The sequence below is a fragment of the Cynocephalus volans genome, chromosome 3 (assembly GCF_027409185.1).
Source record: "Cynocephalus volans isolate mCynVol1 chromosome 3, mCynVol1.pri, whole genome shotgun sequence".
Classification (NCBI taxonomy): Eukaryota; Metazoa; Chordata; class Mammalia; order Dermoptera; family Cynocephalidae; genus Cynocephalus; species Cynocephalus volans.
This window is the reverse complement of record NC_084462.1, coordinates 80933607-81005695: the sequence shown is the minus strand read 5'-3', so window position 1 is coordinate 81005695 and position 72089 is coordinate 80933607. Positions and strand designations below refer to the sequence as shown.

The following is a 72089-nucleotide window of genomic DNA, read 5'->3' as shown; positions in this document are numbered from 1 at the left end:
GAACTGTGGTTATTAGAGGTGGGAAAGGGGAGGAGGGTTTGTAAGAAACTAGTTAAGGTTCACAAAGACTGATTACGTTTTGTAAACGTGAGTATGCTAATTATCCTTATTTGATCACCACATACTGTATACATGCGTTGAAATTCTATTTTGTACCCCACAAATATATATAATCAATTATCTTTCAATAAAAAAACTGTCAAAGAAAAAAGGAAAAAAAGAAAAAAACTGAAGAGGGCACAAATAAATGGGAAGATATCTCAGGTTCATAGGTTGGAAGAATTAACATCATCGAAATGTCCATATTACTCAGAGCAGTCTACACATTCAACACAATCTCTATGAAAATATCAATGACATTATCTGCAGAAATAGAAAAAAGATCTTAAAATTTGTATGGAACCACAAAAGACCCAGTATAGCTAAAGCAATCTTGAACAAAAAGAACAAAGTCAGAATTATCAAACTTCCTAACTTCAAAATATACCATAAATCTGTAGTAACCAAAGCAGCACGGTACTGGCATAAAAATAGACAAATAGACAAATGGAACAAAGTAGAGAGCCCAGAAATAAACTCATAGACTTACAGCCATCTGACTTTTGACAAAGGTGCCAAGAATACACAGTGGGGAAAGAACAGCCTCCTCAATAAATGGTGCTGGAAAAACCGGATATCCACATGCAGAAGACTGAAACTAGACCTACACTATCCCTCACCATACACAAAAATCAACTCAAAATGGGTTTAAGACTGAAATTTAAGACCCAAAACTATGAAGCTACTAGAAGAAAACATAAGGGAAATGCTAGATGAAATGAGAGTGGGCAGCAGTTTTTTGGACAAGACTACAAAGTCACAGGCAACTACAGCAAAAATGCACAAATGGGACTACATCCAACTAAAAAACTTCTGCATAACAAAAGACACTATCAACAAAGTGAAGAGACAACTCACAGAATGGGAGAAAGTGTTTGCAAACTACACATAAAACAAGGGACTAAAATCCCAGAAAATATAAGAAACACAAACATCTCAACAGTTAAAAATCAAAGAGCTCAACTAAAAAATGGGCAAAGGATCTGAACAGAGATTTCTCAGAAGACATACAAATGGCCAACAGACAAATGAAAAAATGCTCAACATCACTAATCATCAGGGAAATGTAAATTAAAACCACAGTGAGATATTTCAGAATTGCTACTATCAGCAAGACAGAAAATAAATGCTGAGTGAGGATGCAGAGAAAAAGGAACTCTCCTACATTGTTGGTGGCAATATAAATTGGTACAGCCATTGTGGAAAACAGTATGGAGGTTTCTTAGAGAACTGAAAATAAGCCTATCTTACAACCCAGCTGTCCCACTACTGGGTATGTAACCAAAGAAAATGAAATCGATATATCGAAAAGACATGTGCACTCCCATGTTTATCCCAGCACTATTCGAAATAGCCAAGAGACTGAATTAACCTAAATGTCCATCAACGGATGAATGGATAAAAAAGCTGTGGTATATACACATAAAAGAACACTATTCAGGTATAAAAATGTGCTATCCTATTATTTTCAGCAAGTGGATGGAACTGGAAAGTATCACATTAAGTGAAGTAAGTCAGACACAGAAGGACGAATACCACACGATATCACTTGCATGTGGAATCCAAAAAAAAAAAAAAAAAAAGGAGTTCTCATAAAAGTACAGAGTAGAATAATGGTTATAAAAGGCCCAGAGTGGAGGGTGTGCAGGGGGCAGGAAAAGTGTTGGACTAATGGGTACAAAACTACGCTACCTACCCTAAGTGAGTCATTGTGCAGTAAGTATATGCATATATTGAAGCAACACACCATACCCCACAAATATGTACAAGTAAATGTTAAACTAAATAAATAAATGAAATATTTGTTTTTTTAATTTTAAAAATTAAAAAGCAAAAAAAAAATAATAATAATGAGCAGAGACCTACTCTACCAGGAAGACATCAAAAAATATAACAATGCTAGAAGAATTAAAATCACAACTTCTACTTTTGGGAATTTTTTATGCAAGAGATGAAATTTCAAATCAAACAGTGTTGGAAAACTTGTCAAAACATTTGGTAAACAAAATGGCATGAAAAGGCAATTACCAAAAGAAACACAGACAACACTATACATTGTTTAAAAACCTCAAATTAACTAACCATCAAATAAATAAAAAGTTAAAATTAAGTTGTCATTTTTGCCTACAGATTTTTTAAAGTTATAAAGATTGATCACAATCAATGTTAGAAAGGATCTAAGTAAATACTCATATTATTGGTACGTCTTTAAGTAGGTATCTATCTGGAAGGCAATTTGGAAATATTTATCAGTATATCACACATTCCCTTTGACTCAACAATCTCAGTTCTAGATACTTATTCTCTACAAAGACAATGGGGACAAAGATATATGTGTTGTGATGATCAACATGGCATTGATTTTTAGAAAAAAAAAAGTATATGGGAAAAGTTAAATTTCTTTTTTAAAAAAATTTTCAGCTTTATTAAGGTATAATGGACAAACAAAATTGTGTACAATTTTTCTACCAATACTGATAAAGTTGAACTCTAAGTATTTCTATGAAAAACTTTGGGAAAAAATATTACAGTCCTACCTTTCATTAAACATCAAAGTATATTCTTGAACAAATAAAGATTTAAATGTAAAAAATAAAATAATGAAAATACTGGAATAAGATATGGAACAAAGTTTAATATTTTTGTAATTTGGGAATAAAGTAGGTATTTCTTAGCATGATCACCAAAGTTAGAAACCATACAGAAAAAGGCTTGTAGAATTGAGTACATAAAATTTTCTAAACTTTTATATGGCAGCTAAATACCATCATCATAGGTTAAAAGATAAACGATTAACTGGGAAATGATATGCCACATTTAACAGAAAAAAGATTTCTATTCTTATATTGTAAAGATCTAAAACAAATTAATAAATAAAAATGTAAACATTACATATTAAAAATGGACAGAGGACATAAATATAAAACTTAGAAGAAAAACAAATAGTTAACACATGAAAGATGCTCAACCTCACTGTTAACCAAAGAAATACATACTAAAGCATTATTTTTTAACTGTTAGATACATAGGGAAAAGACTGAAAGGATTTACATCACCCTATATTAAAGAGAACAGGAGAAACAGGTATTTTAAAACACTTTAATCTGACTTCCAGGAGTTCAACTTCTAGGAAGTTATGTTATGAACTAGACAAGTATATACATAAGAATGTTCACGGCAGTGTTGTTTTAATGGAGGAGAATTGGAAACAACCAACTGCCTCTCAAAAGAAGCTTGTTTAAATTATGGCACATTTGTACAAGGGAATATTACACAGTCATTAAAAAGATATACGTTGGCATGGAAAGATGAACAGAACATTTTAAGTGGAGAAAAAACAACTTTGATATAGCAAATGTAATATAATCCCACTTTCATGGAAAAAAGAAGAAATATTTATAAATAGACTGAAAAATAATCTGCAGGTATATACTCCAACCTGTTAACAGTAGTTATTTCTGAGTGCAAGGGTCATGAGATTTTAACCTTTTAATTTAAATACTTCTGAATTATTTTTTTCCATTTCATATGATTTTATACTCAGGGGGGAAAGTTTGTTTCTTCCCCAAATGGAGAAGAAAGAAAGTGGAGGAGACAAATGAAATGATAATTGAAGTGAAACAACTTTATTTTTTTTATTTTTTTTTTTTTAATTTTATTTTGTCGATATACATTGTAGCTGATTATTGCTTCCCATCACCAAAACCTCCCTCCCTTCTCCCTCCCCCCCTCCCCCCCGACAATGTCCTTTCTGTTTGCTTGTTGTATCAACTTCAAATAATTGTGGTTGTTGTATCTTCTTCCCCCCCCCGGTTTGTGTGTGTGTGTGTATGTGTGTGTGTGAATTTATATATTAATTTTTAGCTCCCTCCAATAAGTGAGAACATGTGGTATTTCTCTTTCTGTGCCTGACTTGTTTCACTTAATATAATTCTCTCAAGGTCCATCCATGTTGTTGCAAATGGCAGTATTTCATTCGTTTTTATAGCTGAGTAGTATTCCATTGTGTAGATGTACCACATTTTCCGTATCCACTCATCTGATGATGGGCATTTGGGCTGGTTCCAACTCTTGGCTATTGTAAAGAGTGCTGCGATGAACATTGGGGAACAGGTATACCTTCGACTTGATGATTTCCATTCCTCTGGGTATATTCCCAACAGTGGGATGGCTGGGTCGTATGGTAGATCTATTTGCAATTGTTTAAGGAACCTCCATACCATTTTCCATAGAGGCTGCACCATTTTGCAGTCCCACCAACAATGTATGAGAGTTCCTTTTTCTCCGCAGCCTCGCCAGCATTTATCGTTCACAGTCTTTTGGATTTTAGCCATCCTAACTGGGGTTAGATGGTATCTCAATGTGGTTTTGATTTGCATTTCCCGGATGCTGAGTGATGTTGAGCATTTTTTCATATGTCTGTTGGCCATTTGGATATCTTCCTTAGAGAAATGCCTACTTAGCTCTTTTGCCCATTTTTTAATTGGGTTGCTTGTTTTCTTCTTGTAAAGTTGTTTGAGTTCCTTATATATTCTGGATATTAATCCTTTGTCAGATGTATATTTTGCAAATATTTTCTCCCACTCTGTTGGTTGTCTTTTAACTCTTTTAATTGTTTCTTTTGCTGTGCAGAAGCTTTTTAGTTTGATATAATCCCATTTGTTTATTTTTCCTTTGGTTGCCCGTGCTTTTGGGGTCGTATTCATGAAGTCTGTGCCCAGTCCTATTTCCTGAAGTGTTTCTCCTATGTTTTCTTTAAGAAGTTTTATTGTCTCAGGGTGTATATTTAAATCCTTAATCCATTTTGAGTTGATTTTAGTATACGGTGAGAGGTATGGATCTAGTTTCATTCTCCTGCATATCGATATCCAGTTATCCCAGCACCACTTGCTGAAGAGGCAGTCCCTTCGCCACTGAATAGGCTTGGTGCCTTTGTCAAAGATCAGATGGCAGTAAGTGTGTGGGTTGATTTCTGGATTCTCTATTCTATTCCATTGGTCAGTGTGTCTGTTTTTATGCCAGTACCATACTGTTTTGGTTATTATAGCTTTGTAGTATAGCTTAAAGTCAGGTAGTGTTATGCCTCCAGCTTTATTTTTTTTGCTGAGCATTGCTTTGGCTATTCATGGTCTTTTATTGTTCCATATAAATGTCTGAATAGTTTTTTCCATTTCTGAGAAAAATGTCTTTGGAATTTTGATGGGGATTGCATTGAATTTGTATATCACTTTGGGTAGTATGGACATTTTCACTATGTTGATTCTTCCAATCCAAGAGCATGGAATATCTTTCCATCTTCTTGTATCCTCTCTAATTTCTCTCAGCAGTGGTTTGTAGTTCTCATTATAGAGATTTTTCACATCCTTGGTTAACTCAATTCCTAAGTATTTTATTTTTTTGCTGGCTATTGTAAATGGGCAGGCTTTCTTGATTTCTCCTTCTGCATGTTCACTATTGGAGAAAAGAAATGCTACTGATTTTTGTGTGTTGATTTTGTATCCTGCTACTGTGCTGAAATCATTTATCAATTCCAACAGTTTTTTTGTAGAGGTTTTAGGCTGTCCGATATATAGGATCATGTCATCTGCAAACAGGGACAGTTTGACTTCATCTTTTCCAATCTGGATGCCCTTTATTTCCTTCTCTTCTCTGATTGCTCTGGCTAGTACTTCCAACACTATGTTGAATAGAAGTGGTGAGAGTGGGCATCCTTGTCTAGTGCCTGTTCTTAAAGGAAAAGCTTTCAGCTTTTCCCCATTCAGGATGATATTGGCAGTGGGTTTGGCATATATGGCTTTAATTATGTTGAGATACTTTCCCTCTATACCTAACTTATAGAGGGTCTTTGTCATGAATGAGTGCTGAACTTTATCAAATGCTTTTTCAGCATCTATAGAGATGATCATATGGTCCTTGTGTTTGAGTTTATTAATATGGTGTATCACATTTATTGATTTGCGTATGTTGAACCAACCTTGCATCCCTGGGATGAATCCCACTTGATCGTGATGAATAATTTTTCGTATGTGTTGCTGTATTCTGTTTGCTAGTATTTTAGTGAGGATTTTTGCATCTATATTCATCAAGGATATCGGCCTGTAGTTTTCTTTTTTGGTTATATCTTTACCTGGTTTTGGTATCAGGATGATGTTTGCTTCATAGAATGAGTTTGGGAGATTTGCGTCCGTTTCAATCTTTTGGAATAGTTTGTAAAGAATCGGTGTCAATTCCTCTTTGAAAGTTTGGTAAAATTCTGCTGTGAATCCATCTGGTCCTGGGCTTTTCTTTGTTGGGAGCCTTCTGATAACAGCTTCAATCTCCTTTATTGTTATTGGTCTGTTCAAATTTTCTACGTCTTCACGGTTCAGTTTTGGGAGCTTGTGTGTGTCCAGAAATTTATCCATTTCCTCCAGATTTTCAAATTTGTTGGCGTATAGTTGTTTATAGTAGTCTCGAATGATTCCTTGTATTTCAGATGAATCAGTTGTAATATCGCCTTTTTCATTTCTAATTTTTGTTATTTGAGTCTTCTCTCTTCTTTTTTTTGTTAGCCATGCTAATGGTTTGTCAATTTTATTTATCTTTTCAAAAAACCAACTTTTTGATTCGTTGATCTTTTGAATTGTTTTTTGGTTTTCAATTTCATTCAGTTCTGCTCTGATCTTAATGATTTCTTTCCGTCTGCTAACTTTAGGATTGGATTGTTCTTGTTTTTCTAGTTCTTTAAGGTGAAGTGTTAGGTTGTTCACTTGCCATCTTTCCATTCTTCTGAAGTGAGCATTTAATGCAATAAATTTTCCCCTCAATACTGCTTTTGCAGTATCCCACAGGTTTTGGTATGATGTATCATTGTTTTCATTAGTTTCAATAAACTTTTTGATTTCCTGCTTGATTTCTTCTTGGACCCATATGTGATTAAGTAGAATGCTGTTTAATTTCCATGTGTTTGTATAATTTCCAGAGTTTTGTTTGTTATTAATTTCTAGTTTTAATCCATTGTGGTCTGAGAAGATACATGGGATAATTCCAATTTTTTTGAATTTATTGAGACTTGATTTGTGACCTAATATGTGATCTATCCTGGAGAATGATCCATGTGCTGATGAGAAGAATGAATATTCTGAGGTTGTTGGGTGGAATGTTCTGTAGATATCTGCCAATTCCAATTGGTCTAGAGTCTTGTTTAGATCTTGTGTTTCTCTACTGATTCTTTGCCTAGATGATCTGTCTAATATTGACAGTGGAGTGTTCAGGTCCCCTGCTATTATGGTATTAGTGTCTATTACCTTCTTTAGGTCTAATAGAGTTTGTTTTATAAATCTGGCTGCTCCAACATTGGGTGCGTACATATTTATGATTGTTATGTCTTCTTGATGGATCAGTCCTTTTATCATTAAGTAGTGTCCCTCATTGTCTCTTTTTATGGTTTTTAGTTTAAAGTCTATTTTGTCAGATATAAGAATAGCCACTCCAGCTCGTTTTTCTTTTCTGTTTGCATGGTAAATCTTTTTCCATCCTTTCACTCTTAGTCTGTGTGAATCTTTATGGGTGAGGTGGGTCTCTTGTAGGCAGCATATAGTTGGGTCCTGCTTTTTGATCCAGTCAGCCAGTCTGTGTCTTTTAATTGGGGAATTTAAGCCTTTAACATTAAGAGTTGTTATTGAAAGGTGTTGATTTATTCCTAGCATTTTATTGGTTGTTTGGTTGTCTTAGGTGTCTTTTGTTCCTTGCTTTCTGATTTACTGTTTGGTTTCTTTGTTTGTTGGTTCCTTAGGTTGTAGATAGTGTTTTTGTTAACTTGTTTTCTCTTCATGAATGCCATTTTTATTGTACTAGCGGGTTTAGATTTTTCTTAGGTTTTTATGGCAGTGGTAGTTATTTTTCAGGAACCAAACCCAGTACTCCCTTGAGGATTTCTTGTAAGGGTGGTCTTGTGGTAGTGAACTCCCGCAGTTTTTGTTTGTCTGAGAAATATACTATTTGCCCCTCATTTCGGAAGGATAGCCTTGCAGGGTAGAGTATTCTTGGCTGGCAATCTTTGTCTTTTAGTATTTTGAAAATATCATCCCATTCCTTTCTAGCTTTTAGGGTTTGTGATGAAAAGTCTGATGTTAACCTGATTGGGGCTCCCTTATAGGTGATTTGACGCTTCTCTCTTGCAGCTTTTAAGATTCTCTCTTTGTCTCTGAGTTTTGCCAATTTGACTATGACATGTCTTGGAGAAGGCCTTTTTGGGTTGAATACATTTGGAGATCGTTGAGCTTCCTGGATCTGAAGATCTGTGATTTTTCCTATACCTGGGAAGTTTTCTGCCACTATTTTGTTGAATATGTTTTCAATGGAATCTCCATTTTCCTCCCCTTCTGGAATACCCATGACTCGGATATTTGAGCGCTTGAGGTTGTCTGATATCTCTCTCAGATTTTCTTCCATGTCCTTGATTCTTTTTTCTTTCTTTTTGTCTGCTTGTGTTATTTCAAACAGCCCATCTTCAAGTTCAGAGGTTCTCTCTTCAACTTCGACAAGCCTGCTGGTTAAACTCTCCGTTGTGTTTTTTATTTCGCTGAATAACTTCTTCAGTTCAGCAAGTTCTGCTACATTTTTTTTCAGGACATTGATTTCCTTGTATATTTCCTCTTTCAGATCCTGTATACTTTTCCTCATTTCATCATGATGTCTAGCTGAGTTTTCTTGTATCTCATTCAGTTTCCTTAGAATTATCACTCGAAATTCCTTGTCAGTTATTTCAAGGGCTTCTTGTTCTATAGGATCTAGAGTATGAGATTTATTAACTTTTGGTGGTGTACTTTCTTGATTTTTTGTATTTCTGGTGTCTTTTTTTTGGTGTTTATTCATTGTGGCAGGGGGTTTCACAGTCCACCGGTTTGAGACTAATGACTAACTAGGATGTTGCTGTGGTTGCCAATTTGGTATGGCTCCTGCCGTGACTGCTCAGTTGGCCTCTAGTGTCTTGTGTGTGTGGTTGCCTCGGGTCTTGGGCTTCTCCGGGGATCCACCTTTCTGGTCAGCTTGTACTCTGCTGGGCTGGTGGATCACGCACCACAGGGTGTGTGATCTCTGTTGAGCTTTCACTTTCTGTACAGGACTTCTCCCCGTTCCGTGTGCTCTGGCCCAGGCTGTTAGATCGTGCAGTGGTGACCCCACCGGGTGTGTGGTTTCTGTCGAGTCTCCGCCTCCCTGGCCGCACGTCTCCCCCCTCTGTGCACACTGTGCTGGGCTGGGGTGTGTCTTCTGCACCCCTCGTCTATCAGCTGGGCCTTCAAGACCCTGCTCAGCACCGCCTCGCCCAGGAAGTCTACCAGGTTTCTGCTAGGCACAGACGACCGGTCTCTCTGGGTGCCTTTGTAGCACTGTGTAGATCTTTCTCGGGTCTTGTTCACCTTTGTATCCCCCCAGTATAAACCGAGTCTAGTGCCCGCCTGCAGCCTGCTCTCCGGCAGGTTCTAGCGGACCTGGGAACTCTCCTACCACACTATTCCCAACCAGAAATTCATTAGGCTTTTTTCCAAACTGGTGGTCGCAGAGATGGTATCTGCCTCCCAGTAACAGGAAGTTTACCGGGCCGGAGTCCAGGGTGTGGTGGAGTGACAGTCGGCCCGCCCGTATTTCCTAGCCCTCCCAACACTGGTCGGGACGCCCCACACCCCCAGCCCTGCCAGAGAACCGCGGAGGGAGTGGGAGAGGAGGCCGGCCCGCAGGGTCCGGAAAGCCCCGCGCCAGGCCAAGCGAATGGGCTCAGTGATGGCCGATCAGGGCGGAGCTGCCCGCACCTGGGAAAATGGAGGCAGCACTGGGGCAGTGAGTGGCCTGGTGGTGCAGGCGGGAGCCGGGTGGGCAGGGATCACTCACAGAGCTGTGCCAGGGATCACTCACAGTGCTGTGCCAGGTCGGGCGCTCGCTCTGTCTCTCGTTTGTTGCCTTCCGTGTTCTCGGCGCTGCCGCCTCGGGCTGTTCAGTCGCGGCGCCGCTCGGGCGCTCCCAGGAATCTTCTTTAATGCCGGCCTGAAACCTCGAATCCTGAATAGGGCAGCTGGCCGCCTTCAGCGCGGCCCCAGCCTCCGGGATCCTGGCTGCATCCACAGCAGCCCTGGCGCCGTGTTCCCTGTTTCAAGACTCGCTTTTGCAGCTAAGAATCAGTTCTTTTCCTGCTCCACACTTCAAAGCTGTTGCCGGTAAATGAGGCAGCCTCTCCTGCCGGGGGCAAAGTGGCGTTGAGCCCCCACGACCGGCCAGCAGCAGCAGTCCTCCCTTAAGAGATGGCCAGAGGAAGGTCCACAAGTTTCCCGGCTGCCTGAGGCCCAGTGGCCACCTTTTCCACCTCAGCTACTCCGCGCCAGCCGCCGCAGCCGCTGCCATCTTGAAACCCCGAAGTGAAACAACTTTAAAGGAATGTTTTCATCATGAGAGACCTGAGCTTGTTTCAGGGCCTGGGAAAAAAAGCCAGTTTTGGAAAGAGACCAAGGTCCCAGAGGGGCTGGAACAGAACACCAGCATAGTGACTTACTTTACAAAGAGGAAAGAAAGGAGGACAACATAAAATGAGGACAATTATTGAGGAGGAGGGCACAAAAGGAATTATAGTCAATGAACCCCATTGGTTTTCCCCATGGAATGGGAGAAAAGATAATTAGCTGAGCAGAAGGGTTGGGATTGGGAGCCGGAAGGACATAGAAGAGGGATACAGCTGCTGCTGAGTGAGTGAAATACGGCATCAGAATGATCAGGTATACTTTGGAGATTCCTGGGCTCCATCCCAGATCTACAGAATAAGAGTCTCTGAGGGTGGTAGATCCTAACGCATGCTAAAATCTGGAACCTTTGAAATAAGATGTTAACTAAAGATATGGGGCCACTGCATAGGCTACGTTGCAGTTATCTACAATAGGGTCAAATCAATAAACTTATACTTCTTCAACATCATATCCAGAGTTGAGCTTTGGCGATGTGGGTGTAAAACAAAGTCAATGGGTCAGTGAACCTGAGATGCTGGTCAGTGCATCATTAACCTGGGTAATGACGAGGTAAGAATTAGGTGGAGCGGAAGGCATTGAGGGATCGGAATTAATGAGGAGGATGTTAAGCAGAGTTAGGAAAGTCAGAGAGTGGGTGAGATATGAGGATTGGAAGTTATAGTCAGTGAGATAAGGCTTAGTGTTAAAGATTTTGAAAGAGAAACAGTCCTGGGTGCTGACATAGTCCCAACAGTGGCCACACACAGGGGCTTCTGAACTAGAGTGGAGGTAAAGTTGGCCAAAGTAGAAGAGGTTGGGGAAGTGAGGTCAGAGTGCAAGGCAGTTACCCTTACAAACATAGGGTTGAACCCTGGGATCCCACTAGCATAGGCAAAGATGGTTATTCAAGGCAAAACCTGACAGAGAAGAGAATGTTGGAGAGAAGAGCGTAGGGAGGGATAGTCAGGGGGAATTCAAAGAGCTGCACAGGCTGGCCCTGGGGATTCAGCATGGCACTGCGTTCGGGGAGCACGACAATCTCAGAACTGTTGGCAGCAGGATGAGTCAATCTGTTGGCAAATGCAGAGTGACCACTCAGATGTCCATGTCGTGAAGGCTGGAGTTTTGGTTCAGTACCTTGCACATACCTCTGTTTTACTATATGATGTATTCATTTGGAAGATTTTTTCTCTTAGACTATGAATTTCTTAATAGTAGAGATCTTTCTTCCTTCTTTTTGAATCCCCACTGCTTAATGTTGTATCTGACACATGGTGATACTCAGTAAAAAGTTTTTCTGGATAAATAAATGAAAGAAATTAAGCAGCCCCATGCTCCCAATTAGAACTTCAGAGTGACAGTATTTCTACAAAGGGCCCCTCCCAGGCAGAGGAAGGGAAGGAATATTATTTATTTCTTACCTTCTTAGGATGCTTTGGAAAATTTTGTTTGGGTGCTGGCTAGAGAGTGTGAGTGAGCTATTTCTGATGTTGAGCTGTTCATGGTGATGGAGGTGAGAAATGTGACTGTCACCTGAAGGTAGAAAAAAAGAAATAATAAAGATTTCATCTCCTCTACCTGAGCATGAACTGTTCAGTATCTCAGCTCAGCCTCTGTTTTCTGCAGGCTCTCTCCCTAAGGAAACTCCTCTTTACTCATAGCTTTAATTATTACCCCTATGAGTACACAGACTTTCCCTCTGTGTATGGACCCATGTCACTTCCCAATTTACATCTCTCAGAAGCATCAGAGGCTCAGCTTTGCACAAGCAGAATTAATGATCTTCCACTGCAATCCTGGTCCTCTGCCAGGGTTTCTTCTCCCACGGCTTAGCACCACCTTCCCCAGCCAGCTAGGAACCCAGGAACAGATCTTGAAGAGTCCCTTTTCCTCATCTTCCACATCTAACCCACCAAGTCATTCCCATTTTAAAATATAAAGAACTCTTGAATCTTTCCACCTTTCCACTGTCAAAGGTACAGCCCAGTCCTAGAATTCTGTAATACCCCTGGATGGATCTACCTCTGCCCATCTCAGGCCCCCAGCAGTCCCTTCTCCATCTCACAGCTAGGATGACCTTTCCAAAACTCAGATCTGAGCGTGCCATATTCCTTCTTAAACCACCTCAATGACTTATTATGCTTTTAGCCCTAAGCTCTACTTACAAGGCTCTGCATGGTCTGACCCCTGCCCACAGCACCAGGTTTATTCTGCACACCACGCTCCTTCACTCTCTCTGGGGGGCAGACACAGCAGGTTTCTCTCATTCTTTGATAGGGATCATGCTGTCCTGCACCCCCCTCCACCCGAGGCCTTTGTACACACACTTCCTTCCCTACTTTTAGTGATTAACCCCCACGCTTCTTCCTGATCTCAGCTCAGACACGATTTCCTTGGAGAAACCATCAGAGCTTTCTCTGACAAGGTGAAGTGCATTGTTATATTCGCTCATAGAACTATGGCCCCCATCTTTACAACATACATCTCAGCTGTGATTTTTGTATTTATGTGTGTGTGATCATCTCACTTAAGTCCATCTCCCTCACTAGACTCTACTCTCCGAGAAGGGCAGGAACGCTGTGTGCTTTAGCTAAGTGTAGTGTTTGGCACATAATGAGTATGTCATAAATATTTGTTCGATGAGTTAACGAAGAGACCAGAGAACACCCTGCTGTGTTATTAGTTGTAGTCACACTAATAAAGTCCTGTTTCTCTGGTCCATCCACTGGGACTTGGGAATAGTGTAACACTTCGAGACAATGGTATACATGAGAACTTAACCAGTGTTACCTTCATAGGTAACACTTCTAGGCAATGGTATCCATGAGAACTTAACCAGAACTTAAAGCCAAAATGCTGGGCTTTTGTCCTGGTTCTGCAATGGTGGGGCCTCAGGTAAGTTATAACTTCTTAGATCTAAATTCTAAATTTCACCTACAGGTGAGGGGTCTCCTTCTGCCCTTGGCTTCTCACCAGCTGTTTCCCTCACATCCTCCCCACCCTCCCTTCCTGCCTGCCTCCTCAGTTGGAAGTGACCAATGGCCTCCTGCAGAGGTAGGGGAGGGCCTGAAACAAAGCTGGCTTCTCTGTGGGAGGGTTGGGAGGACACGCACAGTGTGGTTACTAATTCCATGGGATCGCCTTGGTATTCATAAACTACTGCTGGATTCTATTTCTTCAGACAAACCAGTTTTGAAAAACAAGGCTTGAATATTTAGCAGGACAAGAAGCTAGTCCCAAATAGTTTGTTGCCCTCAAGGATGTTAACTCATCAAATTTAAGTGGTATAACCTAGGGGCCTTGGTTTGGTGTATTTACCCCTTTTCTTGCTTAATTGGGATGCATACAGCAGATCTCTTTTTGGCTCAGCACTCTTCATGCAGTGTTGAATTTCAAACTGCTATTGTTTATTTTCTATGTATTTTGCTTTAACTATTCCACTGTAAATGAAAGGACATAACTTGATATTCAAATTGGAATACTTCTTCAGAAGAAACTCAAGAAGTTGCCCTCTCCATCTTTCTAATTCTTGGAACCCAAACTATCCTCAGCAGATGAAGTCCAGTTTCAGTAACCAAGAAGGTGACCCCATCCTGTCCTACAGACTTACAGGGTGAAGCTCGCAGTGGTTTCTGTTTGTGAATTTCTTCATCTCTAGAATGGTCACCTGGTTCTTACTGACCTCAGAGAGGTGTCATGAAGTCACTGAAATGACACTGAAGACAAGGAGTGTGGTTAATCTTGTAGGATGATAAATCTATATTTTCTTCAGTTTCTTCAGTTTACATGAAAACCTCCTTCAGAAAGAATATCTACAGTAGATGTATCTATACCTGATTTGACAATTTCAAACTACACCCCTACCACCCACTTCCGAATAGGGGGACAAAAACATCAGAAGCCTGCAATTGTGTAACATGTTAATCTCTTCTGGCCCAGGGCCCATCGCTGTGGTTTGGCAACACAACCAGCACAACATCTCTTTTCTCATCTCTTGTCGGCGGTGGGGGTGGGGTGGTGGGGTAGGGGGGTGGAGAACCAACAGAGAAAAAATACCTGGCAAATAAAGGTAATGATTAATCTATCAGGTACAAAAAGGATCGTTTTAGAGATTTCAGATTCTAACTCGCTAATTCAGACAAACAGCAATGCACAGTCAATGACAGTTTCACCACAAGAGGATTAAGTCACAGCCTCTAATTAAGACAGCATTTGTACAATTCGTACCGTCAGAGAATCACACCAGACCAGACATCTGCAGGAATCTGTGAGCAGTTGTCAAAACTTCCATTTTCATGTGTGAGTGAAGGTGGGAACCAGAACAAGCAGGTATTGGAAAGGTGGTCTTTGGAGAGACTCCAAGATGCAGCCTGAGAAGGAACAGAAGGGGAAAGGCTTCAAGCGCAGACTGGTCTTGAAGAGCAGCTTAGGTAAAGAAATACTTGCTGAGGTCCTGGGCACGTTTATAATGATCGTAAGTATTTCCTGATTTCCTAAGTTCTGACCCAAATAATGCCTCCCTAGCTGCCACACTGGTGTTGGAGAGTTTTGTTTTGGTTTATTTTCTCTAAGTTAGTTATCAGATTCGCATCTTCCAGGAAGCAACAATTTATTTCTAGGCTGTTTGACTAGTTAGTGGCCATAATACTAGGTTCTCATTTACTCATTGCATTTGTCCAAAAAATTGGTGGGGGTGGAACGGGGGAGTGAAGTGCTTTCTTCATTTCAGGGATTTACTTAGACTCTAAAATGGCGTTGTAATTTAAAAGTCAGTTGTTAGAAATTTTTTCATTGATTAATTGATTTGTATTATGCTTGCTTCCCATAAGCAATGGAGTGACACAGTCACCTGGAATAAGTATTCACAGCCAATAGATACTGATGGCAAGAAACAGCTCATTATGACAAGTGCCTGGCAAAGACTGTGTTGTCAGATCACTTGATTTTTAATAAATTATAAATTGTACTAAGTAGAAACAGTGTATCATGCAATAGCCCAGCTTTGGTATTTTATCATTTTTTCCCTCTATTTAACTCAAGCTAATCTCTAAAGAACTTTAATTAGATGATTATAAGAACCTTCTAGATATAATTGAGGGGCTGATTCTAAGAACCTCCCGAGGATTTGTCCAGAGATTTACTCAGACATTAATAAAAGACTGGAAAGTTTACTGAAGTGGTAAGGGTTTTCATCCTGTTGCATGTTCTAGCGTTCTCTGAATCCTGAATTTTTAGCTGCAGCCAGATCATTTACGAACAGAAAACTATTGTCATGTGGCAACTGTTGATTTTAACTTGTTAATAATAATAATAATATTAATAATAACAATAATAATAATAATAAAAACCTGCTCAAAGATTCCCTACACCAGGTATAAATAATTTCATTTTTCTTAGGGTTATAGAGAATTGCCCATAAACTCTGTACATTAAAAGTTCTTTGTTTGGGGTAAATACATAATAATTTAGAAAAATAAGCTTATAATGTGTCAGCTGAGCCAAAATTGAGAAACAAATATGAACTCAAAAAATTGAACAGTGGTTCAGTTTTGTTTCTCAATTTTGAGACATGAAAAAAGAGTCATAATTTTTCTGGTCTCTAAGAGGATCTTACCTGATTCACTCACATGTTTACAGGAGCTACAGGCAGTTTCTTATATTCCTCACTTTTCCCTGGCAGTAGCCTTAGCTGCTGGAACCACACACACTCTCAAAATTTAGATGTGGGAAGGTTGTGGGAAAAGAGAGAAAATAAAAGCCAATGATTCTTCTGATTCAAGTCGCTCCTTACTGAAAAATTGCTCACAGTAAGTCTGAGAACTTTGCATCATGTACCTTGACAATTTGAACCCAAAGAGGAGAGCAGTTGTCACCACAGACTGATTTCTTCCCCACAGTGACCTGTGGTACAGAAAAGTGAAGCAAATTCAGTTACAATTCTTAGTGCTCTGCAGAAAATAAAGAGGGGGAAGTGAACTAAACATTCTTTTTTTTTTTTTTTAATAACCAAAAAAGTCAAAACCCTCCTTATTTCTTAAGGAGAAAACCTGTTTCCTAATCCCATTCTCTCTGAGTTAAGACAGTGACAGTTCTGTTCATGAAACTAGCAGCATGTCTTCCCTGGTATTTAAGGTGGGAGCTAAGGAAATCATATCTTCATATTATATGTTGAAAAATTAAACTTCGTATCTAAAGCCAATCTTTTCCTGAAAGGATTCATTTCATTTCTATTTACACCATACATTTGTTTTCTAAAGTGAACCCTTTAGATTATAATTGTGATTATAATCTTCAATTTGGTTGAGGTTTGAGGGGATGTGTGAACAAGCAACTTCTGCAGAAACACAATATTTTTTTAACAATATGTCTACATGGTTTCACTCAAAGGTTATCCAAAGCAATTGTTTCTGCCTTATTAGAAAATGTGCGTTTGGCCTTGCTTTCTTAGTAAAATGTTCTGCATGTTGATAAGGCATGAGGAAAGGGAACATTAAAAAGATGGCAAAGGATATGTAGGATTCATCAGTCCTTGAAATTCATGAGTTTGGTTCCCCCCACCCGCCCCGAGACCCCGGGAAACTGGTGCTGTTTTTCTCCCTCTCAATAACTGCTCTTAGGAGAAACACCTCAAACTCATTCATACCATGATGTAAATGACTGATAAGGCCCCCTGAAAAATTCTTTATAAACTACAACTAAAACCAACAATAATTAACACATAATCCAAAATACTAGCTCTAATTTGGCCTTTCAGACATTAGGACACATAGGCCTTTCACCTCTACTGGTGTCAGGAAAAAAGATTTGCAATGTATCTTCCCTCTCACAGGGAAAAGAAGCGTTGAGCTGCAAGGATAGAGAGCGTATATTAAGTACCTAACATACATTAGGTTCTTGAGAAACACTTGTTTAATTCTAACAATAGCTGCCTTAGGAAGGCTTTATTATCACCCATAAACAGCTGCAGAAAATGAAGGCTTAAAGAGATGAAGTCACCGGCCCAAACCAGGAAAGCCTTGAACCGGGATTCTTTCTAATTCTAGATCTACCATACCACTTCTCAAACATTGCTGGAACTCCTTGAGTAATGTCCTTGATGGGTGGTAAATCAAACTCCCTCCACTTCAACACTGCCGTAGACTGGGTCAGTTAGCTGTTATTTGCTTGCAGGCCTGCAAGTTTAACTGGTGAGCATGCTGATGAGACCTGACCATGACCTGTACCCCAGAGCTGATGTCTTCACTTTCTATGTTGCAGGAAAGACTGCTTAATGCAGATGGACAGGTATAATAAGGTAAAGGTAGAGAACAGGAGACTATTGAGCTCCCTCATCTGGGCTCCTTGCCTGGGGATGTCATTAGCACAGAGACATTAGCACATTAGAAGCTGTATTAGTTCAGGGACCCGCATGAGAACTAACACTGTCCACCCGCTTCCTGATGTGTTACTTGACTGCATTATGATCTTGGGCAATGAATTTAACCTCCTTGAGTCTCTGTTTCCTCAAAATGAGATAACACTTCCTAGTATTTCTGTGAGAATTAGGTATATATTACACGTAAAGTTCCTGACATAGGTAACACTCATTCAATGCCAGCTCCCTTTCCCCTTCCTAGTGTATTTTCCTCTTCCACTTGAGAGTCCTTCTAGTATCTGAAAACAGCTGCTTTGTCTGCTCCGGGGCATCTTGCAGGTTCCTTTCCCCAGCATCTGCCACAGAGCTGTGCACATATATAAAGGGAACCCTGCAAATGTGTATTAAATTAAAATCTCTTCCTTGAGCTAAACTTTCTAGAATCTCCAGTCATTTCGAGTCATTTCTCATAAGGGCTATGTTTGCTCCTCACTGTTCTATATACTCTTTTTTCACACTTTTCATGATTCTTTGATACACCCTTCCAGGGCTGGGCTTGTGAGTGGGTAACATCTCCTGGTGTAGGAGGAAAGACCCTAAATTCTTTGAGAATCGGCCTTTGGCATCTCTAAGAGTGAAAAAAAATGCACAACTACTAAAAGTAATACCCTTGATTTGTGCCCTGCAGGGACATAGAAAGGAACTATCATGGAGCCAGAATATGAGGGGTGGGGGAGCGGGCAGGAGGGAGGAAGGGAGGAAGCAGGCAGCCAATGTGAGAAACTTCAGACACCACAGTGTTTCCTACTTCCCACTGCTGCCTTCCTCCATGACTTTGTGACCAAGTGTCTGGCCTTGCCAGGGTCACAGAATTCGTTGCTCTCTTCTGGGAGGATTCTCGGTCAGATATGCTGGCTATAGAATATCTAGGCTTTAAAATTATTATTACAAAGTGTGTTCAGATCTTGGAGTAGTCTATTCCATATATGGGAGCTTTTGAAACAAAAGAATATGTAGTCAGCATTTAGAGTGAAATAAGAAATTTCTTAAAATAAACCAGATTAAAGAAGACGTCTGTTTTGCAGGGCATAATCTGGGACTATTTTGGTCTACTACATTATTTAGAATCCCCAGATACTGGTAGGACAGCTCTGAGACAGGAGCAGGCAGATGTCATGGGCCCTTTTTATTGATGGAGAAGCTGAGGCACAGGCTAATGCAATCCTGTGTCCTCTGAATCAGCCCAGGGCCCACTGCCCAGACTTAGGTGCACACTGCCCTTGGGTCTCCAACTGTGCTTTTCCTCCAAGGAGTACAGAGTGTTTGTTCCTATCAATTCTTGCTTTTGTTCATATTTTGCCTGGAAGAGAGAGAAAAAGGAAGGTGACTGACTCCGTTTTGCCAGATGGGGCAATAGCTGTAACCTAATTAGGAGTCTCACCCAAGGTCACCCAGCCCTTGAGTGCAAGATCTTGGTTTGATTCCTTGACTGCAGTCATTCCTAATATACCATCATTGATGGGAATTCACTCATTTCACATGAAAGCCCAAGAGAACCTGACTAATTTTATAGCCTGAAATATTAGACATTAGAGTGGTGAAAGATAATTATATAGAACAGGCAATCATATCAGGGACATTTTGTAGAAGATCTGTTAGCAGGGTTTGGGGACCTCTTTACCACCTACAAATGTATTCAAACCTCTTGTAACACAAGGGTTCAGCCATATCTTTGTGGCCCTGATGAACACTCTGACCATGCACTGCACTGTGTTTTCCTCTAGTACCTCTATTTTCTAGATTTTCTTTAAGACTACCCTTTTGGCTAGGAGCAAAGGACCTATAGAGAAATGGGCCTCAAGAGACCCCATAACTCCTCTCGCTTGCTTTCTGACTCAACAGTCCCCTGCCCTTTGCCTGTTTCCTCCGTGCTTGGTTTTGGTAGCTCAAGGCTTTGCAAAGCCTCTGCCACTCAAGCGTGGGATGCCAGGACTGAGGGTCACGCAGAGCTAGAGCTGTCAATTTGCCAACAGCTGATAGGTCAGAGGCTCTGCTGTCAGCAGAGCCCTAGATGATCCTGGCCATGGCGGTTTGTCTGTTGGAGCTGTGGAGGGGTCCACCGTCCTCGGGCCCTCACACGGTGGCTTTGGAATGAAGGGTACTCTGTTGTCTGACCCCTACATCTCTTAGATGAGGGAACCCACAGTATCACAGAATTCTGTCAAATACTCTTTCCACCACAAGCTGAACATCAGAGAGAACTTCCATGGCCAATCCTACATGCTTCTAGTTACTTAAGATTTATGGTCAATGCTGGGTCCTTCACGGATTTGTACTTCTGTATTTGGGTGTTCTGTCCCTTTAAGAAAGTCCAAGATTCTAAATCTGAACTGTGAAGAGGTAAACACCAAAGGTTCTAAGTGGGTTCTTGCCCTGATACCCTCATGGGGCCTAAGGAGGCCTGAAGCTGGAGGTTAAAGACAGAAGGCTCTCTCCCTTCAAACATGGTGACGAGGACAAGAGAGGGGGAAGGGGGTTAACACTGACCAAGCATCCTCTGTACCCCAGCAATCTTTAATCCTTAAACAATCTCACGAGGTAAAGGAATTGTTCTCGTTTTACAGATGAGGAAGTGAAGGCCGAGTTAAGCACCTTTCTCACAAGCAAGCCTGTGGCAAAGCTGGGTTTAGAATCCAATCTCTGGTTTCTCTTCACCATGCTGAAGTTCTCATTCTCATGCATGCTTTTGAACTTTTACTATTTTCACCTAAAAAAAATGTTGTTTTGTAAGTTTTTCAAATTTACCTACATGGCTTCTCCAACTTGAGGTTTTCCCTCCAAAACCTTTTTGAGATTTATCTCTTTTGGAGCCTATAGATGTTAATGCATTTTAGTTGTTGCATGGTATGGATGGTTTACAGAGCCATTCCTCTTGTGAACTGTTATGTCAATTGCCATTGGTCACAATTATCAGCACAGCTGCAGCGAACATGTTCATACACATCTCCTCGTAAACATGTTCAAGAGTTTCTCTTAAGTATATATGCAGAAGTGGATCTGGTGGTTCCAGGGTGTGTGCATTTTTAACTTTATGTGTATTGTGAAATTGCTCTCCAAAGTGGTTTCAAATTTGTACTACCAGCAGCAACATTAGAGCTTCCATTTTCCACATACTAAACCACCTGTGATATTATTCACCCTCATATTTTTGTTCCTTTGACAGATAGGAAATAGAATTTTACCAATAATTTTAATCAATTCCAGTGTAGTGATCATCTTTTCATATGTTTACTGAACCTTTAGGTTTCCTCTTCCGTGAATTGCTTGCTCATGTCCTCTGCATATTTCTTTTTGGGATGTTTTACTTTTTCTTAATGGTTATAGGATATTGCTATTTATTTTAAATCCAGACACTGAAGATATTTTGTGTTTTTCTTATTAAGGTTTAATGTTTTGCTTTTCATATTTGGGTCCTTAAATCATTAGAATTTATTTTGGTATATGATATAGGGTGGGTATCTATTATCTATGTCTGGAAGGAATAGCTAATTATCCCAGTACCATTTTTGACCAGCCTATCTTATCTCCCCTGGCTGTGATGACATCTCTATCACATACCAGTTTACATATGTATGTGGTTCTGTGTCTAGACTATTCAGTTCCATTGACATACTTGTCCAAACTTGCACAAATGCCATATATTTTTGTTATAATCACTTTCTAAATTCTTTTGTTTTCTGGTGTCTCTTGTCCTTATCATTTTTTTCAATATTGCTTCAGCTATTTTTAACTTTTTATTCCTCCACATATATTGTAAGATCAGTTTATTGAGTTCCATAAATACACTGTAGAGATTTTAACTGGAAATACATTGAATTTATATATTATTCTAGATAAAACTGACATGTTTGGAGTACAGAATTTTCTCATCCATGAACATAGAATAGCTCTTCTTTTATGTCTGCTTTTTATATTTCTTAACTAAAGTTTTATAATTTACTTTGTAATAGTCATATATATCTTTGTTAGATATATTTCTAGGTACCTTATAGATCTTGTTACTATTGTGAATGGTACCTTTTAAAGTTTTTTTAAAACTATTTTTGAAATTGGCAAATAATTCTATGTATTTATGCTGTACAGCATGATGTTTTGAAATATCTATACATTGTGGAATGGCTAATTTGAGCTAATTAACATATGTATTACCTCATATATATACTTTTTTTTCTTTTTTGGTGAATACACTTAAAATACAATTTCTTAGCAATTTTCAAGTATATAATACATTGTTATTAACTATAGTCACCATGGGAAGTGTTTGGAGCACAGGTAGTGGGGGAAACAGGCCCACGGGGAGAAAACTGGGGCACAGCAAGGACAGCTGATCTGCCCCCCCAATCAACACAGGACCACTCAGAGGAGACTGGTCAGGAATATAGAACTTCAGGGGGTACAGTTTGCTGAAAAGACTCAGGCCCAGACCAGAGTTTCTACACAACCCAAGTGCACCAGATCTCACGAGACCTGGAAGTACCTACAAAGTCAGCCATTAAACCCTGAACTGCACAAAAAGCCTTCCCTAGGGAACCAGCAGCAAAGCAGCAATTTAACTCAACCACACAGCTCAAGGGCTGGTCCCCACAGGAAGTTCCCCCATTTTAGAAGTAAGCAAAGGACAAAAAATTAGTTCCAGTGCAGAGTTTAAGTGGTAGGAACAGCAAATAATGCAACACAGAACTGAAAGAAAAAACAAAATACCCACAACCAGAGACAAAGTTTGATGTTAACTAGTAAAGGCCTCACATAACCAAAGAACACCTATAAAACCTAGAAGGACCGGAAGTCCCCTGGGCTACCAAGCCAGGGAGTGGGTAGGGCTAGGGGACCCAACCACACACCCCTGGCATCTGCACCCAGCCCAGCAATGACCAAGCCACCACTGGAAGCTCTCTAGTCTCCCCTGTAGGATTGAGGGTGGTGCTACAGACCTCAACCCTGCCCCTCCCCTTTCCCCCTTCCTCTCAACTGCTCCATAACAACATAACAAAATGTAAAAAAAAAAAGTTAATAAATAAAGTTAAAAAAAATAAAGAAATCTAGTTCCTCAGTCTTACTAGTCCTATTTCAAGTGCTCAAGAGCCATATGTGACTACTGGCTACCATATCGAATGGTATAGATATGGAAGTTTTCCCTCATTGAAAGATGTTCTACTGTACTGCACTGATACAGACAGTATTTTTTCTGAAAATAATGAGGGCTTTTCTTTTTTTTCTTTCTAGTTCTTAAATATTTAATCTCTTCTCATTGTCTTATTATTGTGATTAAAAACCTTTCATACAATGCTAATAGAAACTATAATCGTGGCATTCTTATTTTATTCCCAACTGTAAAGAAACTGCTTCTAATGTTTTACCATTAAGTATGATAATTCCTAAAGATTTTTGGTAGATACTGATGATTTGATTGAGGAAATTCCTGCCTATCCCTTATTTACTAAAACTTTCGTTAGGAATGATTGTTGAATTTTTTTAAAATTACCTTTTTTTCCATCTATCAAGATAAGCATGTGAGTTTCTCTTGTCATCTGTTGATGTAGTAAATTACACTGATAAATTTCTTAGCATTACATCATCTTTATATTCCTGGGATTAGTCCCCACCAAATTATGCAACATTTAGTTTGCAATGTTTTATTAAATATTTGAACTACAATTTTTTTCTTATGTTGTCTTTGTCTAGTTTTATTATATTTGCCTCATGAAATAAATTGAAATTCTTTCCCTTTTTTTATATTTACTGGAATACTTTGTATAAAATGGGGATTTTATGTTCCTTAAAGATTACTTAGCATGTGCACTGAAAAACAGGAAGAGACAGAGAGATGGGGAAAGATTTGTTTAAAAGTAAGCTATAAGGCTAATTTAGATTTTCTATCCTTGATTCCATTTTGACAATTTTTGTATTTATCTAGAAAATTGTATTTTATTTGCAGTTTCAAATACAGTTTTTTTCAAAATTAGTGATACTTCTTAAACTAATACTTTGAAGTAACTTATGAAATTTTTTTTTACAGTATTTGCTTATGGCTTTTAAAATATCTACTGCACTTGTGGTGATGTCCTCTTTTTAATATTAAAAGAAAATTTTCTTTGTTTTCCACTTTAGTCCTTTCTGCTTTCATCTTTCTTAGATCCTTCTACTCAGTTGATCTGCTTTTTCATTCCTCCTTTTTCTCCTCTAAGTGCTCTTTCTAATCTTTAAATATTTACCCTTAAATTTTTTAAGAAATGTATTCTTGAGTTAAAGTTTAAAGTAAACCAACATTGGGCCGAGCCCGTGGCGCACTCGGGAGAGTGCGGTGCTGGGAGTGCGGCGACGCTCCCGCCGCGGGTTCGGATCCTATATAGGAATGGCCAGTGCACTCACTGGCTGAGTGCCGGTCACGAAAAAGACAAAAAAATAAATAAATAAATTTTAAAAATAAAGTAAACCAACATCTCTTTAGCTTGGCTGGTTAGAGCACAGCCTTATAGCACAAAGGTCATGGGTCTGGATCTCCTGACTGATCAGCTGCCCCCGCAACGCCAAAAAAAACCTCCTCTGAACAATACAAAATTAAAAATTTAATTCCAATCAACCACTTTACCTTACATGTCATTAATAATATCTAGTATTTAAATTCCTCCCTCATTATTGTTATTATTGGTGTTTTTAATAATGAATGCTTATTTAAATTTACTATCATTTGTTAGTTTATTTGCTGATCATTACTGCATACATCCATTATTTTCTTTTAAGTAAATCTCCTTTGTGCAGTTCTCCCTTTAGGAAATTTTCAAGAAGGGAGTGTGAGGGAGAAATTTTCTCAGTCTTTGTCTAAATATGTCTTTATTTGATGCTCAAGGTTGAATGATACATTAACTAATAAATTTTAGGTTGATTATTTTTCTTGGCATTTTGCTGGTGTTATCTCAACGTCTCTGTTACAGCTGTTGTCAAGTCTGACATTGGTCTCCTTTTCAGCCTTAATAATCTGAATGTCTCTCGTTACTCATAAGAGCTTCTCTTTGTTTTTATTCTGAAATTTCACTATAACATGACTAGGGGTGAATTTATTTTATTTCTAGTCTTCAGGTGTCATTGTTCGTCTTTGATTTAAAGATTTGTGTTTTTCACCAATTCTGGAAAATTTTTGTCTTTATCACCTTGCCCTTCCCCCAGTCTCTGTATTTTTGTCCCTTTAGAACTTCTGTTATATTATATTTATATACATGCTTGATCCTGTCGTTTTTTCTTCATGTCTCTTAATCACTCTTTTATATTTTTCTCTGTTATTCTCTAATCCATGCTGAATTTTGTGTAGTTGTCTTAAATCTATCTTCCAACCAATTTCCTATTCTGTTGTATCTAATCTTCTTTTTAACACATTCTTTGAGTCTTTTGTTTTATTGGCATGTTTTTATTTAATTAATTAATTTATTTATTTATTTTTACTTTTTATTTTTTTTAAAAGATGGCCGGTAAGGGGATCTCAACCCTTGACTTGGTGCTGTCAGCACCACACTCAGCAAGTGAGCCAATCGGCCATCCCTATATGGGATCCGAACCTGTGGCCTTGGTGTTATCAGCACCGCACTCTCCCAAGTGAGCCACAGGCCGGCCCAGGCATGTTTTTATTACTGTTAGTTTTATTTGGTTCTTTTTTAAAACTGCATTTCTTTTCTTATGGGCTTATTTCTATTATCTCTTTAACTCACCAAAGCCTAATATACAAGGGCACTTCAAAAAGTTCATGGAAAGATTCGTATTATCTTTTAATTCTGTTTTTCCACAAACTTTTTGAAGTAACCTCATATTTATAGTGTTTTAAGACTATTCTGTCATCTCAAGCTTTGGGGGACCTAATAATTTTGTTTATTTTATCAAGTGACTCTCATTCATTATCTTTTTCTTTAGTGTTTTTAAAATTTGTGTTGTAAACTCTTCTGGGGGGTGCGTTCTCTGTGGGAATTCCATTTAGACTGAGCAGTAGAGCTGTTCCTCCAGAGCAGACTTACATTTGCTTCTGCTGGGTCCCCCGGGTATAGCACCAGCCAGAAATAATTATTGTGAAGTGGAAAGCTGAAAAAAAAAATTGGTGGATGAAGGTGCCTGCTGAAGAGGACTCTCCCGAAAGAACCTCTTTTTGCTCCCTTTCTCCCAAAGTGGGATGTGTGACCACAAATGACTAAGAGGTCCTGTGCTTCCTCTAAATGAGGCTGGTTCTATTCAAGTCCTTAGATCTTGAGTCAGTAGCAGCTGAAAGAGGATTTTCCTGCGGGCTTCCCCTTATCAGCAATGAACATGAAGAACCAGACTAGCCTGGGAAATTTCACAGTTCCAAAGGACTTAGGGGGAAAAGCCTGTTCTGGGTCACTGATCAAGGGGCTGCAGACTCCTGGAGCCAAACTTGATTCTGCCAAATTGAACTCTGACTTTCATTTCTGAGTTTAAATTTTGACCCATAAAACTTTCTATGTTGATTGACTTTGGAAGGGGAAGTCGTTTTTTTTCTATTTTCCAGAAGTGAATTTGGTTAGTTTTTCTTTAATGACAAGTCCATTGCAACATGTCCTCATCACTTGACAAGAAAGGAGAACACAGGAATGAGAGCAGAAGTCAGCTCCTCTTTACTCATCAGCCCTGTGATGAAGATATGACACAACGTAAAAGCAGTGAGGAAGAGGAGCCTCATAAGAGTGAGATACCCAGCAGATCTGATCAGGTTGCTAAAGCAGCCAGCAATGAAGGCTATTCCATACATCTAGCGGGCACCTAATTTTATGTCTGGGGTAGGATCGCTGAGTTCACTGAACTTGCTAAGCAAAATAAATGTTTTAAGAGAAATATACCAGCAAAATACACCCCATCCCCCACCCCCCTTTTTTTCCATGTTGGTGGGTTGGCTGATCATGCTAAGACTTAGGCCTGGGATGGCCAGTAGAGACCATAAAGGACCTGAGGGCTTAGTCTCTCTCAGCCTAGAATCAGCACACGTAACTTAGACTCTGGTGGAAGTTCAGGCTTTCTTATGAGAAAATGTCCAAAAAAAACTTATGCATCTATCAACAGGTGACTTATTAAAACATGGGAAAGCATCTGTGCAGTGGACTCCTCTGTAGCCATCAAAGATAATGTTTGCATGCTGATATGGAAAGGCTCTCTAAGCTATTCAAATGAAAAAGCAGGCAGAAAATTATGTGCGTAAACTACTCCCACTTGTGTTGACATACACATGCACACACATACTTTTGACGGAACATACCAGAAAGTGTTGATATTGGCCACCTACGGAGAATAAAAGTTGAAATCTGGGTGCAAAGAAAACAAAGGTCTCCTATTTTATTGAGTAACCTTTTGTAAATTAAAAAATTCTTGTTCACGTGTATTTTCTTCACGCCCTTGCTCCCCACAGAAGAGCTCACCCAGTGGAGTATGTCTCTTCTGAGTGTTTTAGGGAGTTGATCTAAGTGTGCTCTGAAGGACACTAGTTCCATAAGATATGATTAAGAATTACGTGAAAGAAAATATGCTGTCCTACCCAAATAGGAGTAGGAAACACTGGGTTAAACCAAGTTAAGCAGTTTTCTCAACTGCAGGAGTTATCAGAGCCTTTAATGTTCATTGTAAATCTCTAAGTATAGAATAGAATATATTTCCCCCAACCTATTTGACCAAGAACCCCCCTGTTTTGGAGGAGCATCCCACGGGACTGATGACCTGTAGAACATATTGTGAGAATTGCGGGCCTTGGAATGAATCTAAAAAACACATCTATCCCCAAAACTCCTCTATCTTCAGGGATCTTCTAGACTGAAAGTGACCCCAGGTGTCTTGGCCATTGTGGGGCACTGTGGATACAGGGAGCACTGTCCTCAGCAGCCCCCACCCACACACAACACGCTCAGACCCATATGAACATGCATACCTAATATGAACATGCATACCTTGATATACAAATATTTAATTCATTTCTTATTCTGGCCCCCTGGTATCATGATCAAGTTCTTGTCCAAATCGGCATTATTTGGGATGTGTTAAGGGGTGGGAATGCCTGGTGTGGGTCAGAAAATGACAGCACTGTTCTTTTCAGCCTAGTAGAGATAATGGAGTTTAGTCACCTCTCACTTCTGAGTCCAGGGCTGGTTCTTGTACTCTTTTCTACCTGCAGAGCACTGAGGTTGGCCATGTGCCCATTCACCTGGCCGTCGAATCTCGAGATTCCTCCCTTTTTATGGTCCTTCCCCAATATCGTCTCTTTTCAAGTACAGCTAGTTCTTGAGCGGTGTTTGAGCTCATCCTGACATTCTCTCAGGCTGCAGGCCACTACATACTTTGTTTTTAACCAGAATGTCCAGGTTTCAGTCTTGGTTCTTTGTGACTACTTTTGTTATGACTGAGAAAATTTTATTTTCTGATTGGAAAACTAACTGACTAGAAAGCTGTGCATAAATATGCGTTCTGTCCTAATAAAGGGAACGAGTAGACCCACAGAGGTAGCAGCAGTTGTCACAGAAGGAGACAGGGCTGGGAAGCAGAGAACCTGGCTCCAGAATCAGATACTGCCACTTATTAGTGATATGATTCTTGTCAAGTCACTAATCTTTTCGTTTTCAAATGGGAATGAAGTACTGGGAGGAATAACACAAGCAGTGTATATGGTCATGCCAGCCCAGGGTGCACATGCTGTGAACGTTTTCTCTTTCATCCATCCAGTGGTGAAAACGATGTGCGGTCAAACCTTGGCCCCGGAACTTACCACTTGTGTGAATGTGGGAAATTCTCTTAACCCCTCTGTAAGCTGTGGTTTCCTTATGTGTAAAATGGAAACAGTAAGAGGACCTGACTCTTAGGGTCATTATGAGGACTAATAGGCTCATGTATGAAAAGCACTTAGCTCATAAAAAGCACTCCATAAATATTAGTTGTTGTCACTATGATCATTGTATGTTCAAAAGGATATGGTCACATAGACTGAATAAGTAGATATAAACAGGTGGAGGAGGAAGGATGTGGGGCTTGTATGACACATACCTACGAAGCAGGGAGGCCGAGGTTCGCAGAGAATGCTGCGTGGCGGAATGGTGTTTATCCTCCTTCCTTTCCATTTACAAAAAGCAAAATGCTTACAGGAGCAAGGGAGCCCCTGGTAAGCCCCAAAGTGACTCTTTTCAAAAACAGGGATTGTGTTTTTTAGTCTGTCTATGACCACCACCCTAGATAAAGTTTTGTTGCCCATAGTCAGTCTTTGAAGGTTACCACAGATCCTTCCTCCAGGAACTGAGAGGCTCTGCTGCGTCTCAGCCCAAGGATCTTTTCACCATGGTATCTGTGGGGCCAGGAAATCACTGGCACCAAAGGCTTAATGGATCTCTCTTCCCAGACCTTAAGACAGGAGTCAATAGCCCCCAAACTTATTGAGACCAGACAGAAAACATATATGAGTAAAGCAGACATGGTAGGTTTAGGAGGGAAGTAGACAGTGTATGCCCAGTCTTAAGGGACATCTGCTACCCAGACTCTCTCTATTCCAACCAGGAATGGGTAAGACTTTACCAGATTTTCTAGTTTTTCAAGAGTGGCCAGAATTCCGTGTGTCATTTTTCTATTTTTAAATACTGGCAATTTCCAAAAGAAAAATAAACAAGAATTACCATATGAGCCAAACAAAGCCACATCTATGAGCAGCTCACTCCTGCTCATAGGTGGCCTCCACCATGGGGTACCAATTTGTGACTCTACTCGAAAGATGTCCCTCATCACACTCTACAAAGACAAACCAGTCTCATCAGGAAACAGCAAATGGGGAGAGCTCAGGGTCCAAGCCTTCCGTCTGCTATCATCTGTTTACAGGAGGCCCGGCTATTGGAAACTGAATTTCTGCATGTGCAGGATTGTGGGCCTTTTCTTTTTCATTCTACCACCTGGCAAAATTGGTTGAGGCAACAGTGTGAAAACTGTTTTATTCCAGGCAATATCAGAAGAGAAATCTTAATCTTTTAGCATCTTAATCCAATTCCCCATTAGGCCAATTTGTTATACCCTCCTGTGCCTATATTAATATCCTCTCAGATTTAATTGTATCATGTTCAGTGATTCAGTAATTTGGGGTATTGATCAAATGATTCAATAATTTGGGGGGGGACTTCAATGTCAAAATAGCCACCATCTACTTAGTAAGCTGGATGACAAAATCACATCTCCACATGTACTTTCTCTGGGCATAAATGCTTAAGCCACTCATTACCAAGCTTAAAACAGTAAATGACAGTACCACACAGCTCAGCCATGCTTTCCTTGTGATTCCTACTACTCCTTGGCTTGTACTATGGTTGTGTATCCTACCTGTCTCACTGGTCTGCAAGCTCCCAGAGGACCTATGTCTGATTTTTTGTATCCCTGCTACCGCCAGGCACCATGCTTGGCACTGGAACTTCAAATGTCCATACATATAGAGGAATGAATACAGGAAGGAAGGAACAGCTGAGCAATGCCAAATCCCGACTAGAATTAGAGGTACTTGTAGAGTTGGGGATCTTAGTATCCTAGAATTTGATTGTTTGAAAGACAGACTTCTGAAGCACAAATCTGGATGAACTATTCGTTTGGCTCAGGCACACTTGAGGGCAGTTTAGTGTAAGTGAAGGAACATGAAAATTGAACAAATGTTAACTTTGGGCTCAAAAAGATATTTTCATTAGTTGTATGTCCTCGAGCAAATTACATAATTTCTTTGTCCCAAGGTTTCTTTAGATGGAAACAGGAGAGTTTTCCTCACCCTTAGGTTATTATGGGAACCAAATGAGAATATACACACACACACATATACATATACATATACATATACATATACATATACATATACATATACATATATATGTATGTGTGTATATGTATTTGAACATATACAAAAGAAATCAGTTTGTGTTGCCACAGATATGCTCCTTTAATACTGACTCCTGTTTTATGAACATTTGTATCATTTAATGACAAATTACCTACTTGAGGGTATTTTTAATTTAAAGTGTATTCCTTTCCTATTTCCAAGAAGACCTGCAGCAATGTACAAGGTAAACATTCATACATAACTCATGTTCTTGGGCCACACTGTTGCTAACCTATGTGGCACATAGCAAACGTGCCCTGAATTGGCACTACTGGATTAAAGGAGAATATTAGCTTCCTAGAAAAGTCTTTAAAAGAACAATAATAAATAAATACCAGCTGGATGAGATTTGGAGGTATTGGGGTATTTTATAATGACCACCTGCATTACTTCTTAGGCTCTGGTTCAATAAAAGATACTAAAAGGGTGTGTAGGAGAGGGGGAATTGCTCCTTGAGTCTTAGTGTTGAGAATAAGTACGAATGCTACATAAGTCTCCCAAATGCTGGCCAGTGCCACAGAAATCTATGTGCCTGGTGGGTATGGCTCAGCAGTGTGGAAAAAGCGCATCCCAGCATTATCTCAGTGTCCCCACCTAGGTCACCTACATCTAGTATTAGGCAAGTTTGCTCAGCATTACGGGGGTGGGAGTGTTGATGACCACAAAATTGAGAGACTGAGGAAAGGAGAGAGCAAGAAAGAACAAGAGATGAAAGGGCTTAACTCTGTCTCAGTCTAGTTTTCTACTGGTGAGCTCTTGGTCCTCTAATGGAAGTTGTCTATGTAAAAAGAGCTGGAAATCAAGCAAATAAAAGTTCAGAAAATAGGTTTTGCATAAACTGAAAGTGCTGGACATAATCACCAACATATCTCATTGATCTCTGAGAAAGGAAGGGAGATTGGAACTGCAATGGATTTTTCTCTAGGTCAATGGGAAGCTTTGGTAGATAAGCACAAGTGTTGAGTATTCTCTGAACCAGGGTTACCACATTTGTTGTCACCAGAAAAGCTACTTGTGCTGGCACAAAGATCAGAAACTACAATGAGTCTCCCAAATTAGCTTCGGCCTAGTCCTTTCTTCTCAAACTGATGTATTTGGTTTACAATGAGGCTGTTTATACTGGATAGATTGGTGACAGATGGCTACTACCTGGGGTCTCCAAGTCCTCAGCCTTAGCTGACAGCCCTTTGCTTTCAACATGCAGATAGAAAAACTGGTGCCCTTATCCCACATCTTGTGGAAAACCCAGTGTCCTCCCTGAATATTGCCATTAACTCGTGGTTGCTTCTGACAACCTCTTGCTCCGTCCAGCGTATAGTGGTTAGGAGCTCAGATCTCTGACTAAGACAGACCTGTGATCAAATCCTGGTTCTGTCTCATTATAGTGATATAACATTGGGCAAGTTACTTGAACTTTCTCAGCCTCAATTTCCTCATCCATGAGATGGAGATAATAATAATTACCTCCTAGTGTGATTGGAAGTTAGTAATAGGGTAATGATAAAGAAATATAGGTAAAGCACTTAGCATGGAAACTGGCACCATGAATGTACCAAATAGATGGTAGCTAGTGTTGATATTCCTTTATTCACAGTACCTCAAACAAATGAGTCAAGATGGTAATCATGTCATGCAGAATTATTTATTCCACAACCCATGAAAAAGTTTCCCAAGGAGATCTTTCAAAAATTTTCAAGAACCCCACAGGCTTGTCATTTCTTTTAGTATTCATTAATTCTGAAAATACTGAATCACAAATCACAAAAGGTAAAAAAAAAAAAAAAAAAAAAAAAACTTAAAAAAAAATCTTTGGACACTATTCACAGGAAACAATGAACACAGGAAACACAGACGTCTTGCAACAGTTGCAAGGTTCCCTGGTGGTCCCTGGCTCCAGCTTGCATGCACTGACATTTTACTAAGGAATTCCTAAACTTCATTAACTTCTGCTTTTCTGAAAGGGCCCAGTTTCTATATACTCACTGAACAAATATTTATTGAGTGTCTGTTATACACCATGTATTCTGCTAGGGACATCTTGTTTTACACTTTAAAGGAGGTAATAAATATGCAAGAGATTTGAGAAGGGTCAAATGCAACAAAACCTGTGGGCTGAGTGTGCCTGTCCCCATCCCCAGCGTTTCAGTTCGTAGTAATCATTTCATCATGTTGAGTTTCACCGTGTGCTCAATAAACAGCTTGTCATAGCAGTCATGGCTCAGTTGAGAGCTGCCCAGCGGTCCCAACTGATATTTCCCAGAATTACCCTTCCTACTTTTCACATCCTACCCCCAAACTGACTATCTCTGTTTTTCTGCTTTCTCTTGAAAGCAGGGAAAATGGTCTCTTTTCCCCTGCTTATGTTTACATATTTTAATATATTGCAGCAAATATTATTTGAGCATGGAATGTAAAGAAGAATGAGCTTCCCTGGTGGACGTGATAGTCATGATTGAAATGACAATCATGAAATGAAAATGTATAGATGTAGTAGAGGAGGCAGAAGAGGACAATCAGGGCTTCAGTTGGAGGAGAAAGGCCCACGGAGAAGGTAGGATTTTAGCTCAGTGTCAAGAATAGATTGGGTTTGGTTGGGGAAGGTACAGGGAAAGGACATTCCTTCTGGAAGGCACAGCATGAGCAGAAGTGCAGAGGTGGGAAGGAGTGTCATCAGATCAAAGGGCCCAGAGTGACTGGATGCCAGCCTGGCCGATGCAGAAGATTTATGCTGGGCAATACTGGGCAGAATGTGGCTGGGGTCATGAGGCGAGCCATGGGGAGTCCCAAGTACCAGCTTGAGGACATGGTGCTGGACTTTCTGAGCAGTGGGGGGTGGGATGCATGTGGTGCTCACTGGCACGGTCACTGGATCGGGAGAGATTGGAGGTGGAGACACTGGTCGGAGGCTTCATAAAAAGGCTCAGCAAGATATGGGAATGGTTGACTAGAGCTGACCAAGGGAGAGAAGGGAGAAGGAATGCCAGATGATTCCGGAAGGTTTGGCTTGGGTGATTGGGAATGGCTGGGTACCTCGCACAACAATCCACCTTTTGTATGAAGTCTGCCTTTGAAAGGTCTTTCTTCCTATTCCATGGAAATTCTTTCTTCTGATCCTGCCATGCATGGAACCTGATAATAAACACAGCATTTATCCTATTCTTTTCTGGTGTTGCTTTCCTACCAAAAGCATGAAAAACCTGCCAACTATGAAATGGCCCATCTTTGGAGAGTATCACAAATAGTCAAAACTACTTGAAGATCTTATCAGCTTCCCACTTCCCCTCTCCCCTCAAAATCTGATCCCATGACTAGGAATGAAACAGCAACCATTTCTAATATCTGTCATAGATGTATTTTTCCCCCTGTTTTCATTGCTAGCTAATGAGTTAGCAGTGAAGTTCACAGGTTCCATTGTCTGAACTTACTTACCCTGAACTGGAGTGTTCCTTTTGGGTTTATGCTAAAAGCAATAATATCCTGCACCTATTACTGACTTATGCTGTTTAAACAGTGCCTTCACTAATGTTACCTCATTTGATACTTTATTGAAAAATCGTATGAAGCAAGCCTGGCAGGGATTATTATTTCCCTTTAAACACATAAGCAAACTTAGACTAAGAAGTAACATGTTCTTTTACACAGCCACCAAGTGTCATACCTGGAAATGATTTCTTTTCTAGTTATTTAATTACCTCTAATATACTAAACGCTGTTACAGAGGCAAAGAAATTCAATACATTATCTTGAATATCTTCTGATAAAATTGAAAAAATCAGGTGTAAGTATGTGAACAGTTAAATTACATCCCATGGCTAAGTGGTCTGCCAGATGGCAATAAAAGCCATGCATGAGTCAAAAAACAGGGCTAGTTATCACATCATAATGTGACACAAAAATACAAGAGGATTGTGTTCATTTCTGGGCTTTGTGTTTTGAGAGGGATAGTGACAACTTAGACCTTATCTAGGTGAGACTTACTGGGAGTCTGAAGCCCCAGAGATCAAAGATGAAGGGACAAGTTCCAGAAGAGAGAACTCAGTGGGGGTAAGGGAGGGTGGCATTCTGCTCTCTCCTTATTGCAATGCCTAGCATATGATACAGCCCTATTGTTCTTGGTACCAAGAGCAGGCCTGCAGCTAATAGACAGAAGTTATAGGAAGAAAGCCTCCAACTTCATATAGGGAAGTACTCCCCAACTGCCGGAACAATAAAACATACATAAAACTAGCTGCCTAAGGTGGTAAAGACTTCCGTGTCCCTAAAAGTGATCCAGCATGGGCCAGGTGAACACCTATTTAGGATGTTATAGGGAGGATGCTTATATCAGATTTCATCTGTGTGCTATTGAGTTCAGAGCATAATGGCATAGCTGAGAGGTGAGGGATGCTCACTCTTGGAACCCAGACACCATGTTGTGAAGAAGCCAGGCCACATAGAGAAGCCATTTGTAGCCCCTGCTAAGGTATCAACTGACAGTCAACATCAACCACTAGATGCGTGAATGTGTGAGCCTTCGGGTAATTCCTGTGGTCCAACCTCTGAACCTCCCACATTTGATACCAGAAGGAGCAGAGATGAGGGGCCCTGTCAAACTTTGCCCAAACTGCAGATTCATAAGCAAAATAAATGTTATCATTTTAAGCCACTAAATTTGGGAGTAGTTAGCTGTGCCCTGCTGGATAACTGGAATGTAAAGCTTATGTGATATTCTGAATGGCCATTGATCTCCAAGTTCATTGATAGTTGCAGACTCAAGTAGAAGGTGGTGCTATTTTCAGAAAGGCAGTAGGGTGGGTTGGGCTGATGAGAGAAGAGAAGGTCGGGTGAAGCTACTGGGAGCATATGAATGAAAGATGAATGAGGAGCTTTGAGGACACAGTGAGAAACACAGTAAAGACTAGATCCGTGGTTTTGTCATGCCCTCCATTTCCTACATGGTTTTGTGATTTTTCTGACTCTTCTGGAGAAGGCAGCTAGATTGAGCAGGTGCTAGATCCTGTCAAGAAAGTAGAAGAGACCTTGAAGTTCTGTAGAAGACCTGTGGTGGAGGAACAGGTGATAGACTCAGGAAGCAAAACATTCAAGGGGACAGAATGAAATACAAGTGACTAGCATGTTATTGGCTGTTGGGATAGAAAGGAACTTGAGAGATTGTTTTCTAGATAAGAAAATCAAGATCAGGCACTCGGGAAACAAAGTAAGCATTTATTGTATAGTACAGACAGTACCACTGAATTTCAGAGAAGAGAGGTTAGGTTTGGAAAGAAGAATCTGAATGAGCGATGGGCCTAAATAAGCTTTCCAAATAGGAAGATCAGAAAACTCAAGACAGGTTGGATATGATATGGGCTCTTTCTGTGTCTAAGAGGGGAAAAGGCATGTCATTTCTTAAAGGTTAGGGAAGAAAATAGTGTTAGAAATCATATTTGCAATACCATCAAGGACAGTGCTCTCATTTTGAGAGGAAAAAAGTACATTGAGCATGCAGAAGAAGGAAACCAGAGAGGGTGACCAATTCCCCAGCAATCAGACCATGATACACTAGAATATTTGAGATCTGCTTCCCTGGTGCTGTGAATACAGGTAGGATAAGGCAGCCAAGGGAAGGTGATAGGAAGCAGTTACCTGTCTTCCTCATTGCTTTTCAGGCTATAGTAAATATATTTAAAAATTGAGATGCAATGCTGTAAATCTGGGCTGCAATCTTCTGAGTGGCAATTCTGTTGAGGATAACTGAAGTCCCCACGTTGGTCATCCCTCCTCCGGTTCCCTTCATGCAGTGCACAGCATTGATTATCCCGATTATGCCCCTAGAAAAGCAATTTCAGCATCTAGGGTGGAAGAGGAGAGTATTAATCATAGTGAAATTTGACAGGGCAGAGACTTCTCCGGGTCCACTGGAGCCATTTAAAGCTTTTATGTTTCCTCTAGACCAGCACAAGCGCATGTACATCAGAACCATGAAGAGGGAAGATGCTCACTTGGAAAGCAGTAATAGCTCAGGACGATCCTCTCTCTCTCTCTCTCCCTCTCTGAGCCTCTTCTTACCCCCGGTTGCCTGAATCAGGTCATCTCAGCTGTCAGTGTTGTTTTGTTCCTCTTTTCAGGAGATAACTACCAAAATGCCAGTTAGCTTGGAGGCTGTGCCCAGGGCATTTAATTGGCTTTAAATTAAAAAGAAATAAAGGCACCAATGTGGTTTTAATTCTGACAGTTTTATAATAGATAGGGATTCTAGAAAAAATAATGTCAAATCTAGGTAAAATAGGAAGACTATGAAATGAACTCAGTGGTTGTTTTGAGAGGGGAGAAGGAAAATGTTCCTGCTGCAACTTTATTTAACATTCAGTACAGAGTATGGAGCCAAGAACACAAGAAAAGTCAGAGACATACAGACCAAGTGCCACCTGCGAGACGTCATGCTTTCCTGCTTCTCCCTACTGTCCAGCAGTGACAACTAAGACAAGTAGATATTTTAGAATTGGGGACTGGAAGGGATGTTAAAAGATCATTTAGGTAGTTTCTCTGCCTTCAGGGAGGAGTAAACTGAAATCATTCTGTCTATATTAAATATGTCTAGCTTGTAAATTACATTTCTCTGGAGGGCCTCACAAATTAGCCCTGGGGGAGTATTTAGAATTAATTCATCACTACCAGGAAATTGTTTGTGTGCAACCTTTCCCATTTCAGTTTCTGTTTCTTCCCTTTCCATCCTTTGTAAAGAGACACAATAGCTGGTTATTGTCTTTCTGAGAAGCCTTCATTCCTAATCTGTTTTTCCTGAAATATATTTGTTACTGAAACCCTTCCTCACGTGCTCTATTTTCCTGCCCTTAAGTAATATTTATTGCTTGATGCTGAGCCCTCCCTCCATTAAGAAGCTGCTCTTCTTTCATTATAAAACCCAGAATGGATTCTGTATTCTAGGAAAAGTTTGGCCAGCTCAACATAGAAAGATCATCTAATGATCCCTACAGTCAGAACTTATACCTCCAGGACCATGCTAGCTTTTCAAACCACAGCATGAAGATAGCTGGTGGTCATTTTGTTGTCTTATTTTCATACCAAACTTGTATGTGGCTGTTCTGTCTTTCCCAAGAAACCTCCTTCACCAAATATTTCTTTAATGGACTATGCATAAATGGTTTTAACTGACTGTTCAATGAACATGTAGAACCCATTTTTTAAAAACTGAAAAATACATGGTTAAAAAAAAAAGGAGAGGGAGGTATACACCAAAAAGTTTTCTCCCAGCACCTGTTCAAGCCATGCAATAACCCCCATGGGCGTCCAACCCCCTTTTCTGTTCCTTGTTCATGGTAAGAGCCCAAGTATGTAAAAAGAAGTACATATAATACATTTTTAATACAATTGGCAGCATGTTTTAACATTGCTCTGATTTTTTTTTTTAACTTTAATACACCTTGGGAATCTTTCCACTTTGATATATACAGATATCCCTCATTGTATTTTACAGCTGCCTAGTAGCCTTCTGAATGGCTGTACCATAATATATTTATTCCAAACCTTTCTGAATACCGATGCCATGCTCCACATAGCCTTTACCAGCCAAAGACCGTGGAGAACTCACTATCACCTTCATCTTCATTGCACAACTGTTTGCAGAGTGCTTAGTACGAGCACAGCACTGTGCTTGGTGCCATAGGGAGTGCAAGGAGCAATGAGTTTAGCAGCCTCTGTTCTCTAGGACACAACAGCCTCATCAGAGAGAAAAGGCACGGGGGCAAGGAGGGCCTGATTGCCAAATCTACTCCCTCACAGTTTTCCCTGGGTTTCTTGCACATCAAACACTCTTTCTAACACATGGTACACATGGGTGTGTGTACAATTTCCACTTATCAGATGTGTGTGTAATTGTGTGCCTGATCTGTCTTATACTGGGAGCTGCCAAAGCAGGGATCTCAAACTCAGATGCCTACAGGGGCCAGGAAAGTGAACTAAATGAGTCAAGTGAGCCAATCTGGAAGGCACAGGCTCTGTTTAAAGGGAGCAGCCAACTGCTACTCTGCTCCAGGAGGTTATTTCCCTCTAAGTCGCCAGATATGATTGATTAAAAGGAATATGATATCTTTCTGTATTATTTCTTACAACCACATATGAATCTACTATTATCTCAAAATAAAAAGTTTATTTTAAAAAAAAGACAGAAACCTAGATTGTTGTGTGAAATTACCTGATTTAGAAATGTAGGCAGAATTTTAGCAGTGTGCGGGCCCAGCCAAACTTGTCTGAGAGCTAGATATAGATAGCCCTGGGTCCACCATTTTGCTACCTATGCACAGCTGGAACATTACAACTTGATTTGTAGAAAGCTCGAGGCAGCTCAATCCATGGATTTGCTCAGAAAAGTATTTCTTGTTACTATGAGTTTCCATTGCTTTTAACAGTGGCCATCCTCACTTACTTCTTGAGTTTTCCTCTCATTCCAGGTCCTTGGATGTGGCTGTCTTGCCCAAGCTGTCCTCAGTCGAGGACATTTTGGAGGAATTGTCACTATTAATGTTGGATTTGCAATGGCAGTTGTAATGGCCATTTATGTGGCTGGAGGTGTCTCTGGTAAGAAATAATAATAGCTACTATTAACTCAACCATTCCAACGTGCTAGCACAAATGCTGGGTGCTTTACATACCTTAATTTATTTAGATCTCAACAATCCTTGCAAGAACATGTACTTGATCCCATTTTTATAGATGATAAAATTAAGATAGCCAACAAATAGTAAGTGACTTGTGCAAAGGCAACATTTAGCAAAAGACAGAGATAGGGTTAGAGCTCACAACTGATTCATTCCTAAGTCTGGGAGCTGCAGCATATTCTTCATCAGTCAGTGTGATCTTTTGCTTGCTCTACCCTACACTTGGAAGCCATTTCCCAGATACCCTATGAATAGCTCAGTGATGGTTACTCCAATAGAAGTGAGTCCTTGGACCTTTATCCACAGCAATCAGAGAGAGTCTAGGTATCTTGCAAAATAAATGGTGCTTTTGTAGAAGTGCAGATCTGATTTAGAAGATCTTAATCTAATTCTGCTTTGAGAGGTGGGCTGATTAAGAGCCATTTGCAAGGTTCTAAGAAGCAAAATGAAATGGTGAGATTTAATACAGTCTGGGAACTTAGACAGGGGCCATGGAAATGATCCGGTCACCACGGACATTCTGAATCTTTCAGCAGCCTGCGTGGATACTCAAAACACTGAGGCAAGACTGCTGGTGATAAGGGGAGAAAGGGAACAGAGCAACCACTGCATGCTGGGCACTGTGCTGGGTGCCAGACATCTGCATCTCCTTTTTCCTCTATAGCAGCACCCTGAGACAGCTATTACTGTCTCCATTCTTCAGAGAAAACTAGGGCTGAGAGGGATTCAGTACATTGCTGGAAGTCCTGCAGCTGGTAAAGAGACAGAACAAAGATGCGACCCAGGTCTACCTGACAGCAGAGTTCATGTCCCCATTCTTACACGACATTCCCAATACTCTACTATGGGAGGGATATTACAGTCAGGGCCTTTGGGCAGAATGAACCTGACAGAGGATCCTGGAGTTCAGCTGGCTGGCCTGGTAACAGATGCTGCCATTGGGGTGCTAAAGAATGACTGCTGAGACTCTCTGAGAGCCTTCTTGGACTGGCCACCTGGAATGGTCATTTATTGGCTGGTGCCCTTTCCATATCACAGCCATACTCAGATCCTGGGATGGTCTGGGTTACAGATTCCTGTATATGTGATTTGCTTGGCATGAGCGATGTCTCCATTCAAACTCTTGTTGAGCTTTTGCTGTGATCTCAGCACTGTACTGCCTGTCTCCAGGCAAACTCCAGGTAAGGCTCAAGAATAACCCGGGGACTTCCCTGAATGTGCCAAGACTTCATTAGACTGTGGGCCTTGAAACCAGACACAAGCACACTCTTGTCATAAAAACAAGCATTCAGGGTGCTCTACAGCTGCCCCCTACGAACTCCCACTCCTTCACATACGTGTGGATTCTACAGACCATGCAGTACAGATGTGGGCATAATTTCAGCAATTTTGTAGGTGGAGACATGGTTTTGAAGTATTTTGCCTGCGTAACACCCTGAACAGAGCATCATCAAGTAGTTAATTTAGGATTAATTGGCTCCCAGGCCCTACCGATGTAGTTAATACCCTTCACCACCGCAATGGCTCATATCTGTTTGTGGCCATCAATGTACCTGCAGACTTTAGCAGTCACCACAGGAGGAAAACAGGTCAGGGATCAGCAGGAAGGAGAAGAGGGAGTGAGGGGATGGCCCCTGCACTGGGGTTAAGCCCCTGCAGTTAGTAAGGTAAAAGCCAGAGCTGATGGAATTGTTCTCACTAGAGGCTATGTTTCCAGGTGAGGGTCAGAACCTGATCAAGTTATTTATGAGAAACTGTGAGATCTCAAAATACAAATACAATAGTGTCTGAGCCTGGCTGGTAAAAGATAGCAGTGGGTGGGAAGGGAGTCCCTTTCACTCCATCTCTGCTTGGAACCTAGCACAGTTCAGGCTCCCTGAGGCTCCATGTTGGCTTTGGGAACATACAGAGCCAACACACAGCCCACAATGACATCCGCACAGATGATAGCATCAGTATTGGCTTCAGTGGCTGCAGAAATAGGAGAAGAAGATTGTGTGTGGGAGGTGACACAGCTAATGGTGGCTGCAGCCAGTGTACTGGTTTATGGGCACATGTGAGTCCCTCTCTGAGGATTCCAAAAATAACAGGTGTATACAGAGCATAAATATAAATGAGATTAGCTGACATTTGGCTTTTACATATAAAACATCACATTACTATAAAGAAGTTACAGCATCTTGCTCCCTTGTGAATGTGCCAATCAATTCCAGTCAATCAGAACTCACAACACCCTAACTAGGCAGCATCCTGCACAGTTTTTAGGCTGCCTAATCATAGTTGTTTTTGATGTAGCATATTATAAGTAAAATAAATATATTGAAAAAGCAAAAGAGCCTTGCTTAATGACAAATAAAATATCTTTATCACAGCATTGTCTATGGGTAATGGGGAGGAAGGGATTTGCCTAGAACAGAACCTTGAAACAGTTCACTCTGTTCACCTTAGACTTTCATCTTGCACCTTTGTGGCTCCAGCTGCACCCCCGGGCTCTTTATGTGAATAATCTGATCATCACAATGACCTTGGCAGAGCCAGTATTGGAGTGCAGGACTCTCTGACTCTAGTACTCATGTTCTTTCCACTACACTGCTCTCTGCCTTGTCCTTGTAGTAAGCTAGGGGTGACCACTCATCTCTGCAGGGAGAAATTTCTAGTAGCCACTTGGCCCCCAGCATGAGTCAGTGTGCACCTTTCTGATCCTTTCTGCCACCTCTCGGACCCTTTTCCTCACTCCTTTGCAAAGCACCCTCTCAGGCACACCCTCTCCGATCCTCAAACGATTGAATTCTCTGTAAATCTCTGTAGTCTAAGCTGTATAAATAAGGCATCTGATTATTTAATTCTTCACCTTTCATATCTTGAATACCTATTAAGTGTCTTGCATTGTGTGAGGTCCAAGGTGAATAATAGTTTCAGTTTCAGGGTGCTTGGGAGGGGCTAAAAACATAAACCTACCTATGGGGAATTTTATTTTGGAAGAGGAGCTTGTTAAACAAAGAAATCTCCCATTGGTGGACTCATCTGAGGGCAGGTAATTGATTGGAGGTGTTTTCTTACGGCACCCTTGTCCTTTCACAATGGGTGCCTCCAGGCCGGCTGGGTGGCAGCTACTGAAACCTCTGGGAGAAGAACAGGGCAGGCTTCAGGAACTTCCCACTGCACCATGTGACCCCCTCCTAGCCTGTGTTTGCAGCCTTACCGGGAAGCTGTCCTCCTGTTAGCCTCCAGAATTGTGGCTCTCTTGGATTTAAAAGTAAAACACAACAGTTGGAGTGTTTGTAAGACTTTGGGAAATCATTTGTGTTTTGACATGTTGGCATTTTCTTGCTCATCTTAGCCCCTGAGAGGCAAGGACAAGTGAAGAAAGGACCCTTGTCGTTTAGCCAGCAGTCGGAACCCCCACCCCTGCAAGCTCACTTTGGCTTCGGAACTCAGGAAAAGCGGAGCTTTCTCCACAGCGGGGAGGGCTTCTGGAAACAAGCTCAGCTGTCAGTTCTGTAGCAGGCTGTGTGGTGCAGGGTCATTATCATCATCATCACCACCAGCGTCATCATCTCTCTTTTGTTTCCAACTGTGTCTACAGCCTGAAAGTTCACATTTCAATATGATCACATTGACAGGGACTCTGATTTTTCCTCCACACAAATGTCATCTGTATTCCTCAAATGAACATCCTTCTTCCATAGGAAGTGAACTTATATGCTCAACAATGATTTTTTAATTTTTTAATTTTTATTTTTCTGCCCACTAAGGCAGAGAAGACTTTATAAACATAGTGAAGAATATCTGAAAGTGGTATAACCTGGATTTGGTCATGTGGCCTTAAGAAAGTTCCTTTAGTTTTGTGCCTCAGTTTCCTCGCCTGTTAACTGGAGTAGTACCCATCTCATTGGGTTCTTAAGAGGATCAAATGCACATAATAACCCTATGATAGCGTCTGGCAAGTGTTCAGTAAATGTTCTGTCTACCACAGAGCAAACCCTCTACCTGCCTTTGTGGCTAGAGAATCAAGGAGGCTGATTTCTCTATCTTTGGTTTGGATTGAGGTAAAAGAAATGTTGCTACATTTCTGTGTGTGAGAGAAATATATTGTTTATGCAGAGGAACAGAGGAGAATCCACTCAAACGCTATAATCATCTTAATAAACTAAGTTCTTTACCTCAGGGAGAGACACAGTCCATCAACCAAGGGTCATTTCCCCTTAAAGAGACATCTCTTTCCAGTCCTAAGGTTGTTTTGAAACTCTTTGGGCATGGACTGAGGAATTGCTAGATATAGATTTAAACTTTATACATACTTTGTATAAATATATTGACTTTTTTAAAAACTGAAGTTAACAGTTTTTATCAATCTATTTGGGGTTATTGCTTTATAGACAGATAAAACCCCATAAAAAATAAGCCACTTGAATACAAGTTTCTTTCTATATCTGACTCCCTCCCCATGAAGATGAATATTCTAAACAGTATCTTACGATGCCATGGGGATTATTAATCCTCCCTTCTCCCCCGCCCCCCATATAGTTCTCCTCACATTAGTTCTCTACCTAGAAGACTGAGTTCTGTCCAAGGTCTGCAGATAAGGTTTTCTTTATAATAATCCTCCTTCCTGGCCTACCCTCTGCCATCCCTAATCATCATCATCTTCTCTTCCTGGCAGGTGGCCACATCAACCCAGCTGTGACATTTGCAATGTGTCTTTATGGACGGATGAAATGGTTCAAATTGCCATTTTATGTGGGAGCCCAGTTCTTGGGAGCCTTTCTGGGGGCCGCAGCCCTCTTTGGCATTTATTATGGTGAGTCGGGCACCTGAGACCAGAGGTTATGGAGAGCTGAGCATAACCTGAAAGTCAGAATTACTTGGTAGGAAGAGGTGAGATAAAATGAGAACAGGAAGCATTCTACAGTTGACAGAAAGTTAGTTCTAAGTTTAAGATACTGAGGCCAACATTCTCATTAGAGCAAATTCATGAAGCGACTTAATGAAAATGGTCACACGTGAGCTGCGGGGAAGAACTTCAGGAGGCCTTTCTTGAGGCCTAACCAGCACCACAATGTGAACGTGCACAGAAGGAGCAAGAGGCCAGTGGTTTCTCCACTACTTTTTTCTGGGGTGGCTGAGAAAGGAGGTGTCGACCGGTGGCAAAGGGTATGACCAGTAAGTATGCAGAGAAGGAATCTGGGAAAATGTTTTTGAAGGAAGGAGCATAGCAGAGAAATGGGCTGGGTGGGGGCCTCATCCCCCTTCTAGTAAACAACCAGGGCTTCCATTCTGCAACAGTCCTTGAAAAATCACAGTGCTGGCAATCGAGGACACAGGCTTTAGTTTTGGCTGTGTCAGTAAGTAGCTATGTGACTTAAATAAGTCATCTGACCTGATTGGCCTCAATTTTCTTCTCTGGAAAATGAGGGAACTGAACTTGATGATTCTCAAGTCATCTGGTTCAAACCAAAAAATCATGGGGTTCCATGAAATCACCTGTTAGAGCCGTTCCTTTTGTCTTAACCAAGGCAAGTCCCAATACATTATGACTATCAAACTGAAGACCTCAGGAACTAGGATTTATGAACCAACCCTTAGAGAAACAGGTTGTGGAAAAGGGCCTCTCCTTAGACACTCCATAGAGTGTCTCTCTGAAAATTAGAGTCTGAGAGGACTAAAGGGGAAATCAAAACCAGACCAGAAATTCAAAGAGCCAGCCTCTGGGACAAAAGAGGCCTGGGGTGGGTGCTGGCTGCATTGGTGGCTGCCATCTCCCTAGCTCTAAGAGGGTCTTCACTATACTGTGACACCCTCAAATTCTTTAGTGACGTTAGGAGAACCCTTTGAGGATTATAAATTACTGAGAATGATAAATTCTGCCTACAGCAGGTCCAAGCCTCACTTTGGCTTTAGATTGACGTAGAAAATTCCAAGAATTTTCCCAAAAGAAGATTGGTTCCAAGGTCCCCAGTGGTTAAAAATTTGGTTCTAGTTTGGAGTGGGCCATCCAGGGCAGCTAAGGGCTTTCAACCTTTGACCTGCCATCCTGGGATTTCCCTGGGCATCTCTAAAATTACCACACTATGAAGGCAGGAGAGACAAATGATATGGATATGCCAAGCTCAACCTGAGTGTTTGACTGCAGTTGTTTAGCATAAGGCCTGGCATAGGCCTCCCTCATCCCTTCCCAGAGAACACTAATGTGCCAGAGCTTTGTCTTCCATAGATGGACTTATGCACTTTACTGGTGGAAAATTGCTCATTGAGGGAGAAAATGCAACAGCACACATTTTTGCAACGTACCCAGCTCCATATCTTTCTCTGACGAATGCATTTGCAGACCAAGTAAGTATAGACTCAACAAAGACCTAATTTGAAAGGACATTACCTAGTAAGGGGAATGCATTGGCGTATTATAGGATTATCAGAAGGGAGAGGTTGTGTTTCCAAAGTCAGAAACCACTGGGCATAACCCAAGCTTTCTTGACAATTTTTTGCCTTTTTGGAAGTTGATACCACTAGAAGAGTTTCCTGCTTTCTCTTTAATACATACATTTGTTTCACATCAGTTTAGGTCCAGAAAAGAGTGGATGACTGGACATTTCATCCCCTGTAGAGGAAAATGGAATTCACTTTACTATTGTCATCTCTTTTGTGCAAATGGTCTAAGTGTGGATGCCACAAGAGAACACATTTATATCACAATTCAAGGAGGTAGTTGAGCCTCAGGTACTATGGATCCTACCTGTCTCACCATGTGCAAAGGTTTATCCAAATTCTCAAGGTAGCTGAAAGTGTCTCTGTCTTACTGACAGTTAAACAAGCTGCTGGTACCCAAGCATCTGTGGTGTCGCCAATAGCACAACTGTTTTGGTCAGTTTGTGGCAAGATCAACATTGTCAACCCAACAGACTCTTCCTCCCTTACTGTGTCTCAAGAAGGCTGTTGGTCATCTTGGTCAGGGCAGTGGAAGGAAGGAAGGAAGGAAGGAAGGAAGGAAGGAAGGAAGGAAGGAAGGAAGGAAGGAAGGAAGGAAGGAAGGAAGGAAGGAAGGAAGGACATCTGCTTATTAACTGTATGCTCTTGGGCAAGTGTCTTTACCTCTTTCTACCCAAGTTTCTTCAACTATAAACTGAGAATAATAATAGGACCCACTTCACAAAGTTACTATGAAGTTTTAATGAGATAAAGCATATGAAGTAACTGACAGTAAGTTTTCAGCGAATAATAGCTATCATTTAGCTGTTAAAGTAAAATAGTAGTTTAGAAAGTTCAGAAAATAGACAGTAGGGAAAACACCAGCTATAATCTGCCGCTGCAGAATACCTCTTGTCATTTTTATATATTCTCTTACAATTTTTCTTTTGTGTGTGTTTTTAAAAATAAAACATAATTCACATATGATCTTTTTTTTTGCTTAATGTCATAAGCATTTTTTAATGCTACCATAGAGCTTTTATATTTATAGATTTTGATAGCTATTTAGTAGACTACAAAACAGATATTACATAACACAGTTAGCTCTTTCTTTATTGATATGTACTTAGGTGGCTTCCAGTTTTTCAGTACTGTAAATAATTCTTAGTGAACGTATTTGTTTCATGAAATTTTCCATGTTTTATATTATTTCTATGATATAATTCTCAAATATCCAACAGCTTCAAATTGCATAAATAAATTTATATTTTGAAATGCATATTGCTAAGTTATTGCTGAATTTTCTTTCAAAGTGTGTCACATATTTAGTTCTACTAGAAAAACCTTAAAGAACTGATATTCTTTCCCTAACGTTTGACATTGTTTGCATTTCTTTTACCACAAACCAGTTTTCCTCACTTGTTCTCTGATTCTATTTTTCTTTTATGAATTTTCTATTCATTCTCCTTGCACATTTACATGTTGGTGTCTCGTGTTGTTTTTCTCACCAATTTGAACAAGCCCTTAGTTCGTTTTTCCAGCCTGCAGTCTGCCTTTCTATTCATCTGGGTAGTAGCTCAGCAGGATAGCATGGCTGTTAAGATAACAGTCTCTAAAGCCAAACTCTTTGGGTCTAAACCTGACTGCCATTACTAAGTATGCGACCTTGGCAGAAAACTAATCTGTAAGTGAGAATTATATTAGTATCTACTTCTAGGAGTGCTGTGAAAAGAAGAACAACATACTCATCCAGTATATATAATTTATTATTAGGTTTATTTTTAATATGAAGGGGTGAATTTTGAGGTGGGCAAGTGAGCAGAATACAGACTAAACTCCTTGTGTATTTTCTCCCTCTCCAGGTGGTGTCCACCACGTTTCTCATCTTGGCTGTCTTTGCCATTTTTGACTCCAGAAACTTGGGAGTCCCCAAAGGCCTGGAGCCCATTGCCGTTGGCCTCCTGGTTTTTGTCCTTTCTTCCTCTTTGGGACTGAACAGTGGCTGTGCCATGAACCCAGCTCGAGACCTGAGTCCCAGACTTTTCACTGCTTTAGCAGGATGGGGGTTTAAGGTCTTCACGTAAGTAACAATGGCACAGAGGAGAGAGAAAGATTCAGGCTGCACCTTATCAGGGAGGGTTGTGCTCTGACTTGCAGATCCAGGAGGATCCAGATGAGAGAGCCCATGCTAATTATGACTCTGGTCATAACTATGGGACATTTCATTGCTGTTTTGTGGCATGATGTGAATGTGTGCGTGTGTGTGTGTGCGTGCGCGTGTGTGTGCGTGTGTGTGTTTGTGTGTGTGTGTGTGTGTGTGTGTGTGTATGAGAGAGAGACAGAGAGAAAGAGATAGGCAGGCTCTAGGTAAACTCAGTAGAGATAGGCCTGTCCCATATAATCATAATAATCCCTCAATTAGTATACGGTTTTATGTGAACATTTTGATTGTCCAACTTGTCTACAGATTCACTTTGTGACAAAATCGGGATGAGAATTTACATCTTCTGATACTACCACAGGGCTCTTTCTTGTGAACCGTGCTCCCTACACTTCATTCATTCAACAGATCTTTATTGAACACTACTCTGTTGTCACTGTGCTTGGCAAGGAAATTCCAAAATCAGCAAAGACACTGCCTTGAGCAATATAATGAGTGCTCTGACAACCCCTAAAAGTGCTGAGGGGACACAAATGAGGGAGTGGCTAACTCTGCCAGGGGAGTTGGGAAAGGCATGACTGAAGTGAGAGCTGAGTTTGGTCTTGAGATATGAAAATTAAGAAATTCCTGACAGGACAGACATAAAATAGAGCCTGTGCCCAGGAAATGGCAAGACCCCACGCTTTCTACTTCAGAATGTGCTGAGGAAATATGCCAACTGTTGGTGCCAATCTCCTGGGACAAATTTTGCCCATTAATTCCTTCCCACTTTCTCCCCATAGATGCCCACCCCCATCCATGACAGCTCTCTATGTGAAAGGAACTCACCTTGGGTCATCAGGAAACAGGACTCTAACATGGAGAAAAGGAAGTAGGGAAAACACATGTGAACAAATTCTACTTTAGTGTTTGCTATGAGAACAAAGGAGTTGACTGTTCCTAAATGCTGACCTGTACATATAGTCATATGCACATCATGGCTTTATTTAAATAAAAGTTTGGGTTGCTATTTACTAGCGTGAAAAATAAGCAGTTAAAATAACTGATACCATTCAGATTGCCACCACAGATGTCATTCAGGGCCTCTAGAATGTAAGTGTCATGAGGACCTTGACAGCTTTTTCCCTGCTGTATCTACAGTGCTTAGAACAGGGCCTGGCACATAGAAAGGCTCAATAAAAAATTACTAAATAGAAGAATGAATAAATGCTATGTGTCAGACATCTCCTAGAAGTTGAAGGATACAAGGAGAATCAAGCAACATTCCCCATCCTCAAGAAATTGACAAGGGAATGAATTTTCTAGAACAGTAGTTCTCAAAAAGAGGTGGGTGAGTTTACCCCAAGGACATTTGGCAATGCCTGGAGACATTTGGCATTGCTTGGAGGAATTGCTACTAGCATCTAGAGTGGCCAGGGATGCTGCTAAGCATCCAACAATGCACAGGACAGACCCCACAACAAAGAATTATATGGTCCAAAATGTTAATAGTGTTGCAGTTGAGAAACTGTTCTAAAACATGAAAAATTGAACAAAACATCTCCAACTGAGAAGGATCCCCTGTACTCTTCCAATGGAGCATCAAAAACATATTTCCTAAAGATCTCCTTATTCCTGGAGTATGGAATTTGTTCATGAGTTTCCTTCAATCCCACCTTCCAGAGCCTAGTTCTAGGAGACTACTATCCCCCACCCCTGTCACCTCTGTTAGCTTCACACGGACCTCTGAAACAAAGCCGCCCCAAGGTGTTCTGGCCTCCCTCTGAGTCCTCCTTCCTGGTGCATCCAAAGCTGTAAGAGTCATGGTAGTTCAAAAACAGGTACAGATCTTGCTTGGTCTCTCTTTACCTTTTTAAGTGTATGGTAGGCGAATGCTGTGGGAGAATGCTGGACTCACCTAATTCCACATTCTGAGCCCCATGTCCCTAATTAGTGTCAGGGTCTTTTCCCTTCATGCATCCATCTGTTCATTCATGCAGCTACCTGATCTCTTACTCAAGGCCCTGTGCTAGCGATGGTAAGACCCAGGTGCTGTTCTTCACTTTTGTTTATCTTCTGCTTAAGAGCTTATAGCATAGGCTCTTACACAAAGTTGAAGCTGTCAAGTGCCATTAAAGAGATTTGACTAATTTGACTCTAGGATTTGAGAGAAGGTTTACAGCTCCAAATTTAGGAACTATGGGGGTGGAAATGGGAGCACTTTGTAGTATTTGAACATGTCTGAATGGTTGACAGAAAGGATATCTCAGACAGAGAGGACGATGTACTCCAAGACAGAATGTTAAAATAACAAATGATCTAGTCTAGCTGGAAGGTTGGAAAGGGCAATTGTCAGATCACAGAGGACCCAGACTCCCAGAATGAGATTTTGGATTTTTCTGCTCCCTATTCTGTAGTTTATAAGGAGCAGCATGGGATTTGGGGCAGAAGTTTGGCATGTTTAAAACATCAATTTAGAAGAATTAATTTGGTATCACCATGTAAGATGGATTGAAAAGAGAGAGAGGAGAGGAGTAGAAACGTGTTAGGATAGAGCTAGGTTGACTGGTAATTCTCAACCAAAAAGTCTTCAAAAAAACCCTTTGAGGGATAACAGGCCTCCAAATTATCCTTAGAGTGTCCCATCCCTTCAGAGTTGTATATCCAAGGTAAACATCTCAGTACATATCCTACCTGGACCTACACCCAGGGTCTCAGATAAAATGAAGACTGCCTTATCTTAGTTCCTCGCTTGTCCCTGAATGGCAAGCAGTGGAGGACGGCAGGGAGAGTGCGGTCCCAGAGGTTCTGAAAGGGCAGGAGTCAACAGACGGGCTGACTCTTGCTTTTCCTTTACTTATTAAGATGTTTCTCATCAATGTTTTCTCTGCTAATTTACATTAGAATGTTAGTGACTTAATGGGTGAAAGTTCTCTAGAGTATTATTAATTTTTACAAATAGTTTACCCAAAGCAGTGAATCCCTTAAGATGGTCTTTTAGACAATTGACATACACATGTTCCTGGCATCCCCAAAATCATAGTGTGAAAATAATCACTACCCTGTGTGCCTGAAAGACCAGGCGGGGCCGGTAACCACTTCTGAGCTCTTCCATTTATGATTTGTGACCATGGCACAATGTGTCCAGCCTGGTAGAAGTAAGAGGGTCCAGCCGGTGAAAGGAAGACACGTACCCTGGTAGATATCTTGGACCTTAATCTGCAACTAAACGACAGGGCTTTCTTTTTTTGCCATAAAAGGAAAATCATGGACTAAATAAGGCAGGTTATACTCACTTCATGTGCTGACCTCCAGAGAAGGCTCCCAGTTCTTCACAGCCAGATGGGAGAAGCAGCCACCCTCCACGTGCCTCTCCTAGAAAAATCCATCTGGATTTGGGGGTGTGGGAAAGGGAGCTATGAAAGCAGCAGAGTGTAGGGTCCTCTTTTTCATGCGGTAAGAGTGACATCTGGTGGCTGTGCTCAGCCTCAGAGCTCTTCTGTCAAGCCTGCATTGGTGATCAAAGACTTCTAGGAGTACAGTACTTAGATGCTGCATGTGGAAGGGACCATGCACACAGGACTGCAGCTCAGAGCAGGGGTGACTTGCACAAAGACCTTCTAGACAGTCCTGATTTCTAATTCCATTAAAACTAGGTCTCATGGAATCTAGGACAGGGCTCTTGTTTTCTGCTTATTTCCTTTATTATCTTTTCTAATCAAAATTTAATATAAACAAAAGGCCACAGGGAACATATGTGTAGTCATTAAGCATAACAATGAAAAGAACAGCTATAAATCCTTCTGGGATCCTCCCAGGACATTGTGAAATCCTCATACACATCTGCGTGCTCCTCCTGTTTCTCCTGCCTCTCCCATATTATCCCGAACTCTTATGTTTATTATTCCCCCACTTTTAAAAAATAGTTTTATCTCTAATGTATATATTCTTAAACAATATTCTGTATAGATTTGTTGGCTTTTGAGCATTCATGGTCCCGTGTAGTTATTTAAATGGATTTCCTCTCTCTAAAAAACAATGCTGACAATTCACAAAGATACCTGTTTCCCCCAGAACTATACCATTACTATAATCTACTGACATTGAAGATTTCTGGAAGAGAGAGAATCATGGCACAAAATCCTTCTCAGGAGTAACTTTGAACTATAACCTAAAATGTAAGCACTGATTTAAATTATGTTTAGCAGGTAATTCACATACCTACCTTAGATTTAACAACCTTGTATTAACAACATTTCTTGATTGTTTATTTTGATCGCCCTTATTGACTAATGATGCCCAGGAATCCTTCCATAATCTGAGCCTCCCCTTTCCATTCATAATCCCCAGGCCTCATTATTTCATGATGAGGGAAAGGCAATTCCTGAATAATTAACATGAACTTTCCCAGAAACCCCAGTGTTGACCATGAGCTCAGGGACTATATTTTCTAAAAGGAAAATAAATGGAACATAACCTCTCACAAGTATTAACGGGACGATGGAATAGATCATCTGAATTCAGGTATATTAGAAAATCTAGGGTGATGGTTGCCATGCTACCCTGAGTCCCCTTATACTTAGCTCTTGCTGAGTTAAAAGGGAGCTGTGTGCATGAGAAAGACTAGCTAGTTAGTGCATAACTAGACAGTAACACTAGGAGGAAGGCCAAGAAATGTATCACTGATTTCTTGTTTGATTTCAGAGCTGGAAATAACTTCTGGTGGATTCCTGTAGTGGGCCCTTTGATTGGTGCTGCCATTGGAGGCTTCATCTATATTCTTGTCATTGAAATCCACCACCCGGGCCCTGACCCAGACTTCAAGGCAGAACAATCGGAGGACAAACCAGAGAAACATGAACTTAGTGTTGTAATGTAGTGGCATGCTCAGTTCTGTGTTCTCAACTGGCTGAGCTGGTATTCTCTTCAGGAAAGATGGCATACAGGTGTATGTAAGACTGGGGTGGAATCCACCCAGTTTTCTCTGCTACCCACGTGGGACACCTTATTGGAAACACATCCCAGTGAGGGTTTGGAAACACTGACCTCTTTTCTACCAGTTTCTTCACAGAATAGAACTGACTGTCCCCTGAAACAGCCTTATTTCCTGCCTTGTTTATTTCATCCTTGATGGGAATCCTTATTACTAGGTGAGCCCTAACAACTTGGAATCTTGGCAATGGCCTTATTTGAATGCTCTTGGCTACATTATCTGTGTGAAATACTCATAGCGTTACCAAAAGTCTCCTCTTCAGTATCTACCAAGATTACATTCTGAGTGTCAACCAAAACCTAAACTGAAAGATGAAACAGTGGTTTCAGTTACTGTATCCATGAATTAGGGAGCTAATGGGTTAACTCTCTCATTATGTTATGCTACCGTATTTATATAAATATTGATATTCTTTAAATATAGGGATGTAGGAAGCAGTAGAATACAGCGTGGAATCACAGGGGAAGGACATTGTGGCATTCAGAAACCTCAGGAGAAAAGATAAATTTGGGAAACCCAAAGGAACTTTTTAATGGAAACCATTTATCAGATTAATCTCTCACTCTTCTGCATTTTAGAGGGCACCAATTAATTTCCTGGTCTTCAGTATATAATAACCTAAAATACAATTGTAACCTCAGTCATGAAAAATACATCACTCTGTCTTTTTAGCACAAATGTATTTTCCTAATTGCCCATTTGAGGACAGACATTTGAAAAGTTAAGTCAATGCCTGAACTCATCCATTATTCTACACATGCCCTAGAAGCCAAAACTGAAAGCTGTTAGATCCTGGTCTAGAAAAATCTTCAAGGTGGAAGGTCCCTAGAAAGACTATATTCCCTTATTTGGCTTTGCAATTCACAAAGCACTTTCACACACATTATCTAATTTAATCTTCATAATGACTGTCTGAGGCAAATACCATGCTGCCCATTTTTCAGGTAAAGAAACAAAATCTTAGGAAAGTCAAATGTTTCCAAGGTTGCGTGGAAAGTTGACCATCATCTAATACTCCCCTCCACCTTTCAGAAGATAAATAACTGGCTGAGAATCTTTACCAACCTTTCTGGGCTGGCCAGAAAAAGTGGAATTGGCAGCTGCCAGAACATATATATGCCTCCTGGACATGATGCTCCTGGATTTTCAGATAGAAAGTCCGCCATTGTCTGATTTTATTCCCACTATTTTGAAGCATTATCAAAGGAAAGAGGTAACAATTTGACAATAGCTTTCACCTGCTGACAAACATCATCAGAAGGCCTCTCTTCCTAAGCCACGCTTGGTTTTGCTAAGTCTTGATCTTCCTTCTCTGCCAACCTCAAACACATTCAGGGAATTTACTCTTCCTTAGACTCTGCTTTGTGCATTTCTCTAATTGACGTTACTTTCCACGAAGGAGTCTCTGTGAGTTACAAGCACCAGGGGAAGTGTTCTACATCAAAAGATGCACCTTCAGTCAAACTGGTAAAAAGCCCAGCATTCCCAGAGGCATCCAGTTTCCTTACTGCTTTATGACAATAACAGCAACAAAAAAGTAAGTGGGAAATGTCTCTGATGGCCCACAGTCTACAACCTATGGACACATGGAATTTTTTTCTTGTTCTGAAGCTACCTGGATATTTCCTACTTGAAATAAAGTTGGTGGGTGGTTGTTAGGGTTTTTTTTTTTTTTCAGTTTTTATATGTTTTAAAACTGCTAAGCACACTTGATTCAGAGGTTGTCTATCCTGTCTACAAATATGAATCTCCTGGGGAGCATCTAAAAAATACTAATGCCCAGTTGGTCCTTTGTAAATATCTCAGTTGATTCTACTATGCAGTAGCTTGGTTGAATCACATGAGTCTAGGGTTTCTTTGAGAACCAAGCCTAGTGGTGGCCAGATAATTCCCAGCAGGATTCTCAGAGTCTTGGGGTCCTTGAGGATTAGAGCAGTGATTCTTAACAGCAAGCAACTTTGCCCCCTCCACTCCCCTCTCCCTACTCCTCAAAGGAACATTTAGCAATGTCTGGAGACATTTGTGGTTGTCATAGCTGGGAAGGGGATGCTAATGGCTAGAGACCAGGGAGGTTGCCAAACATTCTGCAGTAGAGGACAACTCCTTGCAACAAAAAGTTACTCGTGTTTGGCCTGAAATGTGAACAGTGCTGAGGTTGAGAGACCTTGGAGTTGAGGAAAGGTGAGGCAAGGAGTATAAGAAGACATTGAAAGCCTGTGCCCCAATTCAAGTTCAGCCAGGAGCAGAGATGCCAAACACACCAGGAACAGACCCTGGGGGCAGGGCGGATTATAACTCTTATAGCAAGAGGCTACCCAAAATTTCAGTTTTCAGGATGGATTGTGTGATCTGTGATCCGTGCAGGGGGTCATTAAACACTACTTGATGATTCAGGACTAGGATTATGAAGAGGAAATGTACACTTATGCAAGTCAGCCCCAGGAAGGTTTTGTTTTCTTTTTGTTTTAAATGGAAAAAATCCTCTTGTTTCAGATGCTCATACCCAAATCTTCTCCCCTCCCCAGTTTACAAGTGGGTTTGCCTTTGTCAGGTTCTTAGCCAAGAGAAGGTTTATAAGGTTGAATTATCTGTATCAGAAGTCAATTGGATAGAGCCAACTAACCTATTTATTAAATAGCTCTTTTAGGCGTTTGAATTGTAACATCCCCCCTCCTCCCACTTGTCAATCAAAAACTTGATAGGTGCATTTATCTTAATGCCAAAAATAGAATTTCTCTATGATTCCCCAACCACTTGAGATCTCGGAATATGTCAAAGTTGTAAGACTTTTCTTACCAGCAACAACCAGAGTCAATATTCAGCTGTTGAACAGAGTAAGCAGAGTAAAAATGTCGTATTTTAAAATCTGATCCTTATTTCTTTTAAATTGCTTACACACACATGTCTTATTTTAAGGTATGTCAATGTTCATTAATATCATGGGAAAAGAATTACAACTTCCAGTTACAGAGAATGGTTTATAAGTTTTATTGAGTCACAGAACCTATTGTTCAAATAAAACCTTCCATGGTACCCACAAGTGAACTGGAGCTGCTATAAATAGAGGAGACTGGGATCAGGTGTTTCATCCTGCTTGTGATCTCATCTCACACACACCCCAGTGTAGCTCCTGAGGGGTCTCTCAAGAGAAACTCTGCGTGTGTGTGTGCTGTGTGTGTGTGTGTGTGTGTGTGTGTGTGTATGCAAGGATTTGGGTGGGGGTCTTCAGAACACAGTGTCTCAGTTTGAAAACCATTGATAAAGACTTGGAATAAGTTGTTGATGAAGATTTTATAAAAATTTCAAGGATAGAACCTACCAAAGGCCCTAATAGTTAAATCTCAGGTAATTTTCCAAAGACTTCTTAATAAATGAATTAGATAGGGTAAACAGAATTACCCAACACACCAAACATCACCTACAAAGAGATATTGTATATCAGTTCTCAAACTGGGAATTTGAGATAACGTTTTTACTAATCACAGTTCATAGTGAGGAGCACTGGTAGTCCTGTGCTTACTGGCAAGGCTTACTGTGTGGACTGTCAAAGTGTGTATAAAGATAGATAGATGATAGATAGACAGACAAATAGATAAACAGATAACTGACCAAGGCTCAGACTGTTTCTTTTTACTGGAAATGGAATAGCTCTTCTGCAAGGGATGCTGTCTCTGCGTTAATGAAAGGAGAGCCCCATGTAAACTAGACATGAATGACTAAACTGAATGAGCTAAGAGAATCCGTGGAACTATGTGTGCGTGGAGATGATGCCCAAGCACAGTTTAGCTCTGTCTTCCTCCTGGGCAACGTTATGTTTTTTGTGGCTTTAGGCACTTTTGCCTTAGCGGACCTCTTTGCTCACAAAAAAAAAAATTAATCAATCAGTTAAAATAAGTTATGTTTTATGACTGTACTGGTGACAAGCTGGGTTATATTCCTTTTTCTCCATATGGTTTTAGGAGAGATTGAAACTTTTTCATGGGCTCCTAAAAGTATCCTGGGCTCTAGGCACTGTACCTAATGAGTCAGCCCTGACTCCCTCTAGCGCCCTCCCTGGTGCCACACAGCAGCCCCTTCTGCCTGGTGGCCCTCAACTCCCTGCCTGTGGGGTCTCAGGAAACAGTGCAGGAGCCTTGGGAGTCCTGGAGCTTGTGAGGGATGCTTCAGAGGCCAGGCCCCCGGCCATAAGGAACATCCATGTCAGGGCCTCCTTTTTCCTCCTCAGGCTCCCAGCAGGAAAGGGGTTCCTGACCTGCTGCAAAGTTCCCGGTACCTGCGCCCCACAAGCTCCAGATCCTGTAACATGTTATTAGCACACCAGTCTTGTGTAGTGTCTCGCAGTTTACAAAGCACATTCACATCCAGTACCTCGTAAGACTCTTAGGACAGCTCAGCAAGTAGATTATGATCCCCTTTAGAGATGAGGAAACTGAGGCTCCAAGGTGCTGAACAATTGGGATGAGATTCCAGAGTAAAGAGTGGTAGAGGTGGGATGTGAGCCATGTATCTGAGTAACGTGACCCACCGTCTCAGGGTTTTTCCAGGATGTAGGACGAGTTGGTCACGCTACGTCCTGAGCCAAGACCCATGCACTTCCCACCACTGAGCCTCCTCCTGGACAGATGCTCATGTCCTCCAGCAGATGACAGGTCCATTAATTAGGCTGACAGAAAGAATGACTTCATTTTTAATTTCAATTGTAAATGTGAATAAATGTTTTAAGAGTGGCACAATGGTTAAGAGCATAGGTGTATTAGTCCGTTCCAGTTGCTTAAAACAAAATACTTGAAACTGGGTGATTTATAAAGAAAATGAAATTTATTGCTTACAGTTTCTGAGGCTGGGAAGTCCAAAGTCCATCTGGTGGTGGTGACAATGACCCAAGGGTCTCTCACATTGCAAGATGATGGAAGCAGAGAGAGCAGAGACTAACCTTCTCCCTCCTCATTCTAAAGCTCTCAGAACCACACCCCTGACCACCATTTTTAATGCACTCACTATGGCATGGTCCTACAGTCTAATCACCTCTGCAAGCCTTCACCTTTTATTACCATAATAGGATTTCCCACCCTCATAATGGTCACAGTGAGGGCCAAGTTTCTAATACATAAAACTTGGGGGACACAATTCAAGTTCCATTTAGTTTGGGGGGGTTATAATTCAATCCACTACAATAGGCTATTAATGAAGATTCTGTCTGCTCTACCTTCAAAACATATTCTAAATCTGATCTCTCCTCACCCACAGCCCTGGTCAACCCAAACGGTCTTCAAAGCACCACATGTTCTGATCTTCCTGGCCTGGTCTCTACTGATCTTCCTCTTGTCTGTCCTCTTGGTTCCAGTCACACAGGCCTCCACCCTGACCCTTGAACCCTCCCAAGCAAGCCCCTGCCACAGAGCCTTTGCCCTTGATGTTTCTCTTGCTTGAAATTCCCTACCCCACCTCCTTTAGGTCTCTGTTCAAATGTCACCATGTTAGTAAGGCTCTTGTGATCACCCATCAGTCCCTGTCCTCTTCCTTGCTTTATTTTTCTCCATAGCACCTATCATCCTCCTTAAAATACACATTACATATATAAAATACATAATACATATTATATATTAGACTTGTTGGATTTTATCTGTTTCCTCCTATTAGAATAGAAGGCCCACTCTGGCAAGACTTTTTGATCTTTTATTTATCATGCTGCTGCTGTGCCTGGATCACAGTAACTGCTCAATAACCATCTGCTGAATGGGGCTAGTCAGTTAGCTTGGTTGGTTAGAATGCAGCCTTATAATGCTAAGGTCACTGGTTCAGATCCCAGTATGGCCAGCTACCACAAAAACAAAAATAAATAAATAAATATTTGTTGAATGAATGGAATACAGAGTCACACTCTCTGGGTTTAAGTCATAGCACTTCTGCTTACTAGTATGGTAGCCAAATTATTTAGCCTCAGTTTGCCTATCTATTAAGTAAGGACAGCGAGATAATCAGAGTAAAGCTCTTAAAGCAGTTCCAGCCTCATAGTTTGTACCAGGGCACTTCAAAAAGTTCGTGGAAAGATCTGTATTATCTTTCAATTCTATCTTGAAATACCCTCATATTTAATAAATATGACCTGTTGCTGCAGCAGCAGCTGCTGTTGTTATCAATATTAGTATCATTATAATATGTTGTGGTTTGAAAACACGAAAGAAGGTCATCAGAACTAGGTTACAAGTGCTTGCCTTACCCTCCATAATTTTTTTTTTTTTTTTTTTTTTTTTTGTCTTTTTCGTGACCGGAACCCTTGGCTTGGTGCCGCCCCCACCGCGCTCAGCCAGTGAGCACACCGGCCATTCCTATATAGGATCCGAACCCGCGGCGGGAGCGTGGCTGCGCTCCCAGCGCTGCACTCTCCCGAGTGCGCCACGGGGTGTCGGCCCTATCCTCCATAGTTTAATAACTCTCAGTTGCACATATCTTTCAGGCACTATCTTTTAAGTAACTGAGGATTCAATTGTATTTTTTAATCTTTAACAGAAGTCAGTAGGGTTACCTTAAATATTTTTATTCTGAAAGAGTTAAAACATAGTGAGAAAATAGTGTAATGACACCTCCCACACTCCATCTTCAACAGTTACCAACACATGGTCAATATTGTTTCTCTTTTACCCCCTCTCTGCTTCTCAATAGTCCCCCTGAGATTTATCTGAAGCAAATCCCAGACATGATGTCATTTTATCCATGAATATTTAAGATCTATCTCTAAAAGATAAAGATTCTTTTTAAAAACATAACCAAAATACTATTATTACACATAAAAATAATTACTAATAGTTTCTTAGTATCATCAAACATCCAGTCATGGAGCACATTTTCAGTGATAATAGCCTTTTAACTCAGGCACATAACAATGTAGATGCTGTAAAGGTTGAAAACAGGTGATATACTCTGATGTCTAATGGCTCAGGAGAACATCAGGGTTTCGCAGCAACAGTTTACCTCAGTATTGTACCTTCCCATCAGAGTCCTCTTTAAAATTTTTGCAAAATATTTTCATTTCTATAGAAAAAGGAAAATAGTTTTGTCTGCTATTACTAAAAGTAGCCATCTTCTAGGAAAGAAATTATGTTTAAGCAAGGAGGAAGTCCTGAATTTATTTGAAATTGTGGAAAATATCTTTAATAATTATTGTTACATCAAAAAATACATACTCTAGAAAATGCTTATACTTTAAAAGCACTGTGAAAAGAAATCCAAATATTAAAAACCATGCAACACTGGCTGATTAAGGTAAGTGAAACCCTAGAAATTCCAAAGCTGCTATATAACCTGTAGCACCAGTATTTTTTTGTTCATTCATTCACTTACTCATTCTTACCCGAAGACTTCAGACCTTTGGAAACAATAGCTGATACAAAAGTGGCACAATAATTCCAGGTCCCAACCTTTGCATGAAGGAAATCACCTCCATCAAGAGAGGATTTTGATGGCTTTTGATTGGCTGATCTCTGGTGATATTCTGAGAATAAGATTATGATCTAATAAATGATACAGTTGTAGCCAGAAAACCACCTTGTGGGTGACAGTGAAGAGAGGCTTTGCACTGCCCATCCCAGAGTCTGTTCTCAGCCTGGCGCCAAGGGCAGAGAATTGATGTTTTGTTGCTACACTAAGGACCTCTGGAGCAAGGTTATGTGAGTGTCCAAGTGCTCACATGTTGGAGACCGTGTAGTTAGTGCTCAAGAGGTGAGGCTCTAGATATAGCCAGACTGAATTCCAATCCACCACTGAATAGCTGTGTGACCCACTAAACCTGTCTCTTCATCTATTAAATGAGAATGATACTAGCACTTGTGCTCTATAGGTTGTTGAAAATACTAAGAAAATGCCTGTAAAACGCTTTAAACAGTGCCCAGAACTTATTTCCCTCTTAATAAGTGTCAGCTAATCATATTATTATTATTTAACATCTATGTGTATCCTATTTTGGATTTGAACTTGAAGCCCAAGAAAAATCTCTAAGAGTATAAATTTTCTGGCACCTAAATAATGTAACTCATATGACTAGTTAAGGTTTGATAGTTCTTTTAAAATACTCAGGTGCAAAACACCTGCACAGGGCTATGCTTAGTTTATGAATTACAGAGTTTAGCTTTAGTAAATAAATTCACTAAATTATTTAGTTGCTGTATTAGTCTGTTTCTGTTGTTTATAACAAAATACACGGAACTGGATAATTTGTAAGAAAACAAAATTTATTGCTTACAATTTTGGAGGCTGGGAAGTGCAAAGTCCAGGGAATACATCTGGTGAGGGTCTTCTTTGGTCTTCTTTGGTTTAAATTTTATTTAAGTTCAATTGATCTATTTTTTATAGTTTTGTGTTCTTATATAATAAATCTTTGCCAATATAAAGGTTACAAATATTCTCTCATATATCTCTCTGCAAACTATAGTTTTAACTCTCTGTTAAAAGTCCATATTGAATTAATTTTTGTGTATTATATATCTGTGAAGTAGAATTTGTAGTTGTTCAGTCCCATTTGTTAAAAACAATTTTGTATCTCTGTGGGACTGGATTAGCTCTTTTATTGAAAATCAATTTGCTGCATAAGCATTGGTCAAATTCTGGACTCTGTTATGTTCTATTAATCTATTTGTCCCTCCTTGTACTATTAGCACACCGTCCTGATTATCATGGCTTTATAGAAAATCTTGAAGTTAGATATATAAATCCTCCAACTTTGGTCCTCTTTTTTCAAGTTTGTTTTAGTTCTCCTATTTACTTTACATTTTTACACAAATTTTAGAATCAGCTTGCTCATTTCTACAAAAAAAAACCTACTTAATTTTTTACATTTTCTGCTGACGTTATGTTAACTCTGTAAATAATTATTTATTTTTTGACAGATTTTCAGATTAGTTTGGCAGTTCATTAGGCAACTACTTGGATTGATTGAATTGCATGGTGGTCAGGGGCATGGTTTGCAGGGCTTTAAAAAGAGATCACAGGAAGAATCTCTCTCTCTGCTCTGCCATTTTCTGCCATGTGACACCCCTGCAAACATACACCTACCCTACGATTTTTTAATTCCACTTCCAGGTATTTACCCAAGAAAAATAAAAGATATATCTACAGAAATTGTTATGCAGAATATTTATAGTATCTTTATTCATAATAGACGCAATCTGGAAAGAATCGAAATGTTCATCAATAGGAAAATGGATAAACAATTTGTGGTATAGTCTTGCAATGAAATGTTACTCAGCAATAAACAAGAACATGCTGTTGATTCATGCCATAACCTGGATAAGTCTTAAACATGCTGGGCAAAAGAAGTCACACATAAAGAATGCATAATGTGTAATTCTATTTTTATAAAGTTCAATTTAACCAAGGAGGTGAAAGATCTCTACAATGAAAACTATGAAACACTAATGAAAGAAACTGAAGAGGACACAAAGAAGTGGAAAGACATTCCATGTTTGTGGGTTGAAAGAATTAATATTGTGAAAATGACCATACTACCAAAAGCAATCTACAGATTCAATGCAATGCCTATCAAAATACCAATGACATTTTTTCACAGAAACAGAAAAGGCAATCTTAAAATTCATATGGAACCAAAAAAGACCCAAAATAGCCAAAATAAACTCAAGCAAAAAGAACAAAGCTGGAGGCATCACACTACCTAACTTCAAAATATACTACAAAGGCAGAGTAATCAAAACAGAATGGTACTGGCATAAAAACAGACACACAGACCAATGGAACAGAAGAGAGAACCCAGAAGTAAAAACCATGTATTTACAGCCAACTGATATTTAATAAAGGCACCAAAAGTATTCATTCGGGAAAAGACAGTTTTCAGTAAATGGTGCTGGGAAAACTGGATTGCCATACACAGAAGAATGAAACTAGACCCCTATCTCTCATCATATACAAAAACCAATTCAAAGTGGATCAAAGACTTAAATGTAAAACCCAAAACCATGAAACTACTAGAAGAAAACATAGGAGAAATACTTCAGGATATCTGGCTAGGCAAAGACTTTATGAAGAAGACCTCAAAAGCACAGGCAACAAAAGCAAAAATAGATAAGGGGGATTATATCAAACTTAAAAGCTCTGCACAGCCAAAGAAACAATCAACAGAAGGAAGAGATGACCTGCAGAATGGGAGAAAATATTTGCAAGCTAAGCATCTAACAAAGAATACCCAGAATATACCAGGAACTCAAACAAACTCAATAGCAAGAAAACAAATAATCTGGTCAAAAAGTGGGCAAATTAGCTAGATAGACATTTCTCAAAAGAAGACATACAAATGGCCAACGGGTATATTAAAAAGTGCTCAGTGTCACTAATCATCAGGAAAATGCAACTCAAAACCACAATGAGATATCATCTCCTCCAGTTAGACTGACTATTACCTTAAAGACAGAAAACAAAACATCCTGGTAAGGATGCAGAGAAAGGGGAACTCTATACACTGTTGATGGGAATATATATTAGTAAAACCATATAGAAAACAGTCTGGAGTTTCCTCAAAGTACTACAAATAGAACTACCATCTAATCCAGCAATCCCACTACTAGGTATGTACCAAAGGAAAGGAAACCAATATATCAAAGAGATATTTGCACTCCTATGTTTATTGCAGCTCTACTCACAATAGCCAAGATATAGAATTAACTCAAGTGTTCATCAGTGGATGAATGGATAAAGAAAATGTGGTATATACATACAATGGAATACTATTCAGCCATAAAAAAGAATGAAATACTGTCATTTGTGGCAACATGGATGAGCTTGGAGGGCATCATGTTGAGTAAAGCCAACAACAGAAATACCACATGCTCTCATGCATATGTGGAAGCTAAGAAAGTTTATCACACAGAAGTAGAGAATAGAATGACAGTTACCAGAAGCTGGAAAGGGAAAGGGGGATAGTGAGAGGTTAGTTAATGAATACAAAAGCACAGCTAGATAGGAGGAATAATATCAGTAATAATAGCACTGTAGGGTGACTGTAATTAACAACAATTTAATGTATAGTTTCATTAATCTGGAAGAGAGGATTTTAAATGTTTCCAACACAAATAAATGATAAATGATTGAGATAATGAAAAGAAGAAAAAAATCAGTGGTTGCCAGGATTTCAGGGAAGGAAGGATGAATAGGTGGAACACAGAGAATTTTTAGGACAGCGAAACTATTCTGTATGACACTGAAATGGTGAACACATAACATTACACATTAGGCAAAACCCATAGAACTGTACAATACAAAGAGGAAACCCTAATGTAAAATTAACAATAATATATCAATATTGATTCATAATTGTAACTAATGTACCACACTAATGTAATGTGTCAATAACAGGAGAAACTGTATATATGGATGGGGGGAGGGCATGGGAATTATCTATGCTTTCTGCTCAATTTCTCTGCGAAACTAAAAATGAACTGCTATAAAAAATAAAACTGCTATAAAAATGAAGAAAAAAGTTTTTTAAAAGAATAGAAAAAAGTACTCTACAGGGATAGAAATCAGAACAGTAGTTGCCTCAGAGATAGGAGGGGGTAATGTTAACAAAGGGGCTTGAGGAAACTTTATGGGGAAACATAAAGTTTATATATTTTGATTGGGCTAGAGGTTACTTGGATGTACACACATGTCAAAACTTACCAAACCTACACTTAAAAATGGGTGCAGTTCACTGTGTGTAAATCATACAAGAGATCTTTTAAAATACTTAAAGCTGATTCTTCTCATCAGAAGACATTGTCCATCCCAGCAAGTGGGATGGCATATTTAAAGTAATAGAAAAGAAATACTGTCAACCAAGAATTCTATATCCAGCAAAACATCCTTCAAAAATGAGGGTGAAACTGAGGCATTCCTAAACAAAAACTGAGAGAGTTTGTCATTAGCAGATCTGCCCTACAAGAAATACTAAAAGAAATCCTTCAGAGTGTAGAGGGCACTACGCAGTAACTCACATCCACATATAGAAATAAAGAGACTGGTAAGGTAACTACATAGGTAAATATAAAAGGCAGTATACATGTATTTTTGTTTGTCACTTTTTTCCCATGATCTAACTTAAAAGATAACTGCATAAAGCAATAACTGCAAAACTCTGTTGATGGGCTTACAATGTATAAATATGTAATGTGCATGACAATAGTAGCACAAAGAAGGGAGGGAATAGAGCTATATAGGAGCAGTTCTTGTATACTATTAAAATTAAATTGCCTTTATCTGACCTAGATTGTTATAAATTAAGAAATTAATTGTAATCTCCAGGACAACCACTAAGAAAATAACTCAAAACATATATAGTAAAAGAAAAAGGAGAATAAAAATGTTACACTAGAAGATATCTATTTAACACAGAAGAAGACAGAAAAAGAGGAATAAACAAAAATCAAAAGATATACAGAAAACAAACAACAAAATGGAAGACATAAATTATGTCTAATCAGTACTTACATTAAATGTAAATAAGTGTTGCTTAACAGTGAAGATAAATTCTGAAAAATGTGTTCTTAGGTGACTTCACCATTGTGTGAAAGTATATTATGAAAGGGAACAGCAATAAATTTTCCTATTATCTACACCAGCCACTATTTGCAAGACATGGGCCCTCTAATTATGGTACTTAGTCTCTCTGTGCCTCACTTTCCTCATCTGTTAAATGGGGATTAGACTAACACCACCATCACAAAGTTATGAAATTTAACTTTAATTTAATTTAATTTAGGTGGAGATTGTGCCTGGCACTCAGCAAGCACTCAGTGAATGATAACTAACTGTTATTAACTATTAATGTGCTCTGGGGATGAATGGAAATTATTATTTAAAATGCAAGAATTCTAAAGTAGACAACAACCCTTTCATTTGGGGTCAGATCTAAAGTGCCAAGTGCTTGGCTTTCTGTCTTAAAGATCTGAGCTACTTTTGGGAGGGTCACCCTGTGGATAAGCTAGGTATTCCTCCTCAACATATTTTGCAGTAGGTTTGTTTACATCAGCATTACCACAAACATATGAATAATGTGTTGTACTATGACATTATGATTGCTACAACATGACAACAGCTATAATGTCACTAGACAATAGGAATTTTTCAGCTCGATTATAATCTTATGGGAGCACTGCCTTATATGGGGTTCATCGTTAACCAACATGTTGTAATGAAGTACATGACTATAAATTAAACACTCCAGTCAGAAGACAAAGATTGGTAGAATGAAATATAAAAAACATGATTCAACTCTATGCTGTTCATAAGAGATGCACTTTAGGTTGAAAGCCACAGATACGTAGAAAGTAAAAAAAAAATAAAAAAGATATACTGTGCAAGTAGTATTCAAAAGAGACCTGGAGTGGCTGCTCTTATATCAGACAAAGTATGCTTTTAAAAAATTATTACTAGAGACAATGGAGAACATTTAAAAATGGTAAAAGGGTCAATCTGGTAAGAAGACATAACAGGTATAAACATATATGTATTTAACAACAGAGCCTCAAAATACATGAAGCAAAAACTGATGGAACTGAAGGAGAGATAGAAAATTCAACAATAATAGTTGAAGACTTCAATGCCTTGCTTTTAATAAGAATAGAACAACTAGACAGAAGATCAACAAGGAAATAAAAGACTAAATGAAAAACACTATAAACCAACTAGACCTAATAAAAGACTATAAAACTCTGAACACAGTAAAAAAAAGAATACACATTCTTCTCAAGAATGCACATGGAACATTCTCCATGGTAGATCATATGTTAGATCACAAAACAAGTTACAATAAACTTAAAATGACTGAAATCATACGAAGTATGTTTTCCTACCACAATGTAATGAAATTAAAAATCAATAACATAAGGAAATTTGGAATATTCACAAATATGTGAAATTTAAAGAGCACAGTATTAAGTAACCAATGGATCAAAGAAGAAATCTCAAGGGAAATTAGAAAATACTTTGACATAAATGAAAATGAAAACATAACATACTGAAATTAATGAGATATAGTGAAAACAGTGCTCAGAGGGAAATTTATAGCTGTAAATGCCTGCATAAGAAAAGAAAAAAGATCTCAAGACAACAACATAATCTTCCACTTTAAGATGCTGGAAAAGAAGATCAAAATAAACCCAAAGCAAGCAGAAGGAAGGAAACAATAGAATTAGAGTGCAAATTAATGAAATAGAGAATAGAAAAACAGTAGAGAAAATCAACAAAACTAAATGTTCAATCTTTGAAAAGATCAACAAAATTGACAGGTCTTTAGCTAGACTGATGACATAAAAAGGAAAAGGATTCAAATTACTAAAATCAGGAATGAAAGAGAGGACACTGCTATCAACCATACAGAAATAAAAAGAATTAAAAAGGAATACTGTGAACAATTATTTGCCAATAAATTAGATCACTTAGAAAAAATTAACAAATTCCTAGAAAGACACAAACTACTGAAAATGACTCAAGAAGAAATAGAAAATCTAAACAGATTTGTAACAAGTAAAGATATTGAAATCAGAAGATTTCCTGAATAGAAAAGCCCAGGACTAGATGGCTTCACTGGTGAGTTCTACAACACATTTAAAGAATTAATACCAATTCTTCACAAACTCTTCCAAATAATAGAAGAGAAGGAAACACTTTCCAACTCATTGTATGAGGCCAAGAGCAGACAAAGATAATAGAGCTGGATTTCCGCATGCAAAAGAATGAATTTGTATCCATACCTCACAACATATGTAAAAATTAACTCATAAAGGATCAATGACCCTAAACATAAGAGCTAGAACTACATAATTCTTAGAAGAAAAGACAGACATAACCTTTTGACCTTAGATTAGGCAATGACTTCTTAGATATGACACCAAAAGCAAAATTAACAACAAAAAAATAAATAAGTTGGACTTTGTCAAAATTAAAAACTTTTGTGCTCCAAAGGACAACTTCAAGAAAGTGAAAAGACAATTTCCAGAATAGGTGATGATAATATTTGCAAAGCATATATCTGATAAGGACCTTGTAGCCATTATGTATAGAGAACTCTTTGAACTCAACAATTAAAAAACAATGCAATTTAAAAATGGGCAAAGGATTTCAATACACATTTCTACAAAGAATATATGTAAAGGGCTAATAAGCACTTAGAAAGATGCTCAAAATAGTCATTAGAGAGATGCAAATCAAAACCACATTGAGACACCACTTCATATTACTTAAATGGCTATAATTTTTAAAATAGACAGTAAAAAGTGTTAGGATGTGGAGAAACTGAATCCTTCACATATTGCTGTTGGGGATATAAAATGGGCAGCTGCTTTGGAACACAGTTCCTTGGGCCGAGCCTGTGGCGCACTCGGTAGGGTGCTGCGCTGGGAGCGCGGCAACGCTCCCAGCGGCCGCGGGTTCGGATCCTATATAGGAATGGCCGGTGCACTCACTGGCTGAGTGCCGGTCACGAAAAAAGAAAAAAAAAAAAAAAAGAGGAAAACAGTTCCTTAATACTTAAACATAGACTTACCATAATACCTAGTAATTCTACTCCTAGGTTTATACCCAAAAGAATAGAACATACATATCCACACAAAAACTTATACATGAATGTTCAGCATTATAGCATAATAACCAAAATATATCAGTATTATTCATAATCACAAAAAAGTGGAAGCAGTCCGAATGTCCATCAACTGATGAATGGATAAATAAAATGTAGTATCTCCATAAAATGGAATATTATTCAGCTATAAATACAAATGAAGTAGTGATACATATCATAACATTGGTAAACTGTGAAAAAAAATAAAAAAGCCAGACTCAAGAGGCCACATATGGTATGATTCCACTTATATGAAATGTCCAGAATAGGCAAATTTACACAGACAAAAAGTAGATGAGTAGCTGCCAGGGGTGGGGGGAGAGGAAATGAGGGGACTGTAAATGGTTATGGAGTTTCTTTTGAGGGTGATAAAAATGTTCTGGAATTAGAAAGTGATGGTGATTCCACACCTTTGTGGATAATCTAAAAACCACTGAATTGTACGTTTAAAAGGTAAATTTTATGGTATGTGAATCCTTTCTCAATTAAAAAAATAGAATGTTATGGCCATTTGAAAGGCAATGTGCAAGCACTTACTGATACTCAATATGTATATCCATATGACTCAGCAATCCCACTCCTGTCTACATACTTCTGATAATTGGGTCCATCCAGGCACATGCATGGGGATGTGCATTGTGCTGTCTTGGGCAGCAGGATTTTAGAAGAAACCTACAGTCCATTCCTAGGGGAATAGATAAATGAAATGTGAAGGATGCACACTCTTCAACACCACGCAGCAATTAGCTGCAATGAGCCAGATGGACATTCTGTGCTTTACGTAGGTCATAGAAACAGCCTGGGCTAAAAATAGAAAGTAAGAAACAGAACATGACCTACAGCAAGTGCCATTTATATAAATTAGGAATACACGAATACAATGTATTCTTCAATGATGCATGCAAGTGTAAGAACATAGCATCTTAGAATGGCTACTAGTGGTGGGAGGGGGGACAGGGAGTAAAAACTCAGGATGAAAAAGGAAAATAATGAAATAAAATAGGAGCAAACCAACATGCAAATGTTGGTAATGTGCCATGACTGAGGAGCATAAATAACCCAATTCTCTGCCTTGAGGTCCAAAGAGAGAAAGAGAAGGAGGAGGAAAAGAAACATGGGAGGGGAAGAGGGAAGAAAAAAGCTAGTTTAAATTTTCTCCAAAACTTTAACAGAAATTGTCTCCAGGAGGTGGGATTGTAGTGGGGAGTATTTCTCCATTTGTGTTTTTTAAAACTAAAAATTGTGTTTTTTAGTTTTAAAAGGTTAAGAAATGACAGAAGTCTGAGATGGCTTTTGAGTGACATTTAAGGACACCTTGACTTTATGGACAGCCAGAGAATTATAATCAGTACCATTCCCTCGGGTCACTAAAGTGGATTAAAAATGATTTCCCTGTGAAGTGTAACCCATCACTGTCTTTCTCCATTCTGATCAGGTCTGTTCTTGCCTTAAACAGACGTTTTAAGTACTCAAAGAGTCTCTAGTGACCTGAATTCCACTTAGTGTAGTTCAGCATTGTCATACTTCTGAAAGAAGGGCATCTGATAGGTTTCTGACCAGCCTTCCAAAGAGGCTATCTCTCAAAAGACTCAGACATCAGGAAGAGAAGGGCTCTTCAGGATTTAATTCGGACTAGCAGAACCGAATGGGATGAGCAAGTGTTCTCTTGCAGAATGTCTTAGCACCTCGCTTGGCTCTCTGTTGGGGCAGCCCAGTAACCCTCACCGCTGGGGTCACCTAACACTACCTGTAGATTCAACTTAGACACAGGATCTGGTACTGCCTATTTTAGAAAGAGGAATGAAGAACCCCGGGTTTGGCACTTTCTGGTCCCATGCATCAGCCTTGAGGCTGGTCCTATGACTTGGTACCCAGTCCTTGCTACTGTGATTGCGTTTCATTTCCCTGTCTAGCGTCCTGGTTACCCCACGACTAGGGTGTCTGCTGCTTCTCCAACTGCCATCTAACCTTAGATCTGTGACTTCTCAGTGTTGACTGGTTTTCTACCTCATCCCATCCTGGCAGAGCTAAACGACGGCTAGATCAAGCCCAACCCAACACTGGTGATGACAGACCTATGCAAATATGGCACACGGGACTCATAAGCCAGGAGGAACATGAAGAGCAGCCCCACGGTTTGTCTGATACGAGTCATAGCCCCAAATGAGTTGAGCCACGCAAAACACACAAGAAACGAAAAGGTGTGACTTAGGCGTGGGGGTGGGAGACACATTTTAATTAATGTTTTGAGCAAGAACAACAACAGTAAAAAAAAACGGGATAGGCCCTTAGCTTTGAGCAGATGGTTAATGCAAACAGATGGCAGACAGAAAGCAGTACTATTCTTATTTTTGCTGTATTCTTTGACAGAGTGCCATGAAACTAGCGATTAGGCATGTGCTATTCAAATTTTCAGAGAAGTGAAAAGAAAGAGGTCACTTTCAGAGAATATAAATTGAGTAACAATTTACCATTATAGTAATAAAACAGTAACAATAATGAACCTCAACATGTACTGTTTATTACATGCTGGGCATGGTGCTGAGTGCTCTCTATACATTACCTTGTTTTCATCGTTACATGGAACCGAGACCACCAGAGGTGGGTAGCAGGGGGGAGTTAGCAAGAAATTGATAAAGAGCTACAAAAAATGATTAAGTTGTGTGATGATAAATATAGTAATTATCCTGATTTGAGGATCGTGTATTGTACACAGATATTGATATTCAATACTGTACCCCCCACAGATATGTACAATCAATTATGTTTTGATTATAAATAAGTAAATAGGAAAAAAAAGAAAAATTTCAAATACACACACAAAAGTCATCAAATCAAACCCATGAAGAAAGTATTATTATTTTTATTTTACTCTGAGGCTCAGAGAAATTGAGTAACTTACCTTAGTCCACAATGAAAATAGCCAGGATTGCAACCCAGGTTTGACTATCAAATCTGTGCTCTTTGTGTTCTAAAATAAATTATTCATTATTGTGTAGGAAATAGAGAGGTGTTTGTCAGGGGCCTACCTGAGTTGATCAACAGCCGGTCGTGTCAGACTAAATTTAAACCACTTTACTGGAGGGTTTCACCCCGAAAGTTCAGGGAAAGACTAGAGACCTAACACACCTTGACTTCAGCAAGGTGCCTTCTCCTCAACACCATCATGAACCCCCAAAAAAGCAACCTAGTGGACAGATTAGACAGACCTGTGGCTGAAATGATCATTCCCTAAAAGTGCTGGGGACAAAACCCACTCTGCAGGGAGTCTTTTGTGCGTTTCCAGAAGGACTCTGAATTTGCCAGGTCCTGCTAAACAAGTTTATCAATGTTTTGAATAAAATATGTATGGCATGTTTTTCAAATTGCAGAGGACACAAAAGATAATTATTACATTGGATAACAGATTTGGACAGACTTTTTTAGCTGGAATGATCCCG

The 72089-nt window shown here is 39.8% G+C and overlaps 1 protein-coding gene across 2 annotated transcripts; it reads left to right on the top strand.

Annotated features, from left to right (window-relative positions):
- The first annotated feature begins 14934 nt into the window (after window positions 1-14934).
- AQP9 (aquaporin 9) lies at window positions 14935-52934 on the top strand. 2 transcript variants are annotated; one of them, XM_063091896.1, is made up of 6 exons: window positions 14935-15045; window positions 39304-39430; window positions 44174-44311; window positions 45725-45843; window positions 47778-47995; window positions 52760-52934. In XM_063091896.1, the coding sequence occupies exons 1-6, from the start codon at window positions 14935-14937 to the stop codon at window positions 52932-52934; spliced, it is 888 nt and encodes a 295-aa protein (XP_062947966.1). The 2 variants fall into 2 exon arrangements, with proteins under 2 accessions (XP_062947966.1, XP_062947967.1); XM_063091897.1 differs by lacking the exon at window positions 47778-47995 and having other exon boundaries at window positions 52760-52771.
- Window positions 52935-72089: the final 19155 nt, after the last annotated feature.

Coding starts and splice junctions, on each gene's coding strand:
- AQP9 (XM_063091896.1), top strand. CDS start 14,935: ATGCAGCCTGAGAAGGAACAGAAGGGGAAAGGCTTCAAGCGCAGACTG. Junction 44,312..45,724: donor CCTCTTTGGCATTTATTATG/GTGAGTCGGGCA, acceptor TGTCTTCCATAG/ATGGACTTATGCACTTTACT. Junction 45,844..47,777: donor CGAATGCATTTGCAGACCAA/GTAAGTATAGAC, acceptor CTCCCTCTCCAG/GTGGTGTCCACCACGTTTCT.